This window comes from Scomber scombrus, chromosome 18 (assembly GCF_963691925.1).
Source record: "Scomber scombrus chromosome 18, fScoSco1.1, whole genome shotgun sequence".
In the NCBI taxonomy this organism is placed as follows: domain Eukaryota; kingdom Metazoa; phylum Chordata; class Actinopteri; order Scombriformes; family Scombridae; genus Scomber; species Scomber scombrus.
Window position 1 is genome coordinate 19992170 of NC_084987.1, and position 72089 is coordinate 20064258.

A 72089-nucleotide genomic window follows, 5' to 3' on the forward strand; every position below is an offset into this window, starting at 1 on the left:
TAAGCTCTGGTAATATACAGGATTCAACTGCATTAAAATGGCCAGCCGGGGTGAAGCATTCTGCCCACTTAATAATGGAAATACACTGCTGGTCTGTTATGTCTATAAAAACCTCTGTGAGAGACTCTGTGGCCAGCAAGCCTGACCTCATTTCATTCAGGTCACCCTTGACCTTTGTGTTGTGGACTGCTATGATATTGCAGTTTTCCTTTGTTATTTTATTAGGGTCCGAGCACTGAGTGGTGTGAAGGCCCTCTTGTTCCTGAAGGAATTATTATTAGGGCCCGGAGTACAGATGGTGCGAAGGCCCTCTTGATCCTGAAGGAGTTATTATTATTATTTTTATTATTTTAATAATTATTATTTTAAAATTGGTCAATGAATCACATTGGTATCATTTCACTCCAGTCTATTTCTGTTTCTTTCATACTGTAACTTGTCCTGTTAGATCAGTTTGTGCATTTTTATTTAAGAGATACTTCCTTGTGTGTGATCATACAGCGAGCATTGATAATGCATTATTACAAATACAAACAGAAATCCACAGTCAACACTCATTCTGCATTTAAAGGTGGGAAAAAAAGGACAAAAATTATGAATTTCTGTTTTTATTTTTGTTTCCGGTGCTCACCAGAGGGGGCTGTTGTATTCCTTCAGCATACATAAGAGTTACAAACTTTTACTCTTATATATAAATGTATATACATATATAGTTGCATAGGCACATGCATACACATACATGTACACATATATACATCCACACCCGTACACCCATATACTGTATATATACATACATTTCTATTAATTACACATTGTCATGTTGAGGAGCCACTATATCAAAATGAGTTGTCCATTACCTTCAGTTACTGGAAAATTTGTCCACACATAGATTCAGGGAGAAAGTTAGCTTTTCTATGTTATATATTTCTTTTATGATTCCAATTCATTCCCCTAATTTATCATTTTTAACTTTACAATTAATATATTTTATTTTCTTATCTTTAATAGTTTTGACTGTTTGTTTATGTGGGAAGAAATGTCTTACTCGGACATGTACAGGTTTTTAATGCTTAGCTTGTAGTTTGTAAATTGTTCAATAAAGCATGAAACAATACCACCTTCTTGAGTGGAAGACAATGCAACTTTAGTTGTACAGTGCATTTTAACAACAAGCCAATTCAAAATGATTGACCTAAAATATAAAAATGCACAAGATAAACTGTAAAAGAAACACAAGACATTATAAAACTCATATAGGTTATACAAATAAAGAGTTACCATTTGAGTGTACAAATACTGATGGTGAATTTCTACTATATGGTGCCTCAAAAACTCCACAATGGAAGAAAGAAAAGTTTTATTCTATATAAAAACATAAGTCAGTGATGAAGCATTTTATTGTAGAGAAATGTAAGATACAGAAAGGGGCTCCTGTTTGAATTCTGATCAGCTGTCCACTGATTCCTTTCACTACCTTCTGCCTCCCAGCTGGAGTGAAATTCAGGTTCCCTCAAATCCCCACGAAGCTCTGCAACCACGACAACACAAGTAACGAGCAGAGCACCAGCACAACATCGAGTTAACTTCGGCAATCTATTATTTTGACCCAGTGTTAAACACAACTAGCGAAGAACTGTCATACATGTCTTGTTTCTTGTACAAAACAACGTACATATGGCATTCAAAAGATACACAAGTTATTAGCTATCAACAAAAAAGGTTTACTCCACTCAGTTTAAACTGAGTGGAGTAAATAACCCAACAGGAAAATAAAAAAGAACACTAACACCGGCTAAAAACATTATCCTAGTGTTGTGCTGCTGCTATATTGCCGCAAAGTGGGTGTTGTATGAGAGTGTTTTATGGGTCTTTAGGTTCATGGTGTGATGTTCAAATGACTCGTTATCTATGAAGATAAAGATAAAGATAAAGATAAAGATAAAGATAAAGATAAAGATAAAGATAAAGATAAAGATACATTTATTGATCCCACAGTGGGGAAAATTCATTGCTACAGCAGCTCAAAAAATAGTGATATAAAAAAAATACCAAAAAAAACAAATGTATACAACATTAAAATTTAAAACTAAATAAAACGACCCTAAAATGCAATTATAACATATATATATACAACAATAAAATTATAAACTAAGAAAAAGGACCTTAAAGTGCAATTATAACATATATATACAACAATAAAATTAAAAACTAAAAAAGGGACCCTAAAGTGCATCTATAGTGCAGCATTGTACAGTATGACTGCAGTTGGAATGAAGGACCTGCGGAAGCGCTCCTTCTTACACTTGGGGTGTATTAATCTGTCACTGAAGGAGCTGCTAAAGGCCTTCACAGTCAGATGCAGAGGGGTGAGAGGTGTTGTCCATTATGGAGGACAGTTTGGCTAAAACCCTCCTCTCACCCACCACCTCTATGGGGTCCAGGGGGCAGCCACAGACTGAGCTGGCTCTTTTAATCAGTCTGTTGAGTCTGTTCTTTTCTCGCTCAGAACATCCCCCTACCCAATACACCACTGTATATGAGATCACTGATGACACCACAGAGTCAAATAAGGATCTCAGCAGTGGCCTGCACACACCAAACAATGCCAACCTCCTCAGCAGGTGTAAACGACACTGACCCTTCTTGTAAATAGAGTCAATTTCTTAAATATGGGGCCAGGCTCAGAGTCTGACTTATAACACTCATTTTTTGTCTTTATCTACATCAAACAGCTCATGTTTGAGAAATCTGTAAAGTGCTGACTTCAAAAAAATCCAGAGATAACTGTTCAGTTTAGTCACTTCGTCAGTTAAGAGACTTAAGTGAAGACAACAAAATCCAGATCCAGACTCCGGTCCAGATGGATCATCAGGATACAGCTGATCCTCTCTCAACACACACTCCTGGATGGGCACTAACACTCTGACAGAGATCATCACCATCTGATGAAAGAAGAAGAAACAACAGAGGTCATGAATCAGTGTTTAGTGAGACTCACTTCATCAGCTGTCAGTCAGTGATTCAGCACATCCAGTATAAAGAGCAGCAGGGACTTCAGTCATGTTCAGACCAGAAGTGGAACATCTGTGCAGTGTAGCCAGCTTCCTTTCAGCTCTTATGTTGACGTGTTGGAGTGAACACACTGAGCTCCAAGCTCATAGACCTGCACAGACTTTTACTATCAAGTCTGTTTCCTCTGCAGATTTCACTGAAGTACACAGAGGAAATAAACGGCTGGGAGTCATAAACACATCATTACTGCAAAAACAGAGAGATTCACTCATCAGTTTACTGATGGATTTACTGCTGATACATGTGAACTCTTATCAAAGTTTAAAAACTACAAAGTCTCTGTGGGATTTGAAGATGTTTCATGCTGTTAAATCATCACATGCAACCTGGTCACCAGAATTGTTCATTTCTGCAAACCAAGGACATGTTGAATATCTATTTTTCAACATGCTAAATACAAAGCGTATCAACATTTCAACAATATGTATCATATCAACATTTCTAAAAAGGAACCCTGACTCTTAAGACTTGTATGCTTTAATATGCAATAATTGCCCTCTCCTACTAAACTCTGGGTTGATGATGTAAAATGGCTGCAGAGAGTCTTCACAGTTTTCCTCACCTTTCCTGCTCTCCTCTCCTCCACTCTCCTCCTCACCTTTCCTGCTCTCCTCTCCTCCCCTCTCCTCTTCACCTCTCCTGCTTTCCTCTCCTCTCCTCTCCTCTCCTCTCCTCTCCACTTCCAGCTTTTGGGTGATCTGATTGGCTGACTGTTCTCTCGCTCTCTCTGTCTTTCTATCCAATCCTGAAGTCACCATTCTCCTCTCACAGCTTCACAGCACTGAGAAGGTTGGAGGTTCACCAGGAAATACTGGATCTTTGCTTTGATACTGACTGTGTTTAATGCAAAGCTGCTGAAACAAGAACAGACTGACTCCAACTCTCTACTGACCTCTTCTTAAAATCAGGAAGCTGCTTCACGTCTGAATCCTTCAGGTTGTTTTTATCCAGAAACAGACCTTTCAGATGGGAGGTGTTGGACTTCAGAGCTGCAGCCAGATAATCACAGCTGATCTTTGACAAACTGCAGTCCTCCAATCTGAATAAAGAATAGAATATGTCACTTTAAAAGTTCATGTCTACAGTTTAGTGTCACCACAACTATCATATATTATTAATGTCAACACAGAAGTAAAAATGGTGTCTGACCTCAGAACCTCCAGTTTACAGTGTGGATCCTTCAGAAAATCACAAAGCAGCTCCACTCCTGTATCTTGCAGCTTGTTGTTATTCAGAAATAGCGCTCTCAGATGGGAGGGGTTGACCTTCATAGCTGAGACCAGAGAAGCACAGCTGATCTCTGTCAGACTGCAGCCATTCAATCTGAATAAAGAACAAATTATGTAGATTAAAATCCATTTATAGTCCAATCAGATGTGTTCAGGTTTTAACAGTGTGGTTCAACATTACTATGTCCTCATCAATCTCAATCAATGCTGGACTGGTCCACTAGTAGTAGTAGTAGTAGTAGTAGTAGTAATAGTAATAGTATTAATACTGTTATTACTGCTACAGCTACTACTAAAAGTTGAAAGTATCTTAGTTTTTGTGTAAATTTATGAGCAATTGAAAAACAAAGTGGTTTGTCCAATAACTTAATTGAATGTTGTATTCATGTATACTCCTGGCTTGCACCTCATTAAAAAAAAAGATATATATGAAATAGTTAGGGTTAGGGTTAGAGACTTTGTGTGTGTGTGTGTGTGTGTGTGTGTGTGTGTGTGTGTGTGTGTGTGTGTGTGTGTGTGTTCTGAAGGATCAATATGATTCTTCAGCAAGTAAACTTGATCAGTTTCAAACCCATATTAGTTAAGACAGAAAATCCTGTATACAGATGTGACCCTTTACCAAGCATTATAAACATTCATTTACTTAGAAAACTAAGTTAATTAACTTAATGGATGTAAGTTATGTATGTACATAAATTAGGTTCAGTTGTTAAACTTGAAGATCAACAATAGTAACAGACAGTCAGTGAACTCACAGCAGAGTCTTCAGTCTACAGTCTGGACTCTTCAGAAAATCACGCAACAGCTCCACGTCTGACTCCTGCAGCTTGTTTTCACTCAGATTCAGCACTCTCAGATGGGAGGGGTTAGACTTCAGGGCTGAGACCAGAGAAGTACAGCTGATATCTGACATACTGCAGCCCCCCAATCTGAATGAATAATAAATGATGTAGATTAAAATCCATTTATAATCCAATCAGATGTGTTCAGGTTTTAAATGTATAGTTCAACATTACAATGAGCTTTTCTCTAAAATGAGCAGAGAGACTTTGTCGTTGTGTTATTGTGTGTGTGTGTGTGTGTGTGTGTGTGTGTGTGTGTTTGTGTGTGTGTGTGTGTGTGTGTGTGTGTGTGTGTGTGTGTGTGAGTGTGTGTGTGTGTGTGTGTGTGTGTGTGTGTGTGTGTGTGTGTGTGTGTGTGTGTGTGTGTGTGTGTGTAAAAAAAAATGTTCTGTGTCTGGTCCCATCCTTTATGATCAGGCCACATATGTACATAAATTAAGTTCATGTGTTAAACATTGAGATCAACTATAGTAATAGACAGTCAGTGAACTGACCCCAGAGCCTCTAGTCTACAGTCTGGACTCTTAAGAAAACCACACAGCAGCTCCACGTCTGAATCCTGCAGCTTGTTTTCTCTCAGACTCAGCAGTCTCAGATGGGAAGGGTTGGACCTCAGAGCTGAGAGAGAAGCACAGCTGATCCCTGGCAAACTGCAGTCCTCCAATCTGAATAAAGAATATATTATGAAGATTTAAATCCATTTATAATCCAATCAGGTGTTTAGGTTTGAAATGTGTAGTGGCCTTGTCTTTGTGTTATTGTGGATCATCTTAATGTCAGCCATCTACAGACATCATCCAAATGTCACCACAACATTCAGACACATATTCATGTCAACACTGAGTCATAAACATACTTAAACACCAGCATTGATCTGTGTGTGTGTGTGTGTGTGTGTGTGTGTGTGTGTGTGTGTGTGTGTGTGTGTGTGTGTGTGTTCTGAAGGATCAATATCAATCAGACATTATTCATTAAAACACATTAAATAATATAATAAATATTTTCTCTTTCATCAAGTAAACTTGATCAGTTTCAAACATATATTAGTTGAGAGGATCTTCTGTATACAGATGTGACTCTTTACCGAAGTCTAAACTATAAACATTAATTTACTTTAACAACTAACAGTAAACATTTTCTACTGTTTCTTTAAGAATCAGTCATATTTTATAACTACAGATTAAACTGTACAGTAAAATACTGAAAATAGAGAAAAAAATAACTTAATGGATGTACGATATGTATGTACATTAGGTTGAGTTGTTAAACATTAAGATCAACAATAGTAACAGACAGTCAGTGAACTGACCTCAGAACCTCCAGTCTACAGTCTGAACTCTCCTTAAGATCACGAAGCAGCTTTACATCTGAGCTCTGCAAGTTGTTGTAGCTCAGATCCAGCTCTCTGAGATGGGAGGGGTTGGACGTCAGAGCTGAGGCCAGAGAAGCACAGCCGATCTTTGATAAACTGCAGCCACACAATCTGAATAAAGAACAAATGATGTAGAATAGATTAAACACATATTCATGTCAACACTGAGTCAAAAAATACTTTAAACATCTCGCTTTGTGTGTGTGTGTGTGTGTGTGTGTGTGTGTGTGTGTGTGTGTGTGTGTGTGTGTGTGTGTGTGTGTGTGTGTGTGTGTGTGTGTGTGTGTGTGTGTGTGTGTGTGTGTGTGTGTGTTGTGAAAAGTAAATAAGCAACACATGGTTGTATAACTTCAATAGATGATTGTGAAGTAAGATCACTGTTTTTCCTTCTGTGCTGTCTTGTGGAAGTCTACTGCTACTTCCTTGCCATGGTCTATGTCAAGATAAGATAGAAGTTCTGAGTTTTGGGATGTGTGGATGTACAGTATGACCACTGCCTTGACCCTGTAATTGTGTGTGTCCTGAGGGATGCTCTCATTGACTACATTAAAGGGTCTGATGGTTCCTGACCAGGTTCCTGACTTGTGTAACATTTTTTTAAATGAGGCAAAAGGGCTTAATTCTTGAAAAAATATAATTCTACAAGCAAATCCTAAAAATGTATGAACCAAACATCTGAAACTTCAGTGAAGGATTTTAGTTGAATATATAGAAACAAATCTACCAAAGCTACAGTCAGTGAACTGACCTCAGAGTCTCCAGTCTACAGTTTAGACTCTCCAGTCCTGCACATAGAAGCTTAATGTCTGAATCAGACAGGGTGTTGTAGCTCAGGTCCAGCTCTCTCAGATGGGAGGGGTTGGCCTTCAGAGCTGAGGCCACAACTTCACACTCAGTATCTGAGAGTCCACAGTGAGTAAGTCTGTAATGACACATATATTAAAATATGTTATCATGAAACAGGACACTTTATGTGTACTTCATGCATTTGATGACAAAACAAAGTTAGTAAAAATCCATTCCTTTACTGTAAAGCAACAGCTGAGAGATAAACAGGAAACAAGAAGAGAGAGACAGAGAATAACATGCTGCTAAAGTCCACTGCTGGTACTGAACCACTGACATTGTAGCTACCAGATCACTCTCTCTCATGCCTGCAGACTTTTAATCTTTGTTTTGATTTAATCTTGCAGATGAAGGAGATAAAAGGGAGTTACATTGAGGCTTCCATAATGTGTCTGTCTGTGTGATCTGAACTAATGTCTGTCTCCACAAAGTTAACATCAGGACATCTTGATTAGAGTATCAAATCACAACAAAAGTTGCCTCAATCCATTTTTCACATAGAGCAGGCCTAGAACGTACTCTTTAATGTAATTTAAAGAAACCCAACATCCTCAATATATGACTTAATATATTATTTACATTTGAAGAACTAAAATACTAATCTATACTAATTAATAATGTTAATCACATCTGGACTTACCGAGCCTTTCTGCAGTTCCTCATTGCTGGGATTAGTCTCTGTTGTCCCTCATAAGATGTATTGTACTTCTTTAGGTCCAACTCATCCAGAACCTCCTCTGACATCTGCAGCATGTAGGCCAGAGCTGAGCAGTGGATCACAGAGAGTTCCGTCTCTGATCTGTTCTCTGACTTCAGGAACTCTTGGATCTCCTGATGTACTGAGCGGTCGTTCATCTCCATCAGACAGTGGAAGATGTTGATGCTTCTGTCAGGAGAGAAATACTCAGTGTTCATCTCCTTCAGGTTGTTGATGACTCTCTGGATGATATCTGGACTGTTCTCTGGCCGACCCAGCAGGCCTCCTAAGACACTGTGGTTGGACTCCAGAGAGAGGCCATGAAGAAAGCGAACAAACAGGTCCAGGTGGCCATTTTCACTTCCGAGAGATTTCCCCATGGCTGTCCTCAAAAAGACATCCAGAGATGGTTAATGCCTACTACTCCTTCCTAAAAAAGCAGTAATCTTCTCAACGAAAGATTTTTCACTATGTTTGTAGTTTTCTACCAGGAAGTCCTCCAGCACCTTTGTGTTCTTGCTGATGTAACAGTGGTACATGTAGACTGCAGCCAGAAACTCCTGAACGCTCAGATGAACAAAGCTGTAGACTGTTTTCTTCTGGAGTTTCTCTGTTTTGAAGATCTGTGTACAAAATCCTGATAACACAAAGGCCTCTGTAACATCAAGACCACAATGCTCCAGGTCTTCTTGGTAGAACATGATGTTTCCTTTCTCTAGTTGTTCAAATGCCAGCCTCCCCAGCTTCAGAAGATGTTTCCTGTCAGCCTTCGTCAGCTCCTGTGGACTCGTCTTATGTCTCCCATCAATATTGTGCTTCTTCCTCTTTGTCTGAATCAGCAGGAAGTGTGAGTACATGTTAGTCAGGGTCTTGGGCAGCTCTCCTCTCTGGTCTGTAGTTAGCATGTCCTCCAGAACTGTAGCAGTGATCCAGCAGAAGACTGGGATGTGACACATGATGTGGATACTCCTGGATGTCTTGATGTGTGAGATGATTCTGTTGGACTGCTCTTCATCCCTGAATCTCTTCCTGAAGTATACCTCCTTCTGGGTGTCAGTGAAGTACTTCTGTTAGCCTGTCAACACATGAAGGAGGGATCAGATTGGCTGTTGCTGGTCGGGAAGTTATCCAGACCAGAGCCAAGGGAAGCAGATTTCCCTCGATAAGATTTGTCAATAGCACGTTGACTGATGATTTCTGTGTGACATCAGTCACGACCTTCCTCTTGATGAAATCCAGTGAAAGTCTGCTTTCATCCAGGCCGTCAAAGATGAACAAAACTTTACAGACAGCGAGCTTCTCTGCTGTGAGCTTCTGTAATGTTGGATAGAAGAAATGGATCAGCATGAGCAGACTGTACTTCTTATTTTTGATCAAGTTCAGCTCCCTGAACGGAAGCAGAATCAGCAGACTGATATCTTGGTTTTTCAAGCACTCTGCCCAGTCCAGAGCGAACTTCTTCACTGAGAAAGTTTTTCCAACACCAGCAACACCATTCATCAGAACAACTCTGATGTATTTCCTTTGGTTGGGTAAGGCTTTAAAGATGTCATGGCACTTGATTGGAGTGTCATGGATCTTCATCTTGGAAGCTGTCTCAAGCTGCCACACTTCATGTTGAGTATTAACCTCGTTACTCCTTCCCTCTGCGATGTAGACATCAGTGAAGATATCATTGAAGAGGGTTTCACCTCCTGGTTCCTCACTTGTTTCAGTCACATTTTGACATTTCCTCCTCAGAGTGACCTTACATATACCTTAAGAGAAGAAAAATATAGATCTAAACAACTATCAGTGTTAACATGCACATATGCAGGGTTGTTGCCAGGGATTTTGGGCCTCATGAAAAGATATCATATTGGGTCCCACCACCAGGCACAGGCCATGCCAACTATGCTGTACAATATTTACTGACATTGAGCTGTGAAAATGTAACACTGTGCAGACACACATGCAACATTCTGCATACAGTGCAGGGCTCCAGACTAACTTTTTAAACTAGGAGCACTAGGACCACTTAATTTATTTTGTGAGCACAAGCAGAACATTTAGGTGCACACCTTAAATCAACTTCCAATATAATTATTCACATTTGCACAATTTATGATTTTTAGACTTTTATTATTATTATTATTATCAGTTTCTTGCACACCAATTTTGATATATATATATATATATATATATATATATATATATATATATATATGTAATGTGATTAGACTGTCTTTTACAATCTAATGGTAAAATTCTTAAATGGGAATTCTCTTCACGTTAATGAATAACATAAAATATATATAACTTATGTATACATTAACCTCTTCAGTTAAAATTAACATAATCTATAAAATGATATAATTAATAAAATGATAAAAATCTGCAGCACAATTTTGAAAGAACTATACTACAAATTCTTCATCATTAAAAATTATTTAATAATTTTTCTTTTTCTATAATAATAAAAGGAAATTATCACAGCCCTTTCAGTTATGTTAAGTGGCATGTCATTCAGCACAATGCTGTTTACCTCCTTCTTCAGTTGGTGGGGCTGCTTCATTTGGCGGGGACAGAGGGGCTGCTGGGCCTGAAGATGCATCCGCTGGTCGAGGCACAAGGAGCAGGGAAATGTCAGATAAAAGAGGAGTGAAATTCAAACACTCAGATTGGTGATGTTATTAGCAGTAACTAATGTTGGAGGATCAAAACTATTGTTAACACATAATCAGCAGCACAATGTTGAGCTAAGTATACTACCAGTTCTATATCATTGAAAATTACTTAATCATTTTCTTTTTTCACAATAAAAAAAAATAAATTCTCAAAGCCCCTCTTAAGCTATGTTAAGTGACATGTCATTTAGCACAATGCTGCTTACCTGCTCCTTCAGTTGGTGGGGTTGGTTTATCATTACAGAGGGACAGAGGGGCTGCTGGGCCTGAAGATGCATCTACTGGTCCTGGCACGAGGAGCAGGGACAACTGATTTAGTATCTGATTTCTCCTCTACATCAACCTTATTTTCAAAGCATGCCTTTCTTATTTTATCAGTAATAGTGACAGAAGACGTGTGTTAGTCCTGACTTTTTGTTCTGTTTTGCTCTGTGTGTCTGAGTCACAACTTTTCCTCACAACATGAATGTGTCTGAATTTAACAAACAGTAAAATGGTGGAAGTGGTGGAAACCAACTTATTTAGACTAGAGGATAACTTGTGTTTGTTAAAGTTTAAGTTGGACTTGAAATACAAGAATTAATCTCTGTGTAATGATCTCCCCTTTCATTCAGCTGCTCAACTTTTTACTATCTACACTCTTTTGTTTAGTACATATTATGTGTAAATAGTAGATAAACTGGCATTCTTCAGAAAAAATCTACCTGTGTAAATAACAAAACTTATAAAATAATACTAATACTAATTAATTAGATTTTTTTTTTTAGAATTAGAATAAGTTTTTCTCATCTACATCCCTGATAACAGTAGCCAATAACAGTTCCCTTGTTGTGACCACCCGTTAGAATTATGTCACTGCTACCTGACAAGAGCTCATTCATGTTTTCAACCAGTTGCACCCACATTCTCTCAATAATACAAATTACCCGTACAATGTGAAACCAGCCTCCATTAAGTGCTGTATGTGTCAGAGCTGCCAGTTTGTGTTGATCAGTGAAGGAAATAGTGCCAGATTTACCGTGGGCATCAGCTCATGTAGTTATGTCTGCTTTGTTGTTTTCATTTAGTTGTGTCATTTAGTCTGTCTTCATGTGTATCTGTCCCAATACTGTTGAGCCCCTGCAATGTGTTAAAGGGGCTATATCTCCCTTTAATGTAGTACTTTAATGTCATATCAGTTATTTCATTTAAAATTAAATGTACTGAGAACTAAAACTAAAACTAGAACTAGAACTAAAATTATGTGTAACTGTCCAAAGACTACTGATCAGTGGTTACATTTACATTTTGCGCCAATGTGTATAACTGCTGAGAAATAACAAAGAAAAATCTTAATCCTTATATAAAATTATTAAAAACATATGAAGACACATGCTGTTGTGACAGATCTGCTGTCTGGATGTGATGTCATATTTGTCTCTTCCTGTGACTGACCTTCTGCTCCTGAGCTGATGTTCGACAACTCCTTCACTAGATCATTCCTGTTGATCTTCTTTAAAATGCTCTTCATCACCTCCACAGCTCCAGAAAATTCATATTTCTGCACCATCAGATCTACAACATAGCGCATCTCTGCCTTCTCCAGCCGGCTCTCTTGGATGGGTGGGATGTCGCCCACCTTTTCATACTTCAGGTACCATTTGAAATTCTGAAAATCTTCATCTTTTAAATCTTCCAGAAGCTTAAGGAGGTCCACCTCCGTCATTTTGGCTCTCTGGTAAATTCAGAGAACAGATAAGAGAACAGTTGTGTTTCTGTATGCTGCTTTTGTTGTTACACATGGTTTCGGTCCCGGGGGAGCCCCTCCGGGACTTGGTTTCGGTCCCAGGGTGGCGATCGGTGTCGGTCTAATAAGCAGCAACACAGAGCTATTAGGACGCTTGGCTCTCACACGCGCTGCATTTATAGTCAAACAAACACACACACGCGCAGACACTCTCTAGTGCGCGCTCTGCTCGCTCACTCCAGATTCCGGGAGATTGTGTCTCATTTGCGGGCGTCATGGAGACACTATCAATACGCGGGAGACTCCTGGAACTTCCGGGAGAGTTGGGATGTCTGAAATGTTGAGAATAAAAGCTCAATCTTTAGCAAAAGTTGACAAAGTAATCTACCCACAAGGTCCAGTTTGTATTCTGCTTTCACAACTCACCTGTTTGTTGTGGTTCAGTAAACTCTGGTGTCTTCACATGTTTTGATTGGTTTGTTAACGCTGGTAAACAGACAGCGCCTGAAAATGAGGAATGTTATAGTGATTTTATAGGGATTGTATACTGAATAAAATCTGTGTGATATTTTTTGTTCTGTGAAAGTAAAAAAGGACAAAGCACAGGATTTTATAGGCTACATTATGTGATTTAGTCATTAATTAAAAATTAAACTACTGTTAAATCCATCCGCTGAATACAAAACTGTTGAAGAAGTGATCTCATAAGTGATCTGTAAACCAGCAGTTCTCCAATAAAAAGTGAGTAAAACAAGTGAAACACGGTGACTGTCCTCCTGTAATATCACACTTTCTCATCCTGTTTCATCCTTCCTGTCTGTCTCTAGTTATGATAAATCAAATTCTAGTCCTAACAATGCTGAGAGTAGTAGCAACTTGTTCTCACAGTTGAATGTTTGAGCTTCACTGTGCAGAATGATTTATCTACAGAGTTAGACACTTGAAGGCTGTTTTTTACATTCATCTTCTGAAAGTGGAAAGTTTCTCTGAGTTCATTGACAATTCAACTTTGAAGGGGCGGACTTACAAGCACAATTTGTGACATCACAAATAGTTTGGAGTCAATCCTGGTCCAATATTCCCTTCACACAAGGGTCATCCTTGTTGTTGAGACTTAAAGCCTTAAGTGCATATATACTGAAAATGGATTTAACAGTGAAGTAGGAAACATCCTCTGTGAAGAAGTAAAACTTTTGAAAGGAAATATTCATAGACTAGAGTATACCGAATTTTTAATGAGTGAGAAGGAATAGATGCTATCTAAAGGATTTTAACATGGTTATTATATTTTGTTTGTGGAAAAACCAAATCAGATACAAAATATTGTTACAAAAAGAGTATTTTTACATGTCTGGAGGGGATCTTTAACAGCTGGTCGCAGAGGTGACGCATGTTACTGTGACAAAATGTAGATGTGACTGTTGTCAGACTCAGTTCAGAAGTAAACAATAAATGACACATTTGTGCTGTCAAGAGAAGTAAGTCAGTCTTTTCTCTCTCAGTGACTCCTACATGCTCATAAAAAATGTGTTGCATTTTTATTTCTTTCACAAATAAGAATATCAGATCATAAACAAAAATCTAAACTAACAAACTGACCTTCTGGTAGCAGCTTCCCATGAAATTCGTTGGCAACTCTGCTCACTGCATTTACTTGACAGACTGGTCCAACAGGATGTTTTAGCTTTGCACAGAGACTGGTGTCATATTTATATACATATATCTGTGTACTGAAATACAGAAGAGACAATGTGTGAGAGTGGAGTAGAGCTGAAGCAATTAGCTGATTAATTGATTAGTCGATTGACAGAAAAGTAATCTGCAACTATTGATAATCAATTAGGCTGCTGGCTAAAATACATTTAGTTTAGTTTACAAATTGTTAGAGAACAGAAATTACACCAGTAATATATCACCAGTAAAAAAAAAAAAAAAAAAACACGGAACATTGGTGAAATATATTCAGGAACACGTAGGCAGACAGTTTACTCTCATAAAATATGCAGCACATGTAACACAACGCACTATGATTAAAAAGTGCAAGTATGTTCTTCTGAGTCTGACCTTGGGCCATTTTCTTTTAACGTTCACTACTTTTACGTTATAAAAAAAAAGATATATGCCCACCCTGGCCTAATAATGAAATGTTATGTTGATTGCGAGGGATCATTCACGTTCATAGCCTGGAATTTTGCATTTCACTTTTCCAACTTAAAATTTTCATCTCTGCTACTTCCCTGATAACTGTACCGTAACTGAAATCTATACATTATATATACATTAGCTTTCAGTTCATTAGTTTATTAGGTGTTGTTCCACCAGACAACAGTTTTAAACTTTCACCTCATTTTCTACATGCAGGAGAACAACTGAACAAACAGGATGTTTCTAGTCTCTTCTTTCTGACACTGTGCCAAACACATTCCTGCAGTCCTGTGATTTAATGTCAACAAGAGATTACCAACTGTAAATTAAACATGATTCAGAGGGTCATTTTCCCTTTAACTTTCTTCCTTTTATGCTATGGTTACAACTGTTTATTTATTGTTGTGGCGTGTCTCTGTCAGGTTAAGCTCTGTCACAAATTGACATTTGATTCAGTTTGAAAGTTTTATGACACACTTTTAGAATCTTTAAGTTTTATGTTTTAGTTTGAATCTGGTATAAAGTTTTTAGTCATCAGATGTTCAGATGATTTTTAACTACATGACCTGACTGCTGAGGCCAATTTTGAGATATCAGGAAAATCACAGGACTGAGCTGTTATAGGGAAACAAGTTATCAAGTTACTCTTATTTACTGAAAATATTTTAAATGCACTCTCATTCTTCATTGTAATCTCACTTCTTTTGAACACCTTGGTTTTATGGTACACTCTCAACATCATTCATTTTAATCCACAAACAACATTTTTTGACAAGAGTTTGCTGAGTTGTGAGAACGCAGAAACCAGGAAAAGAAAAACAGGAAACTACTTAAAAGGCATCAAACTGTGTTATTTCATATTAATCTTCATATTAATCTGACACAGTTAAATCAACAAACAATTACATTTAAAAATAATAAGCAGATTGATCAATAATGACATTAATCATTATTTGCAGTCCTGATATTAACACTCACCTGCCTCAGACTTGTTTTCATACTCCTCCTCCTCTGCTGACTGTAAAATTAAGTCTCGATTCCAGAGTTCCTCCTTCTTCTTTACTCCCTACCTGTCTGTTTTCCTTCCCCTCCCCCATAGTGGAATTCTCATAAATCACTTGTACGAATGATTTAAGAATAAATCTGTGCGTACGAGTGTTTCTTGCATCTGGCCCAATGTCCTAACAATGCTGCTGGCCCAAGGACTAACATTGTGAAGACCCTATTGAATCTGTAGGAATACCTCTTTTTCTCGTTATTCTTCTCCCCAAGCAAATGCATTTTAAGTGGCCGAAACATGCAGGAAAACAAGTTTACACACCTGCCAGAAGTGGCAAAATGTTTTATTTTATGGGTCCCAAAAATGGCCGTGCCCAAATGACTCTACGGCGCCACCTACGGCATCTTCAAATGTGATGCCTCTCCCTCCAGATTGATGTAGGTGTATGAAATACTTACGCATATGTAACATGTCCAGACTCACAAAACAGCCTCTGGGAGGGGGGCAATTTTGCAAAAACGATGCAATTTTGGTGTTTTTTAGCTTATTTCTACGCCTTGTACTTTAACAAACTTCTCTTAGAGATTTGACCCCACCAACTTCAAATTCAGTCAGTACCATCTAAACACCTTGGAGATGAAAATTTATCAAAAATCCCTTTCCACCGTTACACTTGGTGTGTGTGGGGGAGCCGCACATTTCCAGGTTTCGCCATGAAAGAGTAAGTCCTTATAACTCCAACATGCATTGTCCAATCTGACCCCAATTTCTCACGCATGATGGGGGTCCCGCCCTGAACATGTCTAGGTGTTAATATTGAGTCATAGTCAGAGCGCCACCTACTGGACACAGGAAGTCAGCCTCTTATCGCACACATCGCCTGATTTACATGACATTTACAGGGTGTGTTTTTGACATCATACACTACAACATGACATATAATTGATGGGTCTCCACTAGCACCACATAGTGGACACAGGAAGTGTTGTTTAACACCTTCACGCAATGTTCAATAAAAGCGCGTGTGCAAAGATATTTACATGCCTGCTGTGCGAGCCCTCCGACTGCGCCACAGCCCGACATGCGCTCAGCGTGAGGGCCTGTTCATTGCTGGTTGCAGCTTTAATTATTTTTATTTTTATGTTAGTGCTGATTTTGCACAGCATTTTATCCATAATATATGCTGTGGATTTGGTCAGAGCACTCAGTTTTGTGAAAATTCTAAAAGCATTGTTTCTACTTCCCAAAAAAAAAACTTTGTCTATTGATATCTATGACTTTACCTCTTAGCTGGCACTGATAATGGATTTTATGCATTATGTAAAGCTTTTCACCGTCATTGTTCTGTTTATTGTTGTATTTATTTTTTCTTTTGTTTAATCATATTCTTATAATAGGCTTCAGCAGTCTGAGTTAGTCATATCAAGTGGATATCTGCCACATTTGCAGTCTTTTTAGTATCAAATTCCCTGTTTGTGTTTCCCTGGACAGTGTTGCCCTCTTGAGCTGTGGTGGAAGTGTAAAAGAGGGACTTAACCTGGCACCTAAAGGACTATAACGTTGAAAGGTATATACTTAATTTGACTCATTTGGAAGCTTCATAATAGCTTCAGATAAACCTTTATCAATAATATATTTTGCACAGAAAGAGGACTGTGGAATTTGGCCCCATCACTTACATTATAATTGCATTAGTAAGTGATCTTCTAATGGTCCGTATGAACAGGAGGAATGATTAGAGCAAGAAAAACATATTTTCAATGTTCAATTGAGTGCCTGGAGAAGAGAAGAGAAGATATTTTTGATTTTAAAGATCCATTTATTGAACAATCAACACAAAAACTTGTAAAATTCTAACTATTTAGTCAATAATTACATAAAATAAAAAGACAGAGCTAGATCATCAAACAATCCCATTGTACACCCATTTACATTTAAACACTTCAAGTTTTCCAGTCAGTTTATAATAAGGGTAAAGTTCATATGCACCCCCCTTTTCTTTGCTGAATTGTGTGGACCAAAAATAAATAACTCAAAAGAAAATAACGATAAACCAAAACCATACTACTCAAATTAACCTTTCAACCTTGGGCAACCAGTGAACAAATGTGCTAGGGTTTCAGTCCATGAACAGAAAGGGCAACTATCATTATGGCCCAGATCCAGGTGTGCAACGTATCTGTTTGTAGCTACTGCAGCATATACAATCCTCCATTGGAGGTCAGCTTTCCCCTTTTCAATAGGCAGCTTGTACAAACTCCTCCAGCAGCCTTTTGAGGACTTGCCTGGGCCAAAAAACCACCTTGAGAGTTTCACTCCTGTAAGGGCTTAAGTACCTCCTCAACGTGGGCGGGGTCGTCATAGCACGGCTGCGCGAAACTGCCGTGACGTCGTTTTATACGCGACACAAACACATAAACAATGGAGGACATTGAGGCAGTGGTGTACTTGCTGCTCGGCCTCTGGCTTTTTGTCACACACAAAGCAAGAGAAGAGAGCCAAATCACAGTAACGCTGTTGCCGGTATTTAAAAATGGCGGGTTTGATTCTTGTGTCGGACGTCGTGCTCATGACTCTTCCAGTGACGATACTCTCTGACCAATCAGTGGCCGGCAGTCTGTTGACGTCACATTTTAGTATCGGCTCAGCTCGCTTGGAACCTCACCAGAGCAGGTACCAAAAAAAGCACCAGGTACTAGGTACTATCCCTAATGGAAAAGCAAAAAAGAATGAGTAGAGTCGAGTCAAGCCGAGTAGTGCTAGAACTGTATAATGGAAAAGCCCCATTAGTCTCAGTGCTTCCTGTACTGTTTGAGTCTGAGCGACTTTCAGCAGCTTGCTCTGCTGGCTGTTTATACAGGCACGCAAAATGCTTATGTCCCACATTCCCGCATTCAAAACACTTCATGTTGGAGATGGCATATAATATCCACCTTCATGTTTCACTCTAAAAGACACTTCAAATGATTGTGCTGGTGAGTCCAAAAACATGTGAACCTGTCTGCTTGGGTGGCGATTGGTCTATTAAGCAACATAGGGCAATCAGGACGCTTACTCTTTCTCTGTCTCTCACATGCGCTGCATTAACAGTCACATAAACACATACGCACTCGCTCCCTCTCGTGCGCGAACTACGTGATCAATTACACACGCAGTCACTCAGCATGCGCGCTCTTGCTCGCTCACTCCAGATTCCAGGAGATTAGATCTAATTTCGTCAGGGAGCCGCTATCAGTATGAGAGGATGTCAGTGACAGATTGCTGTGTCCAATCTGATCTCCCACCGCTAGTAAAACCTGTTCCACAGTTAAACCGGGATCAGAAACTATTCTAACAACCATGCCTATTGACACAGGCAGCGTTTCACCTGGTGCCATCATGCAAAGTCAGTTACCAAGTAAAAGAGAAAATCCTTACCTGATCATGCAAAGAAAATCAGAAATGCATGTGCATGCTCAGAGAAGAGAAGAGAAGAGAAGAGAAGAGAAGAGAAGAGAAGAGAAGAGAAGAGAAGAGAAGAGAGAGAAGAGAAGAGAAGAGAAGAGAAGAGAAGAGAAGAGAAGAGAAGAGAAGAGAAGAGAAGAGAAGAGAAGAGAAGATAAGAGAAGAGAAGAGTGTGTGTGTGTGTTACAATGTTTTAAAATGCCAGACATGTCTCCAATTGGTTTATGGTGCCACCTAGTGTACAACCCTATCTCTCTCTCTCTGTGTGTGTGTGTGTGTGTGTGTGTGTGTGTGTGTGTGTGTGTGTGTGTGTGTGTGTGTGTGCGTGTGTGTGTGTGTGTGTGTGTGTGTGTGTGTGTGTGTGTGTGTGTGTGTGTGTGTGTGTAGTGATTGTTGCCTCACAGCCTCAAAGGAATAAGGTCTAGGTTTTGATTTCCTGTCCACAGGAAATCAAGGACATTTCAAAGCCCTTAATTCTAAAAAACAATTACCTTTACAGACCTGCTACATCTGCTGAAACATATGCCTTCCCATTTCTTCTTCAACCAGAAGAAGAATTCATTCACTTTCTTCTCTCAGAAGCAGGGCAGGAAATTAGCCAGATCCAAAAGCAGGCTGTCCAGTTTTATTCTGCAGTGAGTACACCTAAAATTTGTGAAGTGATTCAAACTTGCTACTTGAAAGACCTGCTTGGATCTAAGAAAGCTCCACTCTGCCTTACAGTGCGTGGATGGTATTGACGGTTTGACTGTGGAGTTTTATAAAGCCTTTTGGGACATTTTAAGAGACAATCTTCTAGAAGTCTTAAATCAAAGCCTAGCTGAGAGTGTTTTACCACTTTCCTGTTGCAGAGCAGTGATTACCTTGCTGCCAAAAAAAGGGACAAAGGCAAGACATCAGAAACTGGAGACCTGCGTCTCTTTTGTGTACAGATTATAAAATTCTGTCAAAGGCCTTAGTCAACCGGACATTTTGTGTACCTGGCAGGTCAATAATCTACTTAATTTTAGTCTACTAATAGATAAAGAGAAACCATTTGATTGAGTTCAACACCATTATCTTAGTTTGTGTTAGGGTCTGATCACCGAGATTAAAGTGTTGTATCAGAACACTGACACTGTGATAAAGTTTAATGGGGGTTTATGTTCTCCATATTAAAGTGCAAAGGGGTATTAGACAAGGTTCTTTCTGGAATGCTTCATGTAATCTCTTTAGAACCTATGATACAAAAAACAGACTTGTTTTTTATAAATAACATTGTTTTATCTGCATATGTTGATGATGTGGCTGTTTTTGTAAATAATCAAAATGATGTAATTATATTGGACAGAAATGCTGAGACTGTTGTGGCTCTGTCCATTGCCAGAAATAAATGGTAAAAGAGTCATGCTTTAGCTGTTGGTAACTGGTGTAATAGCTTACCTGTGCTACCTCAGAACCTGAACTGGTTTTGGTTTTAGATAGTGTAAAAATAAGATATTTTTCAGCAATTGGGAAAATGTGGTAGAAAAAGCAGAGGGAAGGTTGTTTAGGTACTGTTGTCTCATATTTCTTACAGAGACGGAGTCCTGACAATAAAAAAACCTTGTAGCTTCTACATTATGGCATAGATTGGCATGAGTAGAGGCTCTTTCTGGCATGTTAGTGCAACTGTAGGCAAGGATGGATTTTTTCCTGGGATTGTTTACATTGAGTTCCTCAGAGTGTATTATTTCTGCCCAGAGAAGAGGGAGGGCAAGGCCTAATTCACTTTGCCAATAGGACAGTTATGTTACAGCGACCATTTATGCAAAGAGATACTTGACAGGACCAAAAGATTTCGTTTGGAGAGAAGTCACTGCTTTTATCTTTGGAAGAGTTAATAATCTTGGTCTTGATGCATCTTTGTTCTTTTTGTTTTTGTTCTTTTACTTCTTTTTTATCAGGAAATGTTTAAATCATGGACATTTTTTCAAATGTATAAGCACTGCTTCTACTATCTCTTTGTACTGATTGCTGGAGGAGACTGTGCACCTTGAACAACTGGTGGACACAGCATGACCAGAGTTAAAAGATGCCCAGGCTGTATGCTGTTTATTGGGTCTGAGGTCACACTGAGGAGAGCAGAGGAGCAACAACACTAAACCTCAGTTAAACAGCAAATCTTCAGTGGAGTTTCATAGCCACGGTAAATTCATGTACAAGCTTAGAGGGCGAGGGGGATTCAGTTGGTTGCAATCTGCAACCTCACCACTAGATGACACTAAATTCTACATACTGCCCCTTTAATATCTGAAATTATTATTATTATTTCATAATTGTGCCCTGTGAATTGTTTGTAGCTGTAGTGACAACAGGTTTTATTCTAATATAATTAAAGTATTTTGAAAAATCAAATAAGTCTGTATGTGTGTGTTACGATGTTTTAAATGCCAGACATGTCTCCAATTGGTTTATGGTGCCACCTAGTGTACAACCCTCTCTCTTTCTCTCTCTCTCTCTCTCTCTCTCTCTCTCTCTCTCTCTCTCTCTCTCTCTCTCTCTCTCTCTCTCTCTCTCTCTCTCTCTCTCTCTCGCTCTCTCTCTCTCTCTCTCGTGCTGTAATGTATTAACCTATAAACAACTTAGGAATCAAATTCTTAACGTCCTTTCTGGATTCTCTCGTAAATATGCTTTGGCCAGAACACAATCATCTCCCCTATCAAACTACATGATATATCCTACATGCATTCTCAAAAGGGATACATTATCATTCATGTGGTACCTGCACATTTCTTCAAGGAGTTCATGGGGAGTTCACTGACTCTAACATGTCAAAGGAAATAAGTACAGCCTGATAATAATAAATCCATCATAACTGTAGATCTAGTGCAATACACTGCAATGTGTATTTCAGCTGTGCAGCAGAGGGGTCGAATATTGGGCTAATGCCAAAAAATGATGGTTGAAATAAGTAAGGAAAGAAATCAATAATCTTCACTCCACTCATCTGAGGTTTTAACCAAATATGGCAGAGCACATATCACTGTCTTTCTGTGTACTCTCTCTTTTCTCTCAGACTCTCAGTTGATGTATAACAGTAATGATATTTCTTATGGATTATTGTCTATACTATGTGAAATATACAATTACAACAATCAAACTTTGACAGCAGACAAAGTATATTCAGTTAACATGTAGCGATACCACTGCTTCGTTTTTGTGCAAGTGGTTTAAGTATATGGATCATAGGATTTTTTTTAGTACATACAGAATGGACACCAAACCTTAGATCAACCAAGCAAAAAAGAGGAGCATCAGTGATAGCACTGCATTAAAGGATTGGTACTAGGTAAATAAATCATGGATGGATTTTTAAATCTGCTTCATTAAAAATTGCATTATGAGGTTTTATAAAAATTCCAATAAATCAATAAATCAGTGTTCAATTGTTTAATGTTGTTGTTGGCTCTAATATGGTATGCATCTTATTTGTGAGTTGGGATTGTATTTTATTTTATTTATTAATTTTGTGTTGCTGTGGATAGTGCAGAAAGAAGTAATGAAATAATTTTGGCGCATTTTTTAATTAATTCTTATAACCTACATTTTTAATCTTGCTTTTAAGGAGACTGGTTAAATTTGTATAACCTTGCCTATTTTATTTAACCTGTCGTGTCAGATGGTTGCTGTGATCTTGGGAATCCAGCTGCGTTGCAAGGTAATATTTTATTGAATCTCACAGTTTTTTTTCTCACAGATTCTATTATATTACTGATACTTTAGATAGTGATCCACCTTTGTGTCAGATCATTCTTTGGACCTGCACTAAAAAGCTTTAATATGTATCAGGAGATGTAAATGATAAACATATGTGTTTTAGTGTTGAGAAAAACACACAAAGTGACAAACACACACGCCCAGATGAACACACACTCCCAGACAGTCAGGGTTTACAGCACATGTTGGTGTGTTTTATGGTAGGGCCATGTTTAATTATTTACTCCAGTCTTTTTCAGGGAGCAGTGGTGTCAATTACCAACACACTGAGCTGCCTCCTCGCCTCAACTTCACGTCTAGTCTAATACGTTCAACTCTGCTCTCACCTCTCAGAGAGGCTGTGGTACATTTGTTAGATGATTTAGGAGCTGCAGACTCTTTCAAGGATTCATTGACAGTTGCGCTATTGTGGATATAAACATGTCGGGGATGAACAGTGAGCAACTGCATCGCTCAACCTTGGGGATTTACTCAGTGAGTAACAGATACTTTGTGTGGGCCAACAGTTCATATTAGACAGCAAACTTACCTGTGAGACATACACTAAGTTGTGTAAGTAATAGTACTTGTAATGGTGGCAGTGGTGTTTCTCTGGCTGTGATTTGTTTTCATGTGACTTCATGTGACATTGTTCTAGAGAATATGGAGTGAAGCCCAGATTAACTTTTTTATGTAATTTATCTCAAGAAGACATGATATGAATTGACAAAGTCATTTTTAAAGACAAGGAGTATTTCCTCCACTGGATAACAGCAGAGAAAATAGTTGTAGGTTTTCTGTGCACGTGTTGAGAGGGAGAGTTTGTGCTCATAAATACAGATTGAGAATGGATCTTATTGATTCTTCTTTAGCTTGGTTTCTCTAGCATTCAAAATTCAACAGAGTCTGTGGTGTAATATCTTCGTCTGTGTGTGTGTTTGTTTTTTCTCAGGGCTTGATGAATGAGTTCAACCCAAGCCTACAGAAACTCGTTTCACTGGGAAACAGTTACGTCCGAGCTTTCCAGGGTAAGACAGAAAAAGAAAGGGAGAAAGAATTTATCACTTTAAGATTATCTAAATGTTTTATACCAAACACAGGTCTCCTTGTTTGTGAAATCTACACACTTCCGTGTCAGGCATTTATTTTCCTGGAACTCATTCCAAAGTCCACACACTTCAGAATATCCTGGTGCTGTTATAGCTTGCGGTGTGGTAATGTAACTAAGGCCTGCGGAGGCTTTTATGACTACATTGTCAACAGACAGACAAGGCCCCAACTAGTTTCCTTATACAGAAGAATGAGTTTAAGATATTACATATAGTCTTAATTGGCCAAACTGGTTTGAATTTCTATATTAGACTTTGTTGACTGTAAGTCCTATAATGAAAAGAAGAAGTCATTAAACTTCAAATTTGTATGTGAATGTACAATAATTGCATCTATATTTTATGTCTTCATCACAATCACATCATAATCACTTCTAATACCCATGCGATGCTTTAAAGGTGAAAGGACTTTAGGATGCTGAAATGCAAATTAAATTCAGCTACAGAGGCTGTTTTACATGGTGATGCACTTTATATTACATTATAGGTGTTTGTTTAATGTATGCTCTAGCACTACTGCTATATCATCAGCAATTGATTCATAGTAGCACTACTGCACCAAAAGACATAAAATACAGATTGTGATGTCTCTCCTTGCCACCTGTAAAGAGACTATAAGTTCTCCCCTGTTTGAGTTGAGTTCAGGGTAGAGTCATAACTTCTCAACATGTTGATGAGCCAAGATCCTACTGACACATCTTCTCCTCTTATATGTAAAATATTGAAATCCTTTACTTTAGTAAAAGTACCAATACAGCACTGTAAAAATACCGCATTACAAATGAACATACTGCCTGACAAATCCTACTTAAGTAAAAGTAGGCTACATAAGTATTAGCAGTAAAAGTAGTGGTTTGGTCCCTCTGACTGATATATTATTATATATGACAGCATTAGATTATTAATAGTGAAGAATGTTACTGTTGTTGCTGGAGATGGAGCTAGTTTCAACTATATACAGTTAGCTACTTTAGTCCAGTGGTTCCCAGCCTAGGGGTCAGGCCCCTCCAAAGGGTCACCAGATAAATCTGAAGGGTCATAAGATGATTGATGGGAGAGGAAAGAAGAAAAAACAAAGTTCTGATAAACAATTATCTTTTCACATCTGAAATGTGACGTCAAAAGACAAAAAAGTTGGAAAGCACTGGTGTAATCTTTAACAATGTGTTGTATTTTAAAAGCTTGTTTTATTATCTATTGTGTCAAATCTTCATCTAAAAATTTATTAAAATGTAGTGAAGTAGAAAGTACAACATTTCTCTCTGAAATGTAGTATAGTGGACATATAGTATCATCAAATGGAAATAGTCAAGTAAGTAAACCTCAAAATTATACTTTCCTGTAGCTGAGTAAAGTCACTTTCCACCACAGTGTGTAGGTGTGTATTATTGAAGTCCACTTGTATCACAGCTTTGGGGTGTGAACACATTTGCTGTGTTCACAGCCATGCAGGTTTCTAGCAGTGATATGTGTAGTTATACTTGGCAAATCATCATGCTAACATGTCAACATGTTTTCACTGACAATCTTAACATACTTATATTTAGCAGGTATGACATATTTATTGTGATTTAATCACCAAAACCATTAGGATATTTAATCTGGTAACCAAAATATCTGTGCCACATTTCATGGCTAATCATCCAGTAGTTTGAGATACTTCAGCCTGGTTGAAAACAGTGAATCCACTGACAAACATCCATACAGCCATGCCAAAAACACTATCTAACACAAAGTCTGCACTGGCACTAGCTAACAGGTTTAAAAAAGAGGTTAAGCTACCGGAGTACTAATAAAACCCAGGATACTGTTAGATGTAAACACCATATGCAGGTTTCTGAACATTCTCTGTTTGTCGAGAAATGAGTGGCTTAGCTGTTGAGAAGTCAAGACACAACTGGACATAGATTATAAAAAACCTGGATACTGTTAAAATCATGTAAACAGGGATATAAATAAAAAGGTGTATCATGCTATTTGTAAACGCCATTTTCAGAATTTAATCAAGACCAGGATCAATTAAAAATACAATTTTATTAAAATGCAAAGGTAGTAACGATTTTATCCTAAGGCTTGTTTTTAATCTTATTTCCAAATACAGCACAGCAATATTAGTGTGTATGGAAATGAATCGCCTATAACCATTTGAATTATTGAATAATTTCCTCTTTTGTAATTAATGGATCTGTTTACCTGCTTTTGTAGCTCCATGCAAAATGGGAAATGATGTGTCAAATAAATTTGCATTTCAAATGACTACATTGTGTATGTCTGTGTGTGTGTGTGTGTGTGTGTGTGTGTGTGTGTGTGTGTGTGTGTGTGTGTGTGTGTGTGTTTGTGTGTGTGTGTATGTGTGTGCATGTGTGTGTGCATGTGTGTGTGTGTGTGTGTGTGTGTCTGCCTGTGTGTCTGCGTGTGTGTCTGCGTGTGCATGTGTGTGTGTGTGTGTGTGTGCATTTCAGCTCTTGCTGTAACAAGTGAGGCCTACTTCAGTGCACTTTCAAACATTGGCAAGAAGGCTATCCACACCGTCTCCTCACGCTCCATAGGTATGTGCACCCATGCATCCATGCACTGTAGATTTCTCAATGAACTTGTCAATCTCAAGATTACCAAGTGGAGTTACAATGGGAGTATTTCTGTAACTACAATCCAGGATGTATGTGTTGTCTTTGATGTGTTTACGGTCACTTATTAAAGTAATTATAGAGTGTTTTTCCATATCATTAGGACCAAAGTTTACCCTGAGGCGGCACTTTATTACTCACTTTCACAATTACAACACTCGCATGTGCATGTGTGTCTATGTGTGTGTGTGATTAGCATACACTTTGATGTGTAATTATGATGAAGTGACATACTGTACCGTTATGGAAAGCAGGCATTTCATAGTATCTATAACAGTCATTGCTGATAAAGACTATAAAGCATTTTACCTGCAGCTCATAATACATTTAACACATTTATAGAGATTTTATATATGTTTGAGTTTGTTTTTCATGAGATGTATCTGAGAGGCCGAGTGCAGCAGAGGCAGAGTATCAGTTGCCAGCGGGAGGCATGAATAATAAACGATGACAGGCAGTGGGCCATGCTCTGCTCACTTAACCCAGCCACTGTAAAACGGACTCATGTCGGGTTTAGCAGTTGGAGTTGATGACACTGTCCAAAGTAGATCATTAGTCTACTCTCACTTTACACTGATCATTCTCTGTTGCAGAAAATATTTTTTTCTGGCACAAAGACAAAATTACATTTTTGCAAAACGGCCACTGTAGTCGTAAGTGGGATGACATGGTAAAATGATTAAATGTAGCATAACAGTGGCACAAAGTCATTTTTGTCAGACAATAATATGTATCTAACATTCACTACTTATGATCTGGCTTATGGTCTGGTATGAGCGCCTGGTCATACCACACCATGTAAAGCTATAACAGTAAAACCATGAGTGTATTGAAGGGAATGAAGGTGCATTTTTACTTCCTTATTACCGTAACTTTACACTTGTGACCAAACAAAGTGTTGTTTCTACTTTCATCTTATCTTTCTTTCCCTGGGAATCACAGTGACTAAATTTAAGTGTGTGTGTGTGTGTGTGTGTGTGTGTGTGTGTGTGTGTGTGTGTGTGTGTGTGTGTGTGTGTGTGTGTGTGTGTGTGTGTGTGTGTGTGTGTGTGTGTGAGTAGATAAGAGATGAACAAAGGAGAAAGATTAAACATTTTTGTAATGTTATTTTATTGTTTTCTAATAATAAACAGTGTATAATTTAGCATGTAATACTTCTCTTTAAGGAGATGTTCTGATTCAGATCTGTGAAAGTCAACACAGACTCACCATGGAGTTGGAGGGAGTAGTAAGTTACATCAACACGACACTAATCAATCCATCACAACTTCTGAATGTAATAAAACCTTTATGTGCTTAATTTTCTCTGGTGTTTATTATGGTTTTGTGTGTCATTTCAGTTCCGCTGGTTCAGCGTGGAAGTTCTTCAGGAGATGGACAATAACATTATGCTGGACGTTGATTACATATCAGTGAGTGAGGGGCACGAGAAGGTCAAAAGATGCCCTCACAGAATGCTAAGCTGTTATCTCTTCACTATATTCAGGAAGGAAAATTAAAATGAGTAACTGCAGGGTATTCTGGGAATAGTAATTGACGTAGTAGTTTTATTGAGTCAGTAATCTGATAAATTAATTGGTAATATAGCAGTGACAATTAATTCCACTCCGATATCAGCATGATCATTTATCCTGATGAGATTGCCACTGTTAATGAAAAATGTCTCTAATTTTACTGTTATTGAACTGAGACTATACTGCAATTTCTGGGTGATTATACATTGCAATGCAATATTTGTTATATTATAACAAAAACGTGCCCTACTTTGCTACACAGGGCAGCTGGAATCATTTTGAAATGGAAGTCCAAAACCAGGCAGCAGCTCGGGATAGACAGCTATGGAGAGGAAATAATCAGGTCTGTGTATTTCTTACTATTACACACTGTCCCCTGAAGAGAAATTCAGCACTATTGTATATGTACATGTCCTTGTGCAGTATATATTGTCAATTGTGTTTATCCTCAGGATTGTAGTGAATATGTGCAGTTCCTCAGGAAGAGCCATGGTGATGCTATGAAAGAAGAGGAGAGGCGATATCGCTTCTTGGCTGAGAAACACTGTGGTCTGATACAGTCCATCACCAGCCTCATGAACAAGGTGTGCACTTTACTTTAAATGGCATTTATGAATATCATATTTCCTGGTTTGTTGTGGCTTACTGACTGAAGGTGCCAAGTGGGTCGGTTTGTCATGCAACTCATTACAATGAATGTCATGGAGACAATAACAGGAAGGCACTCAAAAGAGAATTCACAATAACGGGTAATGATTATGTGAGACATTATTAGCCCCAGCAGGCAAATTTCCCGCTTTTATAATGAGGGTCAACCACAGAGCAGTGGCTTATGAGGCAATAGAAATTCAGTGTCTACTGCAGTGCTGATGTCTTATTAACAGATCACCTGTTGAACTCTGGACTCCCTGCTCACTTTTTTTATTACACCACTATCTTGACCCAATTAAACATTTACTATAACAGACAATTTATTATCTGTAAACCTCTAAAAATATATTTATTACTGCTTCCTGACCCACACATTCATACTGTGGAACACAATTTTAGAGAATTAGAAGTCTGCTTTTTTAGTTTATAATGAGGCAGTCACAAAACTCTTTGAGACTGCCTCATGTACCAATGGTTCAGGATTATAATAAACCTAACATGTGTGTTTGACGTGTGTTTAACCCTCCGCAGTAGAGAAACCATTTAGAGATGAGCAAAAACACCAGTGTTTCTATGAAAAATACTCCATTACAAGTAAAGTCCTTCATTCAGAATCCTAAGTAAAAGTAGAAGTAGAAGTAGCAAAAGTACTTAGTATAAAAATTACACCTTTATACTATAAAAATTATAGTATAGTATAGTTAACTTTTAGATAAGTACTGTTGGAGCTGGTACAAGTGGAAGTGTAGAGAGTCCTGCTTCATTATTACATACATTTTGTATGTTTCTCAGTTATTTTATATTTATATATGTTTGATGAAATGTTAGACATTTTGACATTAGCTGATTAAATGGAGCCATTTAAAGGGGGAAATATTTTTTTGGGTTGAATTGCTACCATCTTAGTTTTTGGGCGTGTTCCACAAAAGCAATTTGTGAGCACTGTTAACACGTGGATCATAAACTGTGGCAAGGTCATGTTTCACAGATGATTACCACTCACAGATTGCAGTTAAATGTACTCGCCTTACAGGCTTCTCATATTGTTAATGCAAGGATCGGTTGTTCATTTCAAACAGTGACACTGGGACATGGTCTTATATTGCTCCTCTTGCAATGTGCCACTGAAATGTAGCAAGTAGCTTCAAAATGCAGCTTTTCTGTAATTGGTCATTTTTTCTTCTCTATAGATGATGAGATAATAGATGTCAGCTAAGTATAGTGGAGTAAAAAGTGTTGAATATAGCAGCAGGAAATGGAAATACTGATTTCTGAGTGCAACATGCTTCTGTATTCATAGGCTTCTACATCTCTCTGTGTACTAATATTTATTTGTTTCTGCATTTGTGTGTGTGTGTGTGTGTGTGTGTGTGTGTGTGTGTGTGTGTGTGTGTGTGTGTGTGTGTGTGTGTGTGTGTGTGTGTGTGTGTGTGGCAGACAGGGGTCTCTCTCCAGCAGAGAGCGGATGCCTGGTCAGAGGACGTGGATGCCACCAGAAGACGTGAGGCCAGACAGTCCATCGCAGTGGACAGCACTGTGAGTTTATAGAAATCAGTCTCTCACAAAGCAACTCCATCGAGTTTATGAAGTGAGTTGTCAAGCAGAGTCTGAGACGGATTGTATTTCAATCTTTCAACACTCCAACAATATACTGATGGTGTGTGGTATAATTCTGTCTTTAGGGAACAAGCTCTGAGAAGCTCTATACAATTGGTTTGGGCAAATACACAGAATTTAAATGTGTTATAACTTTTAAAATGTTATTTTAAAGTTACTGAATGAACTGAATGTATAAGACTAATATAAGTAAAGAAATCATATTTGAAGTGAGTGCTATCAGTAGAGAATACTCAGACTTAACCTTCCTTTAATTTTTGTATTACACACACAAACATGTTGGAGGGAAACTGGTGAGTTTTTGCAAAATATTTTTGTTACCATGGTGCCCTCTGGTGGTTTTAGTCTGATTGAATTTGAAGCCATCAGTATGAGTCACACATCAGGCATGAGGCATACATCTGCAACAGGAAAGCTTTTTAAGGCGGATTTCACCTGTGGCTGAAATAGTAAGACAGATCACAGATTGTCTGGCATGAATTAAATAATAATTGTGATAAGGCTGTATACATGTTTCTGTCCAAACACTTAAATAATTGAAGCTGTCTTGCAAACTAAATCTGAACCTTAAACATCATCTGTAATGTCTTTTAGTGTGAATTCAGACAACTTTATACCCCAAAACAGTAGGATTATGGATAATTCACAAACTCCAGTTGTGTGGTTCTTTGTATGAAAGCTGCAATTACAATTCAAGTAAACAACAAAGACATCCCTGTTATAAACCCTGTCAGTTTGCATCTGTTCCTCATTGAAAGGTGACATGCCAGTGAACTCTGCAGATCCTGTATCCTACTGTAATAGCAATCAGAGGATTAACATGGATTCTTTGTTTGTTTTGGTTTGATGTGGGATTTATTCCTGCTTAGAGTGAAGCCTGTGAGCCAGTTCAGGCAGATATTTTAGTTTCTACAGTTGCAAACAACATGTTCTTCTTATTGCAACATGCAGTGTATCTAACACACCCTCCACAATAAGGCAGGCTATTTAAGATATCGTTCACACCTCACTCTCTCTGTCTAAAATTTTTCCACCAACTCCCACATTAACTGTGTGATTTTTAATGATGCCATGTTCGATGATGAAGTCCTCAAATGCAGATAGGTTGCAGTTGTCAGTTGGGGCTGCTTATTTGTGAAATTCACATCCGAACAGACAAAACTGACTGACTGAGCATTTTTTGTTTATTTGCTGTTTGCCATCATGACTGTGGTGCTTTCTGGTGTTTGCAAGACATATTAACATTACAATTGCAGTGATTAAGTCGTCTGGAACAGTGCGTGTAATATAATGTTGTGTATTTCTGGTTGTACAGAGGGGGATGAAAGAGGAGGAGATGAGGAGGAATAAAGAAGAGCAGACCCTCGGCCGCATACCATCAAGGGGTGAGCGCTTCATTTGAACAGAGTTTCAACCTGTTTTTGCCATTTTACATTCTTGCAACATTTTTCATGTTTTGTTATGAATGAAAGTGTTTCTGTAATATTAATTTTCCTCTTTACATCATTTGCAGTTCATAATGCCTGTATATTAGAGCTCATTTTTCCCTCACTCTACCAGCTGCTTTATCATACTTTAAGCCTTTTATCTCTTTTCCTCCCTCTCTGGTCCATCTCTCTAACTCTCCCTCTGCATAGTTTTGCAAATCATGCACTTTCATACCTCCTCATTTGTACTTTCTCCAGCGCAAAGTCTGTCTAATTATTAAGTTTGCTCGTCTATAGTAAAAATAGATACAGTGAGGGTGCGTTAAAAAATAGTTAATAAAAAGAATATTAAATTGCACTCCTCCTTATATTCCACTTTTCCCCCTCTGAAAGATTCTTTGCCATTTTAGCAGATTCATCACCTAACATGTGTTTGAACAAAGTGTCCTCACTGCACCTTTGTGTTTCATTTTTCATCTCTACAGCCCCATCTCCGTATGGGAACATGTCTCGCTCTGGAGAGTCAGCGGGAGGTGGTGGTGGTGGTGGTGGTGCTACTGGAGGAAAATCCATGAGGGCCCGTGTGGCCCACCAGCCTGGTGGCTCCTATCCCACCTTGCTGCCTTTCAACAAGGGAGAGATGATCACTTTGCTGGCCCAACAGCCCAAGAACGGCTGGCTGTTTGGACGTGCCGACAGCAGTTCACGGTGAGAGTGTGTGTATGTGTCCTGCTTCACCACTCTTTATCTGTACCCGCTGTACATGTCAGATATGTTCAGTAGTTCAACATATTAAGCTATTTTTCAAACATTTTTTACAAAATCATCTGGTAAGAAAAAAACTACGCCTTTCACATGTGTACAAGATGTTTAGTGGAAAATATTTTTTAAAATGAGTACTTTTGATGTGAAAAAATGAATGGAGAGAAAACACAAGAATCACATATTAAAAGATAAAAGATAAACCTGCAAGAAACAGATTTTTTAGGATGTATTAAAGTGGTTTTGTAAATATTTGCACTGGATCCATGAATGTCTCCTTTATTTTCTGTCCCTTTCATTTTCAGTCAGGGATGGTTCCCAGCTTCCTATGTGGAAGCAGTGGAGGATCCACAAATGTCACCTAGCTTCAGGTAAACACCCATTAAAATAGATTCAAATATGACTGTTGATTAACATTTTGTGCAGAAATGTATAGTCATATCATGTTGACTCCTACTATGCCTAACATCAAGGAAAACATTCAATAGCAAGAAGGTATTGACATCTCATAGACGCTGCCAGTCTTATATTTCTGAACTATAAACAGAACAGAGGCTCCCAAAGGCCTCTTACATCTGATTTTATAACAAGATACAGCCATAGCAGCTCAGTGAGGCTGCACTTTGGTACAGCAAAGATTTAAAGGAAATGCTAACTTCAGCATACTAAAACGCTGACAGTGCTAACATGTTGATGTGCTGCAGGTAATGTTTACCATGTTCACTATCTTAGATTAGCATGTTGGCATTAGATCATTTGCTAATTACCACTAAACACAAAGTAAGACTGAGGCTGGTGGAAATGCCATTAGTTTTGTAGGTATTTGGTCACAAAGCAGATTCGACAACTTCAAATTTTAAACTGATGATGGCGCTAGATGAAAAGTATCACCAAAGTCATTAAAATCTATAAGGAAGAGCAAAAAAATGTCACTAAAAACACAAATGACCATCACATTCAAAGACACTGTCATTACTATCTGACTAAAAATTATCTTTTTCTATTTCCTGTGTGACCTCATTTATAGTTTTTGAAGTTTAGTATTTTGAACCTTGCTGCCCATTGGCTTAGTCATGAACATTGCTACATTACAGTACGTCTTGACCATGATCCTGCAGTTTGCATGTGTTCTCTCCATGTGTGTGAGTCTCTATCAGTCCAAATAAATGTATAATCACACCCATAGATGTGAGTGTACCTCCATCTATGTATTAGTGAGCTCTGTGATGGACTGACGGTCCATCTGCTGAATAAAGTTTGCTTTTCAGACCTGATATGTAATACACTTTGCAGCTCCTCTAGGCTGTCCTTACTGTTTTATGGGTTTTAAAAGAGGGTCATCATGAATCTCAGGCCTGGAATAATAGCACGAACTATTTAAGATATTTGGGTGACCCATTGCTGTAAGGAGGACCAGTAAGAGTTTCTAAACTAAAGCAGTGTTCAGTCACTGGGGACACCTGCCTTGGCTAATGCCTCTGTGAATGATAATGTAGATCAAAGGCACTTAATGTATGTATTGGACTTGAAATTGAATGTAGTTCAAACAGCAGAGCATGCTTTAACTTATATCTTTTGTGTTCAAATCTAATATTCTTTGACTCTGAAGTACAATAAGCATCTTGAAAAGGAAAAGGAGCTGTCAAGTAAGAAAAAAATAGATGTTATACTTCTTCAACAAAGACAACTGTGAACTTTTGTGTAGTTTCAGTAGTTCCACTCTCCGAAGCAGCAGCAGCATGAGCAGCCTGTACCAACCAGGAGGCAGCAGCAACAACGGAGGCCCACCCCCACCGCCTCCACCGCCGCCGCCGCCATCTCAATCTTCAAATAGACAACCAGTTACTCCAACCTTTGACAGAAGGGCAAACTCAAACTCAGAAAACAAGGTATGGCAACCTGACACTGTGTGATTATATTGGTCATGTGTAGCTGAGATCAATCATTTCTCTCTCTGTATTAAAAGAATGGAAAGTTCTTCTACAGTCTTTATTAGATATTTTGGATTTCATTAAGTCTTCATGAGTTTTAATGAAATTGATCAGCTAAAAAATAAACATTAATAAAAAAATTCTGAAGCCGCCAAGTTGTGAAATATCTATATATAGGCTGGTGTTTATGCTTTCTTCTCGACAATAATTTCTTATATACAGTCTATGATAATAATACAGTTATTAATGGTGATATCACTCTCTCTTTCTAATAAGCAAGTCTGCAGTTATAGATGTTAATAAATTATTAATAGTGGGATTTAATTAATAAAGTTGGCAATTGCACTTGCTAATAAGATGTTGATAAACAGATTTTTGTCAGTTAAACAGTTAAATAGGATTTTCACAACTTGCAACCCAAAAGTCTATCTCTTTTTTTTTTACTGACCCATAGAATTATAAAATGATTTGTTGCCACAAATACAGCCAGTAATTACAACCCTTTAGCAAAAGCGCCTTATTAGAACAATGCCTTATCTACACTGTTCTGATGATTCTGTATTTAAATTGCTGAATTTTTATCCAATATTGGTAAAAGTAATTTGCATCAACCAAAGCAGAGACAGCTGATGAACACAGAGAAAACAGAGTAGCTGAGTAAATGTGTATACCTGTATACGTATATAGTTACAAATAAACTGAACACCTTAATGTTTTCTTCAAGGAGAGCAGTGCAATGATATGGGACGGCTCCAATAACATACAATATATTATGCATATCTTTGATGGTATTTTGCGCATCCGTCCAACAGGGGCACTGTGGCAAGGTGCTGTTCTCAATGACACCTCACCCCTCTTTCTGGTGGATACAGGGAGGAAGCTCCAGCTGCTGATGGTGTATAGGCCAGGAGGTTGTGTGTGTCCGTGTGTGTGTGTGCCCTTCTGTTTGTTACACCCTCTCAGATCTTTTTAATGTCGAATTTTCAGTTAAAGACCTATTCGTGGGTTGTTCCTCTTGACTAAATAGATCTGGTGCTGCACTCAACCCTTAGGGTGCTCCTGTGTGATAATGATTCCTTTGAAATGAGTTTCAATCACATAGTGGTCTGAAAAGCATTGCTGTTTCTATCAGGAACATGCAGAGAGGTTTTAGCAGGTTTGATGAACAGCCCTCCTCAACTGAGGTATTTCAGTTTTATAAAATGATTGATATTAATTATATTAATAATTAAAAGGGCAATGAGTAAGATATTTCACACTTGAAAAGAGTGATTTTATTGTCCCTGCAAAGCATTCAAACTTTTAATCTTGTTCTCAAGCCAACAGCGCAAATGACAAAGTAGATTGTGATACTGATACATTTTACTAGATATCTCTGCATGTTCTCTGCTGTAGTGTGTTCTCTTGTCCATCTCTGTTGTAAAAAGCGTGATTTTTGCAGTTCATGTCAACTGGACAATCTATGAAGTGTGTGTGGGGCTGCGTGGCACAGCACATCAGTAAGCAGCTTGTGGGAGGACTGACTGAAAGCAGAATGGCGAGGGGTCTGGAGCCTGCTGAGACTCCATTAGTGCATCTGTCTACATTTTGTGGTTTGGATTGGCTCTCACCTTGCTCACCTTTTACCTTTCTCATATGTATCCACAGAGATCACAATCGCATGAATCAAAACCAGAACTCTTCCCGAGGTAAGAATAATGTACCTGGAACGCATGCAGCTCTGCTTTGAAAGTGCAGACAGTTTGTAAAATGTTCAAATGGAGGCCACTTATGTTCTGCTCTGTAGAAACTAATGATATTTTTGAAGTATATCATGAAACCATTAAATCAGAGAACAGATGAGGGCAGTGATCTAAATGGCACTGAATCACTTTCCTTCCATTACAGTTTGAAGTGCAGTTTAGTATTGAAACCATTTTCAGTTATGGCCATTTGGGAACAATGGCTATAGTTCTCACTTCTACTGAACAGTTTGCTAGATGATGCTTGTTGAAATGCAGTACCCATTTCTCCTGCCATAATCTCTACTGCTATGCTCAAAGACATTATTGTGGGCCAGAGCATTTTCTTATATTGGTTTTCTCCGCTTTGTCTCTGTCTTCTTCTTCCAACATTTATTCCTCTCGCTCCTTTCCTCATTCTTTTTTGAAGGGGCACCAACCCATTTGCAACAGTTAAGCTGAAGCCCACGTCGACCAATGACAGATCAGGCCCACGTCTATATCGCTGATTCATTCTCGAACCTTGGAAACAGCAGTGCAGTATATGCGGATGAAAGCTAAGTTAGTTGGACCTTTAATGGAGATGGAGATGAATTTGTCATTCTTCTGTTTGCTGTAGTGTGCTATCTCCTGCACCAAGTAGGAAAAGGGAGAAGTAAATTTGAATAAATATTCTAGGATACTTGGGTGTGTGTAAGGACTGTAGATGTACATTTGGATCTTGTAAAACCAGCCAATCACCATCTATTCATGTTTTTTTGTTGTCTATAATATCCATGTTGATTTTCACGGGATTGGCTCTGGTTTTGTGATCAGTAAAATGGTAATAATGAATCACTTTGATAGCAGTATGTGCAACATAAACCAATATGTGCATTGATCTTGTCTTCGATGATTATTCCTTCTCTGAGAAGCTTGATTTATTGACATTTAAATCTTTTCTGACAAGAAAAGACACTTAAATGACTTTGATATTGCTCATTTGGCAATAAATGATTAGTGTGTATATAATGTACAGTTGATGTTAGGAATTGGTGTGTACCAAAATGATGTCATGTAAGATGTCATTGATAGCTCAGGGATGATGCCATGTACTGTATGCAAGATCTTTTCAAATGCCTTTATTGCCATTGTATTGTGTCTCCGCCATTTTTCTCTTCACGGGCTACTAAATCAAGTCCATAACTAAATGTTAATTATGTTACAGATGTAATTTGGAAAACTGGCTTGTAGAAATATGATGATGTAACCTCTGGCAGAGAGTGTAATATCTCATAAAAAGAGGATAAAATGTCTGCAGCAGAAATGTAATGAATAATGCAATGCATTCATGGTTAATATAATGTCATCTTAATAGCATCATTATTCATTGGTGTATCACTCAATTAGCAGGTGACATTTGAACTGGTAGCATAATGAAAATATTGATCTATAATGTGTATAAGTAACTAACTAATAATATGGACTTATTGCATAATTAGTATATATTACTATTACATAATAAATAGTCATACTGTGTTTATTAAAGAGACATTGTATAACGTTTTGGCACATTTGTTTGCTGTTTTTGAGTATCACTTTTCTTATGAATTGACATTGACCTTTAAAGTCTTAACTGAACCTTTGTGCTTGTTGTTTAAGTGATAGCCTCTAAGGTTTAGATCTATGTTTATTTGCTCAGGCTGTATAATGGCCTACTAAAGAAGATCAGGAATCCTGTATTGCCTGTTTGGGTCCTCCGATGGGGATACTTAACCCAAATTGAACCTCAGTATGAATCCAATTCTGCTAATGGCCTCACAGCATGGTTTTGATAAACTGGCACAGCACATCTGAATAAAGACTGTTTGGCAAGTGGAATAATACAACCTCCTCCTCCCTTTTCTGTTTCCGTTAAATTACATTCATATACATATGTAATATACAAACGCTGGATAATTGCACTCAGTTTGGTTTAATGCAGTTTCCTCTTCTCCTGTCACTACTGAGATAATACAGACAATGTTAATGAATGCTAACAAATTACACTGAGGGATAATTATGACCTTGGTAAAGCTTTTCAAACACCTCTTTATACATTATTAGGATGCTGTCAAGCTATTATTCACCTGATAAGAGTACAAGCGAGAGTGAAATAGAGAAAGAGGGAAAGAAGGATAACTGGAGTGAGTGAAAAAAGAGACAAGAGAGTCACATCAAATGAAAGAATTAAAAGAAGAGTCTTTGTGAGTCACAGCTGTTTTTTTATCACTTTATTTTATTCTTTCACAGCTTAACTTCTTTCTTCTTTTGGTATGTTTTACAACAGCTCATTACCAGAGGAGAGAGGGATGAATAGATGGATGTAAGGATGGATGAGATGGTGGCATAGGAGGGGCAGATTAAAGGGGAGGGTAAGCAAGAGGGAAACAGTCCCAGAAGGGGAATCGATAAAGAAGAGAAGAACAGAAAAAGGGACAGAAGGGACAGAAGGGGAAACGAAAAAAGAAAGGATAAGGGTCTTTCTCTTATAATATCAGTTTTCTTTAAATATCTACTTTATGCTTTAAAATGTGGTTGAGGTTTATTCCTGCAGGCATGTTTTATATCTATACATAAACAGAAACAAGAAGAGTTTGTATAAAAAGGAAAAAATAAATAGGGTGAATGGAGCTGTGGGGGCATGTGTAAAGGTGTTGGAGCATTTAGGGCTGCAAACCACAGCGATCTTCAGTGCAGCATTGTACTAAGTGAGGAGAGCAGAGGGGGAGAAGTTGAAGAAGAGGTTTGTGTGCGTGTGTGTGTTTGTGTGTTTGTGTGTGTTTGTGTGTTTGTGGCGGGAATTGGCTGCAGCCTGGTGGGGCTGTTTGTTGGGTGAAGTGAGGTGAGGTGAGGTGAGGTGAGGTGTAGGTGCTGAGTAGGAAAGGGGTGTCAGGATGTGGCAGGGGTTAGGAGGTGATCTTGGAGTGCTAGTCAGTCATGATAGGTGACTGTTCATTCTTTCACAAGGGCAGCAAACTCTGCAAGACAGGGACACAAAAAGAAAAGTTGTCAGGATGTTTGAGTTTTTCACATTTGAATTTAATAACTTATATAAATGTACATTTAATTTAATCATTACATTTTATTAAATCAGGCTGATGACCAGTAAGTAAATCCCACACTGCAGCAACATTCTGCCAGTGTGTGCTTGCACGTGTGACATTTGTTTGTGTGTGTGTGTGTGTGTGTGTGTGTGTGTGTGTGTGTGTGTGTGTGCGTGCGTGTGTGTGTGTGTGTGTGTGTGTGTGTGTGTGTGTGTGTGTGTGTGTGTGTGTGTGTGTGTGTGTGTGTGACCCTGTGACACTCCCACTAATGGAATTTGATGTTGGTGTTTACCATCGACTCCAATCTTGCCGTCTCCATCCTTGTCGGCTGCTTGTAAAAATGCTTTTGTTTCTTTGTCTGTCAGGTCCCTGCCATCTTTGGCAAAACCTTTCAGGACGAATCTAAACAAGGACAGAAAAGTTGAATTGATTTGTGTCAAAGAATACTAATGCTTCATATGCAGCAAGATCATTAATTGCATTTTGTTTTGAGGTTTATATTTATTTGTTTGTGTGTTTGACCTACTTGAGCTCCTCCTCCTCTATGAAGCCGCTCATGTCGGCGTCCAGCACCGTGAAGACCTTCTTCACATCATCAGAAGACTTGGCCTTCAGACCGATCAGCTCAAAAAACTTCCTGTGGTCAAAGGAGTCAGCAACTGCACACAAACACACATACACAGACACACACACCCACACACAAAGATTAGTATTTTGCACGCACCTCTAAACCCCCAAATCTTCCTGTAATGATCTTGAAATCCTGCACACATGAGTAAGTGCGCATACTGATAAGCACATAAAGAGGCAGGGGATAAAACTGAAAGTTACTTTAATTTACTGGAAGTCGCTTGTTCTGATCTGGGTGATGAGGCCCAAAGGCAAAATAATTAATTGTAATGGGGCGGCCTTCTAACAGCGTGACAGTTATAGATTGAGTGTTTGCCAGAGGACCTGTCAGTTCTGGGTCATGGAGCTCTGTCGTCCTCCTTTGTCTGTCTAAGCTATGCAAACAAACACTAGAGCTAACTACAGGTATGCACATATGTAAAAGAAAAGCATGACACATTTGTACATTATTACACAGGCATATAGTCCAGACAGTAGGTATTTGGACAGTTCCTCTTTTTTTTTTGTTCTTTAGGGTCAGAGCATTCATTTTGAAACAAAGTATTGGGTATCAACTTTAACTTGTGTAGGTTAACATAAATATTGAAAGAAATGTAAGAAAATATATGGATAGTACAGCCCTTTTAACACATGTCCAAAGTTTAAGGGTTCAAACTCAGTTGGAGTTGGCTATTTTTCTTGACAGCTATGTGTTATTTCAACATTTGGCTTGAAGGCTATGTTCACATTACAGGCTGAAGTGCTCCCAATCCAACTTTTTTGCCACCAAGTGACTCAGACCTGATTTTTTCAGTCCCAAATCTGACACCCAAACAATCCTGTCACTTGCGAGCATGAATGTGATCCATTAACACAAAAGGATTGGATCTGACTGAAAAATTGGAATTAAGCATTACGGCCTGTAAGGTGAATGTAGTGAGAGTTTATTTTGCATTGGGAGTCTCCATTGAGATTGAGGTGGAGTTGTCTGTCAATATGAGGAGTAAAGAGGTAACCATGCAAGTGAAAAAGATAATAATGAGGGTGAAGAAAAAGCAAAAATCTATCAGACAGATATCAGAAGTATTGGGTTCGCCAAATCCAACAGCTTGGTAGATTCTAAAAATGTGGTGCATACAGGAAAATATTGTCCAAATACCGATTGTGTGGATTGTATATCTGTAATGAGTAAATCTACTTATTTGCATAGATTTTGCACAACAAACTGTTTCAGTCAACATCTTGGTTCAACAGTTATATTCAATACCAGCTCAAAGCTAAACCAAGCTCTGGAACATGAAGCTTAATCCTATCCCACATCATCCATCTCCTGAATCCTAATGAAATCTGTGAGGTTATTTGGACCAGGGCTGGCTCACATTTGCAGCCAAGTGTTGGTACACTTAGCTGCAATTAGCTCTTCGTGCCAGGCTACAATGTGATTTATATGTGGGAAGTTTTTACCTGCAAATGCATCTAGAGCTTTCTTGATGTCATCAGCGTTGAGGATGCTGGTCATTGCCATCTTGGCTGTTGCAAAAGGAGAGTTGAATGTAGGAAAAAGAGAGAAAAAGACATAAAAGGACAGAGAGGGGACAAGGTTAAAAACAAGGTCGCTAGAGAGCAGAGAAAGAAGTCCCAGACATTCTCGCATTACACTGGTGACACTCTAGAAGTGGAGCAGGAAACCAGGACATGTGAGAAGGAGGTGATGAGTGACAGAATGAATTAGTGACAGTCATGAAGGAGTGATAAAGGGAGAGAGGGAAAGGAGATGTGACGGAGGTTAAGATAGGATATGGTAGAGGGATGGTGTTGAGGAAAGCAGTTGTGGTGTTTGGGAACCTGTTATCAGGCTTCTGTGGAGATGACAGAATGCATCAAAAATGATCAAAATCGAGGGAAAGATAAAGATGTAAAGTAAATACAAACATGAAAGAGAGGAAAGGAGGGACAGGGCAACCAGCGAGGTGTCCATGACAATGTTTTCCATTTTACGTGTGTGATATCATTGAGTTACAGATGAAAGCAGGGCATAGAGCCAGTGAAGTCGGCAGGGGTTTAACAGACCATCTGAGTCTTGTGCTGTGTCTGAAATACCAAAAGAGGATTCAGTTTGTCAGCCTAGTCCAGACGGAGAATCTTTTTGTACCTCACACCATGAAAGGTGAGCCCAGCACTTAACGACGCTTTGGCTTTTTACTTTGTATGTGCGACTGAACTTGATCGCTGCTTATGAAGTTGTCACCTTCTCCCCGACTTTGACTGATGTCCTCCTCTCCTCTGTTGCCATTGCAAACACGCACATATACAGCACGTATAAACTTTCAGCTGAATGCACATAGAAATCTAAGCGAGCAGTGAAGGAAGACAGGAGTCTAGAGAGCGTCAGTGTTGGGGAGTGAGCGGGTGACGTGGATTAGAGGATGCTCATTGTGGTCTGACCAACCTTAATAGGGATTCAGTTGAGCTGAGTTTGTGAAGGCAGCTTACAGATAGCCTACAACTGCATACTATATTTACAATATTTTTATCCTGGGTCTCCACTAGAGTATCTCTGCATGATTCACAGTTCAATAAAATCATTTTTTATCTTATAATGGCCCTTTTTGCAGTTCGGCCTCTGATTGAAACAGGCAGTTTTAGCTCGTCTTTAAGATCTCCGTCCTGATGAGCCCACTCTGTTCTGATTGGTTAGTGTCTGAAAGCTGCATCATAGCTGACTTCTAGTCACTTAAGAGGCTATGTAAACAAAAAATGAAACAAACTACTCAGAATATAAACTTCTCAAATACATCCATTCACTTTTGAGCCAGAATCCTATCCGAAATATACAAGTGGACAAACAACACATGAGAAAACGTTAGCCATAACCATAGCAACCAAGGCTACAGAATGGAAAGCCGTTTACAGGTATGTGCGATAATCATACGTCAACTCATCAGCATGGTACAAAAAGAAAGACACAAAGTATTGAGAGCACATTGAAGTCTGCCTTTTGACTTGCAGGGAGCATTTCTACATACGTTAATCTCAAGTTTGGGAACTTTGACCATGTTTAACAAAGATATCTGACATCATAACAGTAATAAAATAAGAGAAATCCACCAAAAGCATGATGTAATGTGGAATTAAATGTATCGCAGAAAGGTGACAGTGCCGAGACAGTATCAACATCATCTTTTATACCATCATCATCACAGTGTTCCCTCTGTGCAGCGGATATCATCGCTCTGTCCTTCTCAGTGTTGGAAATACAGTCTGAATTGTCTGTACACTTCCACCCATTACAAATCACTCTTGCCACTCTTTTTTTGCTGAATCATGCCTCAAGCAGTCGCATTATTCAAACATATTCTGCTTCATTATTTGCAAAACTGTGCTTGTATCTGTCTGCATTTAAGATAAACATCTACAATAACACTAAAGTTATTCATTAAAGTAAAGAAATCATCATGTATTAACCAGAGAGGACACTGATGATAAGGATAATCATGCTAGGCTAGATTGTTAAGTGTTAAGTGTGTTAAGAAATAAACTACTAACAAATAAATGTAGTGTTAACCACAATTTGAACTAGTACATAGATGTCTTTTATTGGTGTCACACTCAGCTTCAATGATGTATGAGCTTCTAGAGAGGTAGGGTGTTATCTACTTCAGAAACATACTGCTGTGCACACCAATCAATACTGAACAGTGCTCGACTTGTGTGTTCACACATCCAATCTTTTATCGTTATTAAAGCACAACCTCCTTTTCTGACCTTTACCACAAAGGTGTCCAGAGGGGGAAAAGAAACAATTTACCGTGAAATAAGAAGGATAAGATTGATTTACTGAGATATCTCACTCAGTATGCTGCCAGTTGAATTGTATAAAGTCACCCACAATGATTTATTCAAAGGGAAGCATGAAGACCAATTGTTGTTGTGCTTATCTGTTGTCTGTCTCTGCAGATTTTTGATCTGGCAGTAATCTGACGAAAGAGTTTGAGTTTACACAAACTCTAATCTGATTGTGTGTTTATCTGAGTGTGCAGGTATGTCCTCTGTTAAACTACCTAGTCAGTCAAAGACAAAAATAAAATATATTTTAATTAAAGCCTAAAAAAATATATATTTATATTTATTCTCAAATGCATACACTGCTCAGAGTTAATGGCTTTACACTGATAAAAATGTTAATGTAGGTATAAGGATACAGTTCACGACCATACATTATAAACTGTAGGAGGAATTATAAACTGGAAAGGAGAAGAATAAGTTCCTAATATTAGACATAAAAATAGAGTTTGAAAGGTTTCTGCAGGGTTGTGATGACATCTCTGATGCCTCCCAACATGTGAGGCCTTTGAAGCAGAGCAATCATGCGATAAAGGGGTTTCCTTCAGTGGGAAGTCCCATCACCCTGATGGTCACTTTAGGTGTGGGAAACTTAACCATGCTGCACGGCTGCCAACTCCCATGTCTACTGTAACAGCTGCATGAATGTGTGAATGTGAGTGTCTGTGTGCATGCAAATATTTATGTGTGTTATGGTGCCAAACAGGCTAGCGTGATGAAGTGGAAGGCTTAAAGAAGAATGTCCTTTCAATTCAAGAAACTTGAGCCCCTTGTGCTCATTTGACCGGTGTGTCTATGTTTATGGAGGAGTGTGTAAAAAGCAGGGGAAATGTGTGTATGTGAGTATGTGTTAGAGATATAGAGATGTACTGGAGAAAAGAATATGCCACTTCGGTATCATTGCATGCCGTTTGTGAACTAGAACTGAACTTTTGTCCTCTACATAAATAGCCTTTGAAGGTATTGTGTGTTGACGTTTTACCCTTCATGCCGCTGTATCATTGTACTGCAACTTTGAGCATTATTTTGAGCAATCATTGTTTTTATGTGAATCATCCACCCCTTGAGCTTTATGTTAGTTTAAGTTTAACTGAGGTCACCATTATTGGGATTTCTTTTATTATGACTTACACAATATGAAAGCCCATTCCTCTGTATGTGCCTTTGGTTATTTATATGAACGGAACAGCACGGAACAGCACGGAACAGCAGATACAATATGTTCTTATAGGCTGTAATGAGGAATGAAGATGTTTGAAGCAGTGAGATTTACTTGATCACTATAGATTTACATACTCACACAATGTAATAGAATTATGGCTGCTTCATTTTAATGTAAACTGAAGGTAGTGCTGTTATATTTTTTAACCTGAAGGAAATCCAAAATAGTATATTTTGAATTGTAAGAGATCACACAGAAACACAAATATGGGCTAGTACCTTAAACTTTGCAATACATTTATTCTCTTTTAATTATTTCACCAAATTATTTTCTTGATCCTTCAGAAAGCCTTTTACAATGGTATTAAAATAATCCTGTATATAACTGAAAGTACTGTGCAAGTGCTATTTGATGTACTCTAATCCAAGCTCCACAGTATTATGAGTGCAAACTAGTTTAAAAGTGGTGCTCCTCAAAGAAGCACCAATATTCTATATTCTTCCCTGGCTGGTAGTGTTTGAACAGAGGGAAGTTTGCAGATCTATTGGTAAGGACAGATCTTAAATCCAAATTTAAGTGGATAATATTAAAATGCTTTCCATATGCCTGCCAATAGTCATGCCCGGATGGTGACAGTCTAGCGTTTTACATTTTTGCTTGTCTTAAGCATTTTCTTGTCACAAAGGATGACAATCCATGCACACTGTCACACCATAAATGTAAAGAACATGAACAATTCTACCAGACCCTTTACCTGAAACACAAAGGCCTCAGTGATTTTCATCTCCCACAAAAGCTCTCTATCTGATTTGCCACTGATCTGCACAGTGGATCTTCAAATAAGCTTGATAGTTGAATGTAGTGAGAGCTATCTTTTCAGTGTGTATTACGATGTCTATTGATTAGGGAGTATAATGGTGTTTGTTCGAAAACAAAAGCAAATGCACACATTCATGCACACACACACACACACACACAAGCACACAGTAAGGAAATAATGAATTTGATAAGTAGTGCAGAGGCCTGGGGATCATCTGGCTGTTATCACCACTGTCCACTGTCTAATCCTCTGGCAGGTACGGGGCAGGATAGCTTAACCAGACAGTTACAGCTTGGCAACAACAATGCCCTGCGTCTATGTGTGTGTGTGTGTGTGTGTGCATCTGTGTGTGTCTGTGTGTCTAGCTGTACAGTATATAATTGTCTTTCGGATTGGCTGAGTCAGTTTGTAAGTTAGAAATAGTCTATTTATATATGTGGGTGCTTCTATCATTTTAGTCACTTTGCTGAATGTGATGCAGGTAATCTTAAAATCTGTGTAACAGTTTCTGCATTTTTGTATGTGTGTAAACAAGAAAAATAATCCCCGGTCTTTCTATAGTGGCTCTGTGAGGCTGTAACATACTTAGGCTGCATTTAGACTGAAATCAGCCATGCGTTTAAACAATGCAGGGGACAGGGTTGGTGGGCGCATGTTGTTTAGGTACCGGTGAAACAATGAAATACAATATAGGAGTTGGACCTACATATTTATGCATTTAAAGGATTATCAGACGTTAAAACACAGCACACTGGTTGGTAATACTCAGAGAGAGTTTTTAACAAGTCTGAAAGGTGATCACAGCATGATTGTGATGTTTGTAAGGTAAACAGAAGAAACACTGGATTCGCGCTATAAAGCAATTCACCAAGAATGCACACTTGCATGTAAAACAATTGTGCTAAATGCTAAAATTGACATGCTAAAATGTTCACAATGACAATGCTAATGTGATAATGAGCAGGTATAATATTTACCCTGTTCATCATTTTAATTCAACTTGTTAGCATACTAACAGAGTTGTTAGGTTTCATCCTCTGGTGGTTGAAAAGGGGGTTTCTGTATGATTGAGTTGTTAATATGTCAGTCTGGACCAAAGTAGAGTGACAGAACAACATTACTGTCTCCAGAGCAATGCTGCTAGTGTGACTAAAAAGCGTGTCTGAATGTTTAAGCATGTTGGCCCCTGGTGATACATTCCCACTTAACATGAGAACCACTGAGATTCACATTCTAATAAAGTCGCACACTAATGAGATGACTTTGCAAAACAAACATGTGATCAAAGTAGTCTTAAGTATACAGATTCGATACACATTTGCATAAAATATTAATAAACAAGTTAAATATGTAAATTCCATTTAATGACCTATTGAAAGCAACAGCGTTAAGAGTGTTAAAAAAGCATACATATTTAATTCTGACACACAAACAAAATAGTATGTGTACTCCACATTAATTAACTGTGATGGCATCCACAAATGTCTTTCTGTCAATGAATATTCATAGTACATTATGCATCTACTGTACATGCAACATTTTTTATGTGATCATCCATAGAATCATAAGTACATAGAAAATACTTTATGCCTTTTACCGCATCAGCATTTTGATGAAGTGATGTAGCCCTGCAGCACAGGCGTCAGACTGTAGTCAATCTCATTAGATGTAATTAAAAGTTGACCTTGAACGATATCACAAGTAAGCACTGCAACAAAGTTACGCCTGTGCCGCCAATTTTGGCAGCAAACCGTGGCTATCAGAAAGTAATTACCTTGTTGATATACTGTCTCTGCATCTCAATCTAATCTCTCGTCCATAGAGGAGCCCGTAAAATAGATAAACTACATTTCATCACACATTTCTTTAGCTCAGACTTTATCACCTTCCCCATTAGTTTGATCTATCATTGCAATTGATTACAAAGGAACATTTAAAACAACTATTATTTCACTATCAATCATCTGCTATCCATATTTGTGCCTTGTGATGAGTAACTCATCTTAAAACATGTGAACTGAGCTAGTAAACTAAAACATTGAGCTTTGTTTCCTTATTTTATAGCCCTGTGTAATCTCTCAGTCTCTTTTTGTCTCTCATTAATTTCTTTGTCTTACCTGGAAACTGGCTGACAGGTTTTGAGTTGGGAGAGGTGCCAGGTACAGTAAGTGCAGGAGGGACATCCAGTAAAAGACTAGAGGCTCTGCTCTTTCTGTTTTATATGTGGCCTCTCCAACTATTTTAGGATGAAAAATGGAAGCCCAGTTCAGCATGGGGTCAGAGATGGGCTGCTGGGCTCAGGCATATCACTTTACTGACTGCACTCATGCTAATTAAACATTACTATTAATAATCGTCAATCTCCACCTCTCATTCCAGCCAGACTTCTTTTCTTATAATCACCCTTTCTCGGCCCTCCCTTCCTCTAACGCTGACTCCTTCCTCCCTCCAGGCATTTGATTTCTCCACCTAATTTTCTCACTCCTCCCACCCGAGGGACCTCGCTCCTTCCTCCAATCCCCCTCTGATCCAATCTCTCCCCTTCTCTTTCACTTTGCCTCTCTCTGACTCTGTTCTTTTAAACTTTTAATTTTCACTTTCAATTCTCATCTACCGTTTTCTCCTTCAAGGCATTCAGCATCATCAGTGACAATTTATGAGGGTCAGTCCTCCTATACTACTAGTGTTTTTTTTTTACTATTCTAAAACATCAGAGAGAAGGTAGTAATAGAACAAAGTCTCTTTTGGCTAATTCTTACATTCAAACCCATGTTATCTGCCCCAACCTCCTTAGTGCTGCTTCACCTGCCAGTCTTTTAACTTTTCAGTTTACAATGATTATAGAGGCAGATTTACCCCCATATACTTTAAAAGTAATTTTAGAAACAATAAAAACTTAATTTCAGATAGTGGTACTATGAAGAAGTTTCCCACATCAAGTCAGCAACTGCAGATTTTAATGGTTGATATGACAACTACTGCTGGTACTTTATCAGCTGTGGCTATCTAGCTAATTTTAAAAAAAGCTACGTAGCTTGTTCATGTTTCCACCTTGTTTTAAAATGATAATCTTGTCAAAGAGGCGTATTCCTGATGACTAGATACACAATACCATGGTAAAAGGCTGAGGTTATAAGCCACATGTCTATCTACTGGCATAAAGTTAGCATCCTCAATCATGTTTTCAAAGTGTTCACTTTAAACATTACAAGAAAGAAGAACTAGTTGAAGTGTTTAGCAAACATACCTTTTGGGTAACGCTGGCTGGTTTTACTGGTGTGTAAACTGCCCCAAATTCAATAAAGAGCAGAACAGAGTAGCAAATCTTAGCCTAAACTCTCTAGCATCCAGGAAACCAGCCCAGACAAAGTGGTTAAATACTACACAGGGGATGTGCAGGACATTTTTTTAAATTAACTGTAACCCCATAAACTAATTAATTAATAATATGCTCATTGGCTTATGTAGAGCTGCCAAAAACAGAGTTTCCATTCCTTACACTTTCACTTGTGATTTTAACTTTTTGAAAGGCTAAAAAAAGACACCATCAATCATAATTCTTTAGATGCTGAGTATCACCCTCACTATAGCCCCATGTACACTGGAAAAATCCATGGCTTGGTAGGCTTCCTGTGTCTAGTTACAAAGTTGCAAAGCTATGATTGGACAATTGCTGTTTGGGGGAAGGGGTAAGCAAACAGTAAATGGATTCTCTCATCCAGTTGAAGATTGAATTAAAAAATTTGTGGAAATTGTGGTATTATGTGAAAGCAATACCCAAAAGTGCATTGATCCAGAAAGCCTGTATGGTTCATAGTTCATCTACAAAGCCATATTGTTACTGTGTAGACAGGCTTTTCATCGCTTACCCCAATAATAAAACACTCAGGCATTGGCAGGATATACATCCCTCCGAAACAGCGTCAGCACTCCCTGCCCAGGAATCCTCCCTAGGGCTCGCTTGTAGATATGAGGTGATTATACATCACAGCGAACATCAGCTGTTTCCACCGGTGATATTACTGAAGAACCTCTCACAGTGACCTTTACGGGGCTTTGGTTGAGAGAGACAGATTTGAGACTCAAAGGCTACTGTCTGTACATGAAACCCATAAACAAGTTTTGTTGGGGGGGATAGATTTATGTGTGTGAGTCTCTGTGTGCGTGATGTGAATGTTTGCGTGTGTTGGAGTGTGGGGAATGGTGTGACTGTGCATGAGACATGAAAACAGGGATCAGTCTTCTCTGACTGCTACTTTCAACAACAGGTGTCATTACTGTCATGGTATTATATTGATGTAATAGCTATCAAATTTATGATAGACTTTTTATTGATGTGGGATGTTTTGTTCCGCAGTTTTTGAAAGTGGCAGAGATATATTACCTTTGAAACTTTATCATTTTTTTGAGAATGTCTCAACCTGCAATAATATATATATATATATATATATAAGTGTGTGTGTATTAATAACCTCTGTTTACCCTCTATCATGTGAATAATCATATGTAGAACACTGACGAACAGTGTTGGGCAGCAACACATTACTGCTGATGTAATTACTTTTTTCAGTAATGTGTAGTAGGATTACAATGACTTCTACAGTGCTGTATATGTAACGCTAGCTGTTGGATGGTCATTAATATGTTCCAAACTGTAACCTGCCTGCTTGTTAAACCACAAACATCTCAATCTCTATTTCTACATGTGTTAATCACATAAGATGCAGCATGTGGGTGTAAAGAGGATTTTGAATTGTATAACAGCAACTTTGACAGAACTGACGACTAATTACCGAAAGCAATGTAACGAGTAATATAATGCTGTGTTACTTTTGCTACTGTGTAATTAGTAATTGATTGCAGTTTTCAGAATAACTCGCCCAACACTGCTGACAAACTATCTAATAGTCATTTTGATATGAAGACTAGCTGATCTGCCTACTTCTTTTAAACTTGCCTGTGAATCTCTTTCATCTCTTTCTGTCCTCTACTCTGTATTCCCCTCCACATAACTGCACAGGGACATCACTCCCAGTCCAATTCTAACCTTCTTCTCAAAGTCCTAAATCTTTTTAACTATTACATGCCCTTTCACTCATCCCTCCTTCAACCGTCTTTATCTAAATTTGGTGCAACATTGATACTCTCTCTCCTTACATCTTTCACCTTTGCTGGTACAAATGTATCACCTTCTCCAACCCCTCACTGCAGCCAAAGGGCTCTAGAGGAGGTGAGGTGGGGGTGAGGTGGCAGGGACCTTGATCCCATGATGTACCAGGGTGCCTCTTACAGTTTTCTTTGGGCTGACAAGGGGCTCAGCAGGGGGAGGAAGGAAGGAATGAGAGAAGGAGGTGATAGAGCAGTGACAAGCCAGGGAGGGAGGGAGAGAGATGGAGGTGGATGTTGAAAGGAGAGTGATTAAAAGAGGAGCTCCAGCAGAGCAAAAGACAAAAGTAAAAAGCGAGAGATGCGACCAGTGAAATGGTAGAAGTCCACAACAGATCTCATCAGGGAATGTTAGTTTTAGATAAGGCATGGAAAGGTTTGTGGAGCACGGTGGGGAAAAAACTTGCAGAATTGCTGAAAATGAGGAAGAGATATTTCCAAAATTGAAAGGTTTTATCTCACCCAAAGTCTTCATGGCTATTGCTTGGAAAGGAAAACCCTCTGGTTTACTGGAGACTAAAGGGATGGAAACCTTTCATAGACTATGTTTTCCTTCTATTCCCTTATTAACAGCAACATGACTTGATACCTAATCAACACAAACACCTTGTAGCCAAACAGTATCAGAATTTGATTCCCAGTTGTCCTTTCGGCTTCATTAAAAAGGCTTTTGGCTTGTGTGATTACTTATGGGACTCCAATTCATAATGGCTTGTTTGCGACTGTTTCAAATGGATATATGAGTCACATGGGAGCCGAATGGCATATTAATGTGGGAATTTAAAACCTTCCAGAGTGAAAATGTATGTGGATTTTCCATTGGGGCTTCCTTAGCAGTTAGGCAAACCATCACCAGATCTATTATTAATCACACAAACAATTACTGTTTATTCTGAAATCCTCCTGAGGGTGTTTCACTTTAGTTTGTTAGTCAAATGATGATCAAATGTTTGTAGTGCAGAACAAACATGTTAGTTCAAATTTTAAAACAGTACACTAATTATAATTTCTAAATTGGTGTTGAGTGAGTAGTGTGACTTTATCTACACTACTAATTTCCACCTAGTGTTTCCAATGTCTTCTTTTGGCATACCATACAAACTTCAGATCTAACTTCCTTCAGGTTATGAGCACATCATGAGACATTTATATTACTTACTGAAACTTAGAACAAAGATAAGTTATTCTTGGGCTCAACTGAGAGGGTAAAAGAATTCCTGGGAGGAAAAGAAAAGTGAAAGAGTGGTGGTGATAAGAGAAGAGAGATGCTGAGAGGGAGATGCTTTTGAACTTGAGTCTAGGTAAGCCAACATAATGCTGACATGTTTTGAACCTGTTTAAGGGTAGCAGAGCGAGATAGTGAGAGAAACTGAAAGTATGCCTCCAGTCTGTTTCAGTTTCTGCACTCCTTTTGATTTTCTGCTTTAAAACAATATGGATTTGACATACATTTTGAAAAAGAAAAAAAAGAAGAGGAAAACACCTAAATATCACAAGATTTTTTTTCACACAACTGAGGTGTATCCAAAGGTTTGGTTTTAACTTTGGTAGGGACATTTTTTGTTGGACAGCCAAAATAATTATGTATGTGTACTTGCTCCCTATCACTCTATTATCTATACTAGGCACAAATGCACACATAAAGAGCCTGACTCTGCAAAAGGTTTACTTTACTGAACATGCATTTTCTGACTCACCTGAAATCCCACTCATATCATGATTATTTTTTTATTTTATTGAGAGACTACTTAATTATAAATCTGGGACCAAAATTACTATTTAAAATTTCATAGACTGTTAAAATAAAATTAATGTATGACAACCTGTACAGTAGGTACTGTGCCGCTCTGTAACTCACTGCTATGAGGTTTTCAAACATCATACAAGATTCTGTCCATTGTTCATATTGTGGATTTGGAAGACACAACTCAAGAGTGTCAAGGTAGGGCCGCAGTGATGCTGAAATCAATCTTTAAATCGTCCCAAAAGCTTATATTTTTCATTCAGCTCCTGAACTTGAACCTGGCTAAATCTTTTATTATGACATCAGAGCTCACCTGAGAGGCTTCAGCTCATCTGTCTGTGTGTTTCTATGAGCTCTTTGCCAGATAATCAGGTTGAGTATCCTCGCATCTCTCTTTCACTATCGAGAAAATCCAACTGTAACTACCCCATTCAGCAACATGCATGCATTATCCTAACAACCATTGACTGATGTATTATCAAATGGAAAAGATCGTACCATCAGTGCACAGTTAACGGCTGATGGCACCTATTCTTGTCACTTGACTTGTGATCCCCATATTCTTTAGTGGGTGAAGCTGCTGTTTGAAGGCTTCTTGTCTGAGCTAAATGTCATAAAGCAGAGGACTATCCTTGCAGGCTGCAGCTCCATCTTTTTTGATTATATCATATGCAATTTAACCATTCACATCACACTCAGTCTGCTTGTTTGACTTTTAAAACACTGATATGAGCTTGTAAAGCCTCCATGGGCACAAGTACAAGTACTACATAACTCTGCACTATTGAACTTTACATTTGCTCCTTGCCTTGTGCTTAGCAACATAAACACATTATCAAGACACTTACTTGTTATTAGTTGATAGAACAAAGTACCTCTTACATTATCTTCTTCTAGCACATATTGTTTAAATAGCACAGCATATTACCAGTATTATCATGTTAATACATGGACTAGGTTCAGTTGCTTTACTGTTGGTTTTACTCTAAAGGTTTCTGGATAAGAACAGTTGCTAAAAATCAAAACTACATTTGACGGGAACTGGGGTGTTTGATTTCAGTGTTCCTCTGCACATGGCAGGTCGTCTCTACACTGCAGGCAGACTTTGATTTAACATCTGATCAAATTATGCATTTAGAACAGAGTTCCACCATTAGCATCTTTCTGACAAGGTTTTGCATTTCATATAAAGTCAATGTGTTTGATTCATTTCATTTGGAGCAGCGTATGAGTGCTGAAGATTGAGCAAATGTGACAGGCTTGATAGACAAGGACATGAGAGAGGGAGAAAGACATGATTGCATGGAACAAATGCTGAAGTAGACACTAACTACAGTAAAGCGCATCTCATGGGAAGAATACTCATAACATTTTATATTATTCTATCAAGAAACCAACTCAGTGTGTTCATGTAAAAATAAATGAAGATTGTTAAAGGCTTAGTAAATGTTTAAGGTGGAGGCACCTACACTTTTTCAATCAGTATTATGACACACTCATATGCTGCTAGGCAGCATAATCTTTGTCCTCCCTGTGCATTATATTACTCTCTCTCAGCAGTTTTTCCCCATCTTTCTCTCACACTGAAAAGGTGCAGCAAATGGAGTAGGAAATGTTAAAGGCAGAGATGGATGGAAAAATAAAGAGGCAGAGAATCAGAAAAGAAGAGAACTGGAGACAATGTCATGTGCTGAGCAGGGGAAATAATAGATAGATAGATAGATAGATAGATAGATAGATAGATAGATAGATAGATAGATAGATAGATAGATAGATAGATAGATAGATAGATAGATAGATAGATAGATAGATAGATAGATAGATAGATAGATAGATAGATAGATAGATAGATAGATAGATAGATAGATAGATAGATAGATAGATAGATAGATAGATAGATAGATAGATAGATAGATAGATAGATAGGGGTGAGGGGCATGATATCTGACAGAAGAAATGAGAATGAGACAGGAGAAGGACAGGAATGATTTGCCTATTAATAGGAAATCCAATCTAATCTCGTCTGCTGTCTGTTTTTGGGTGTGTGTGTGTGTGTGTGTGTGTGTGTGTGTGTGTGTGTGTGTGTGTGTGTGTGTGTGTGTGTGTGTGTGTGTGTGTGTGTGTGTGTGTATCCATGTGTGTCCAGTATCCACCTTTCTGCATTAATATCAAGGCATCAAGAATCCCCCCCCCCCCCCCCCCCCCCCCCCCCCAACCACCCACCCACCCACCCCCCTCCACTGTATAATCAGAATCTGTAAAGATATAAGGCTTAACTCATCAGGCTCATTTTGATGCAAGAGAACAGTCGTCGCTGCAGGGCCTGCAGATATTGGACAGAGCACACCCTCTATCAAAAGAACAGAGATACCAAGATACCAAGAGACCTAGAGGACAGAAAGAATGATTGACCTGTCTGTATACACACAGAAGGATGACGGCTTGACAGAGAAAAGCTGGGATGATGGAGGGGAAAAAGAAGAGTCAAAAGGCCGTGCAAAGGAAAAGAGGATTTGTTGGATGTAATTTAGGGAGGATGATGTATGTGTGTGGTGATGGAAGACTGTCAAGTATTCATCTATGTTTCAGTCTGTTCCTCTGGACAGTCTGGAAAATTAGATCTCTCAGGTCAGTGTTGGATCTATCCAAGCCAAGAGGTGTCAAGTCTGTTGTTTTTATCAGCAACAGTATCTTTATCGATATCATCACTACATTCCATCCTATAATCCAGTGTCAATGGATTTTAAGGTCACTACATCAAAAGGAAGCGTGTAGAATGTAGTGGTATCTTTGCAGAAATTGAACATAATATTTAAAAGTATGTATTAATAAGTGTATAATCACCTGAAAATAAAGAACCATTGTGTTGTGACCTTAGACTGAGCACTTTGAGTGACCATATTTTCAAACCCACAAACCAGGACCCTTAAAGTCTGTGTAAAATAAGAATAAATATGTGTTCTGAGTTTGACATACCACAGAAAAGTGTGTTGTTAACCACCCTGCCAAATTTGAATGATTAAAAAAATCGCCAGATATATGAAATTAGGCTTCAAAGTTGTGAAAAAACCAGCCTTTCTCTCTGCTCCCAAACGCTGTGGGCGTGCCCGCCGAGTTCACTGAAACCCCGCCCCCTACCAAGTGTCACCTGTCAATCAAAGTCACCACCTCTACCAGAAACATGGACACTACGTCTGAGAGCTTTCTGCTGCTAACTCAGCTGCTAGCCCGGCGGCTAACCTAGCTAACTGGCTAACTGTAGACTGTAGTCGTAGTAGTAGTAGTAGTAGTAGTGTGCGCTGAATGTATTTATACCTACAGCAGCAGGGGCAGGTTTATGCCAATCACCGCCGCGTCGCCCACTAAATCCTGAACACAGAAATCTTGAAACACAGTTTGTGAAGCCTAGCTCCACAATTCAATTCTAAATGGTTGAAATGCTTTTTACACCTTTTTTAGAAATACATTTATGACCTATTTAATGTGTTTAGAAGAAAATGTCTGAATTCACTTTACACAGTCTTTAAGTGTACCACGTTTTCACCAGGATGGGGAACACTTATTTCAATGCACACCTTTCAACACCATGGACAGCGCCTCAACAGAAAAAAAGTGTGTTTTGTCTTCCAAAATCGACCAAGGTATTTGTCAATATGCAGGCTGCCAACTGTGACACAGTTCTCACAGGTTTTAGTTTTTTAACAAAACAAGGTAAAAATCTCATTAAGGCCTATGAATACTTTATAATATTTTAATCACGATATATTCACCTGAAAATAAGAATCATTGTGTTTTCATTGACTTAGAATGAGCCCTACATATGTACATAGGGAATGGATATTCTTCCACGGAGCCCGCCATGTTGCACTGCTTTGTTTCTACAACAGACAAATCAAACACTGGCTCTAGAGAGGGCCTTGTGCGCTTTTTTGAAGTTTTTACGGCCACTATAGATTCTCATATATGTATGGAAGGGGAGGGGAAGGGGATTCAGCTGGTTGCAATCTGAAATATCACCTCTAGATGCCACTAAATCCTACACACCGGTCTTTTAGGTTTATAGTCTTATTTTTTATAAATCATCATCTTTGTTCTTATAACACTTGAGATCTGGAGATGTAGTGCCACTGGTGTATACGGTTTTGCAATAAACTTTATTAGCAATTTTTAAAGTCTAAATCAATATATAAAGTCTAAATCTAATATAAAATGTTATCCAAAAAGACAAAACTATCTACAGAAAAAACATTGTCATGACATGAACACATAGACACATACAGCCAAAAGCCAAAAACAAATCTATAAATCTCCTTTCAAAAGTCAATAAAAACACAAGTGTAGAGAGACATACACATAAACAACCACATACACAAACTGGCAAACACGCTGTCAAGGAATGCAGAGCAACAGTGTGTGAAGTGCAGGGTGTAGATGGGAGGATTGTATGATTCACACAGTATCTGGTTCCGGCCTTGGCTATCAGAATAGTGTGAACCGAGGCAACAGGTGTCAGGGAGTAGTTGAGACTGACTGTCAAGTCAAATAGCCGGCCACCTAGAACCTGGTTCTGATTGAGGTTTTTACCCGTTTAAGGGGAATTTTTCCGAGTGCTTGCTCATGCGGGAATGTTGAGTCTCTGTAAAATAAAGAGTATAGTCTAGACCTGAACTATGTGAAAAGTACTCTGAGGTAACTTCTGCTGTGATTTGGCGATTTTGGATATAAATAAAATGAAATTGAATGACTGAGTTCAGAAGCAATATGGGTTTAAGTACCCAGATATGACAAGGAGACAGACTCAGAGAGATGGGAGAGGAGACAAAAGGGAGACACAAGTTTCCAAACAAGGAAGAAAATGTTATGATTGTGACATATATTATTGGAAGAATGAATTCTAACAGAAGTTGAGGTAGGGAAGAGGGACTGTTTTGTGAGATAGCATTTTGATCTATATTGGGATAGAAAAGTGAAGAAAAGACCAAGGGTATACCACAAAGTGAATGGATGTCTACATAGAGCATGTGTGGTCATGGGTGTCCCTAGAGGAGGAGTACAATCTCAACAAAACATGATTGTGACAAAAAGAGGCAACTACCGTAGCTTGAGGCTGAAGCCAATGTGTATTCAATGTCATCGACAGCCACTAGACGCTGGCTCCAAAATATCACTTGCTCCAAATGACATTCAAAAATCATCAACTTCTCTTTAGATATATTAAGTCACTAGGCCCTCTTAATGAGTGTGCTGGTGGTCATTTTGGAAATTATTGCTCTGTTAATAAGGTTTAAATATTTGAATAGTCTTTGATGTCTGCTTTGTAGGCGTTGATCAGTAGCTGTGATTGACAGTTGACTCACCTGCTGCAGCTGCTCCTGTGCCGGGTACAAAAACGTCCCCATTAGCACAATCTACTTGTTCGCTTACTGTATTAAATGCTAAGTTAATTTTTTTTTTGTTGGGAGAAGTAATTTCCATTTTTCTCATGAAAGTTAACGGAGGATGCTTTTGAAACAAAAACTTGTAAGCAGGTGAAAGTTCAGGGAGTCTATGGATGCACATATAGGATATTTTTCGAACTTCAGAATTTTATAGTTTTTTACCAAATTGTATTAAATGAATGTCCAGGGTAGTTAGGTGTATATTGTCTGTATTCAAATGTGGGTCATGTACACTCTGTTATACTGGCTGCAAACTCAATGTGAATCATGGGGAATGTAAGTGACAGGTGGGCAGAAACAGTGCTGTAAACCAATCACAAAATGGATATTAAATGTTTGAGTTATGGTTCGAACAGTGTGTCAAATATTTTGTTACAGGGGGGTTACATTGATCTGTATTGAATTCAGACACATGCACACACGTGCACATTAATCAGAGAGACAGTATGAGTATTTACAACATTTTTAAAAAGGAAGATGAAGGGAATTTAATAAGGACAATTGCTCTACACACACACTCGCACAAATACATGATCACTTACACTTAGACATAGAGATTCATACTATATGTAACCCTCCTCTTACTCTCACGGTTGAACACCTACATAAGTATGCAGATATACACATATACAGTGGACTACAATCATGCATACATGCATATTCTTTAAAAAATGAACAAAGAGCTGAATGACCTTGAAGTTCAGTGTGTACAGAAAAATGTGTTTGCTATGGTATGTGTGGGATGTGGGCAGTATATCGAACTCTAACAAATCACTACTGTCAGGCAATAAAAAAAAGAAAATCTCTGAAGATTATACCGCCCTTAAATCCTTTCTAGCCTGAATTATATCAGTAGCATATGGCCACATCTGCACACTATGATAATAACCAGCAAAGACTATCTGTCACAGACGGCCTGACGTTCATGTGTTCCCTTTGTTAATCCAAGGGCAATTTGGTATTACTTCGCTACTAAGTACAGCATTAGAGCAAAATAAGACCAATAGCAAGGCAGGCGTTCAGGAAGAAAACAGCACCTGTTCTGCACTCTCATCCTGCAGATGTCTGACCTAACCTGCTCTTTATGGGCAGTATATGTTTAAGAGTCACTCCTAAGTGAATGGTCCATTAAAACAGATAATGCTAACTGGCTAACAGTGTGCTGTGTACTGAAAGCGAGCTGCATTGCGGTTAAAATCGAATTTCAGTCAAGGACTCACTCTGGTGAAGGATTCTTCTGGAGACTCTGCCAGTTTGCAAGGTAGAAAGGAGGAACCTATTATCATTACATCATCAATCAATTAAATGTCTAAATGAAGCCATTTGTGTACAGTGTAAGGGTAGTGTGTGTATTTACAGATTAATTCTGGCCTCATTTATCTCTGTCCAATATGTGTGTGCACTTGTGAATGTGCACCTCAGCACGTTAATAAGTGTTGCTCTCTTTCTCTCTCTCTCTGTATGTGTGTAGTAGTAGTCAAGGTTAGGGTTAGGGTAAATCTCCAGGAAATTAATGTAAGTCTATGTAATGTCTATGTATGTATGTACCAGGTTGCAGGGGGATGGGAGGTGCACATTGACATTAGAGAGACACTATAATTACATCAAGTTAATGCACTGGAATCTCGTGTGCATCGATCCACTCTGTGCTAATGTCCCATGCCAGCATGACTTGTTAGCCTTATTAAGTGCACACCTACAGCCGCAGCGTGATCTGATTAGATGAAAGAGCAGTAGCTCAACCCACACTCTGAGCCACTGCTTTCTGTCTTGTATGCAGCATCAGTGACTGTAAATATGGTTTAACGAAGCAGGCAAATTATGGAAAACTTTTTTTTCTTTCCTGTGGAACCCAGAAAAGCAAAGTCCTCTTATCCAACTGTAACCAGACTGTGTTTAATTCTATGCCCTACATAAAGAGAAATTGGTTTCCTTTTAATTCCTGGATTAAAATGAGTTCACCCGCAACCAACTGCAGTGCATTTTATGAAGGAGAGTGCAGAGTGTAGCTCTAATTGAGCAGTTTGGGTGAGGTGCTGCCGAGCATTTGAACAAACTCTGCATCATTCATAACTTCTTGGGGAAACAGATGTAATGAATCATTCAAAGAACAGCTTGCTCTGACTGTTCCCTTGGCAGAAATACATAAAAGACTTGATTAAAGAACAAAGAAACAGTCTCACCTGGGATTGTTGAATATCACTTGGGAAATATGTTAATATAAAACATTAGGATAATGATAATGAGCGCAGCTATACAAAGTGGTTGGTATTAATACAGTAGATGTTTTACAGCTAATGGAAAGTTTTAAAAAATCCACATCAAACAAGTTGGTCAATGGGCATTTGAAATATTAATAATATGAGCTATGTTGTGATTGAAATATAAGTCCTTAGGTAATTACATTTTATGGAGGAAAAGAGAAGAGAAAAGAAAAGAAGAGAGGAATGAAGAAGTGGAGAGACGAGAAGAGAAGAGAAGAGAAGAGAAGAGAAGAGAAGAGAAGAGAAGAGAAGAGAAGAGAAGAGAAGAGAAGAGAAGAGAAGAGAAGAGAAGAGAAGAGAAGAGAAGAGAAGAGAAGAGAAGAGAAGACGTTTTAGAAAACTGTTGTGTCAGAGCTCCTCTGTGGAAAAAAATGAGCATCCAGTTGCCCCAGGATTCAATTTCAGCTTTAGTTTCTTCTCTCAGGCTTTCATGCATAGCTTGCTTTGGATCAAACAGCGTCCTCAAAATGTGACTTTGTCTGCTGCTGGTTCACCCTTTGGCCTGTTCATCTCTCTCTCACTACACACACACGCTCCTCACTTTCATCACAATAAGTCAATGATCATACCTTTACATTAACCTCTTGGAATTACCATTGAGAGACTTTGTTCTTGTTCTGACCCTGCATTGTTAATGTGCATTAACTCCTACATCGGCTGTGGGGCAGCATTACATAATGTGCAATATATACTGTATGCGTTCCAAATCATTGTTTATGTGTTTGTGTAGGCATTTATACATGCATGTATGAACATTGCCTCCATATATGTGAGTGGGATTTGTAAATGCTCTGGTTGGACAGAGTCATGCCTGCATGTGTGTGTGCGCGCTGCATCTTTTGTGTGTAGGCTGAACAGTGAACCAGTATTGGAATTCATTATTGTATTGTATAGCCTAAAGTGCAGTGATAACGTAGGAGCTGTTCTGTAACATCACACTCCGGTTCTTCCCCTGACCGTCAAGCTCTGCGGAGGAAGTGTGTGTGTGTGTGTGTGTGTGTGTGTGTGTGTGTGTGTGTGTGTGTGTGTGTGTGTGTGTGTGTGTGTGTGTGTGTGTGTGTGTGTGTGTGTGTGTGTGTGTTAGAAAGAAAGAACGAAAGAAAGAAAAACCTCACAGAACTCGTGAGGGGGAATAATGATCAATACTTTGACCTTTGTTGTTACCACCTGAAGGGTACAGTAGCTGCTGCACCCAATGGAGTTACCGGTCTGCATCAAAACTTCACTACTACATGTCAGCATTCACACAGTTCTGTGTGTGCGTGTATGTGTGTGTAGTGTGGGTAGCACACAGAGAGCTGCAGGTTGTACAGTTCGTCATACATACTGCACAGTACACCAAAGGTTCTTTACTTCTTTACTTAAAAACAAACAGGTGAAGTGAATAGAGAGATGATAAGGCAGAAGAGCGAGAGGGAGAGAGAAACAAAGGGAGTGCATGACAGAAAGAGGAGAGAGAGAGAGAAATAGAAGGTGTGTTTGAAAAAGAATGATTTCCTCTGATCCCCTCGTCCCCTTGCTAGGGCTTCAGTTCATCATTCATCCAATAACACTTCACCCGTCAACCCTGACTGCTTGGCAACATGAATTGAAGCTGCCAGGAGTTAGGACACATGTCACACATCAGGTCACATACATTTTTTCCCCTCTTTCCCCGGTGCTCTCAAATCACATCACACACACACACACACACTCCCACAGAGACAGAAACACACCCCTGCCCACAGAGGACTCGGTTGTAGTAGTTGTTGAACCAGGCCTGCCAATAAAATCTCCTGACGTGGAATCGGAGGTGACAGGTGAGGCAGGTGAGGAGAGGAGCAGGGACGTGGGGGAAGGTGGAACAGGGATGGAGACAAGGAGACAGACAGGGGGAGTAATTAGGAGAGGCATGTGATGCTGGAGAGAGGAGACGGTAGAGATGAGACAGAGAGAGGAGGTTTGGGGTGAAAGAGGACATGATAACAGGTACATGTTCACAAGAGTGGTGGTGATTCTGCTGTGATGACAGTTTGATTAAACTAATAAGGGGCCAAATTGTTGATGACCCTTTTTTAATCCTGTAGCTGAACCTTCATCTCAAAGGGAAGAAATGTACACTTCAAACTATGCTTTTTTTGTCTTTTAGCCTTCCCTTATTTTCCATCACCTCTCTCCTCCTGGTGTGTTTTTCACAATTTTGCCTTCCCTCCTCTCCTTTTCATCTTCTTTTCTCCCACGACATCATAGCTCCTCTCCTTTCCTCCCCCCTTCTTCTCTCGTCAAGGTAACATCTTGTGCCATGCCGCAAGTTAGTTCTCTCTAACTGATCTGGGAGCTGCCAGCTGCCATTTCTTTCAATTCATCATCGTGCTATTCACTATTCAGGTGAGATGAGACGAGATCAGTCGCTGTGCCTCGCTGGGCAGGTGTCTCCTTGCATCTCAAGTAGCTACTGAATGTTTCATGTAAAGAAGATGTAATTAAACATGTAGTCAAATGTACTGTATGTGTGTAAGAGTGTGGAGTATGTATATATATTAAGAAAATGTTCTGTGATTAAGGTGGAAAATGGGTAAACAGACTTGCCTTGTGCTGTGGTGATCTGGATTCAAAACACTCATGAAAACCCGCTATACCTACAGGATGAGATCTGTTTTACTCTAAAATAATTCTAGCCCACTAGCAGCACACCTCGAGGGATGCCCCCCTTTTGTCCAAACTGCAATTGCCATGTTTTTGTTCACACACAATAATAACCCCCTCAGAATGAACTGTCATAACGTTGGTGGTCCTCTGACTTATCATCTAACACCAACTTTTTGTGACCAAATACCTTCAAAGCTAATGACGTTCCAACTGCCTCTCAACTGTACATTTTGTTTAATGCTCATTAGCAAAGGTTAGCATGCAAACACACTAAACTACAATAGTGATCATGGTACACATTATACCTGCTAAACATCAGCATGTTAGCATTGTGAGCATATTAGCATTTTGATGTTAGCATTGTTAACCATTCCTCCACCTTATACTAACAGTTCTTTTCCTGTGAAGGCACTCTGTAAAGTTTTTACATTCACATTTCATGTTTTGTTGTTTATGGGATTTCTTATGCACCTGTCTACTTCCAATTGATTCTTACTAATTATTTAAAAAAGAAGGGGGATAAAAAAGAAAAAAACGTTGCATCTAGCACACTTTGTCATTGCACTTGCACCTGGTCAGCTACTTGGAAATTTGTTGAGTCTTTTTGAGTCTAAAAGCATGTATGAGCAAGTATCAAAGTGTAATATAAAAAGTAATTATGTGTATCCTCAAGACTTAGAAAACATGTTCAATGCATTTGCTTTTATCTCTTAAGCTAAGTCCCATCAGCAAAGTCAGTGTTCCTCAAGTAAGAACCGGGCCTCCTCATAGGGTCCATATTACAGATTAATCACACACTGCGCTAGTCTGTCTCTGCCAGCTACATGATTTAAAAGGTGCTTTGAGTGAGGACTGAGTGAGTTTGGGGGAGGGTGTGGATAGAGGGAGGGGGGTTGTCCTTGGATCCAAGTTTTATCCATTTAATGCCAGAGTAATGTTAGAGTACCTCCAGAGAAGTGCTCTCATATCATAAATTGGGATTATAGCCAGAATGGGAAGAAGCAGAGTGAAAATGTTAATGACTAAATAGCAACACAATGAGACTTCGCTTCCTGTGTCTCTGCTTTTATGTTTGTTTTATGTTGATGACAGTTTGGCTTCATTTTCTCCTCCATTCTTGTTTTTTTTTTTTTCTCTTTATTTTAAAAAAAATGTTATTTCTCTCATTTGGGAGTGTGGCTCCGCTCCATCAGCTTGAAACTGCAGAGACAATGTGTCCCAAATTAACACTCTAATCTATTTCTCTGCCTCTCCATCCATCTACTGCCTCTCATTTGGCTGTCCTTCCTTCCCTCTCTCTTTCTCTCACTCTCTTCTTCCTATCAATTTTACGCTTTCATTTTGACTCTTAGGAACACACATCTATGTGGTCTCACCTAATCATCGTCCTCTTCTGGCACATTTTGCATCCCCCATCCTCTCACCCCTAAATCCTTGATTTCCCCACACCCTCCCTCTCTCTCTCCTTTTATCTCTCTCCATTCCTGTATACCTCCACCCCTCTGGCAGGATCATTTGGCCACAGCAGACGGGCTCTTATACTCCAGGTGTGGTGCATTGAATGATGACCACAGGAGGCCAAGGATGTGACACACACACACACACACACACACATATAGCAAGCAGCCAATGGTCCCTATCGATGCCCTTCTCTGCCCAGCATCACTCCTTTTTTCTTCCAGGAAAACTATCTGTCATGTTTTGCCAGTCAGCGTCTGCTGTGGCCGCTCACTATAATACCTGCTTCAGACAATAGCGTTATCACTCTGTGGCTAATAAATGGGCTTGCAAAAACACACCCTATTCATATATAGCTGGCACACACCAGGGCACAGGCACACTAATATATAATGACATTTCACATAAATATACACACAGAAACAAGCGTGGTCCAATCCTTTTGAGGCTCTATGTGAAAAATGTGTATTCCATGCCATCGCCTCGTCCACTGGGTCCTCTGCCAAGCCATTACTCTGTCCTGTCCTCTCCTCTTCTCTCCCTTTTTCTCATTCCAAATGGATTAATTCATCTAGCCGATTAAATAGACAGCAGCATCAATAGTTTTCAAGACTGCGCTATCATTATTTTGCTGGGAGCTCAGTGAGGTGTAAAAATGGCTATTATAAATAGTTGGGGAAGACATAAGAATCACTGTATCTGAATGGGAGTCTCTGAATGGAAGTAATCTTTCATGGTAGAAATCAGTGTGACATGTGTGAGCGCTGAGGAGAATTTTCTGAATTAATTACTTTTCTTATTGATATTTTTGCATTTGTGCGAGTCAGACTTGAGGGACAGATTAATGCAGTTTCGTCATTAATCACAAAATGAAAATGGCTCCATTGTTAGCAGTAGTTTTTAATCAAGCAAAGTAGATAACAGGTTTGGAAATGCAAAGAGAGTCAGTAAAACAATGAGGACATAAAACATGAAATAGCTCAGTTATGCCACCTCAAACACATCAAGTGTAATTGAAAGGTATTATTTTGTTTTCCTGAAAACTAATACAGTAAGATGACTCTTTTTAGTAGCAATTGAATTTTGTGTGGTGACATGGACACCACTGCAATAAAACTATGTTTTAAATAAATAGAAACATCACTCAGGCCTCTTCTATTGCTTCATCAAGCAGAAAATAGAATGGTTTTAGGATGCATGTGTGGCTCAAACTATAGAAAAGGTTGAGAAACCGTCTTCAAGGGAGTATTGCAGGGAACACCTCAGAAAACACTAGAAAACATTATTATGATCATGGGAGCCAGTGACACTATAAATAATGTCTCATGACAATCTACTTACAATTTATTATAATATTTTTTTATTTTTAGCAGGTGTGTATGTTTTAACAATGGAAGTCAGTTTATTTCAAATGACATGTCCAAATACAACTTAAACTCTTTTGCTTGTTGGGGCAGCAGGAGAGGTCTGAGTAGTGTGTTGCATGTTGGTGAAAGTCAGTCTCTGCAAATCCTGACGGTAAATATTTTAAGTTTACAGAGGTGAGTTTCATCCTCCCCCCCCCCCCCCCCTTTTTTTTTTTTTTTACCACTTAGCCAATCCCAGCATGAACAAGGCAAGAGCTGTGTTATCCTGGACAAGTTGTCCTGGACTCACAACTAAAAGCAATTTAGAGCCCCTAATTAAAAATAAATATATATATAATAAATAAAATAATTCCTAAATCCCTAACCCTCTTTAAAAATTTGTTTACAGACACACATGCTCTTTACAAACTAAACTGCTACATATAATCCTCAGCCTTGCCTTTTGTTTCCCTGCTGATACAATGTTAACCTTGTCCCATGAAATGCTAATAAGTTTAATAAAAAACAGATGTGATCATTATGATAATGGTCAAGTTTAAGTATTTATCCAGATTATTATAGGCAGTGAACAGGGATGTGATGGCAGCAAAGGTTACTCTTCTGTAGTATTTCATGTGCTTTGCATCACCAACAGAATGTATCTCATTTAAATGATACACATGACCTTGACTTTGACTGTGAAATCCCCTTTTCTCTGTGATCAGTGTCAACATCCTGCAGCCTGCACGTCAGTCAGTGTGATCTCCCCTCCTATGTCTCTTTACTGCACTGCCTCATGATTTTTGCTGTCGTCTTCTCTTGCTTTATTCCTCAGCATTGCAAGACAAAGAGCCTGAAGGCTAACGTGACACCCCAGATGGTTTGTTGTGCAGAACCATCTGAGAAGTCGTCCTTGGAAAGTGTTTGGGAAAGGACACTTTCAAAAAATACTTGGCAGGTGATTGGATGCACCCAAGCGTGTAGTACTAGGTCTGAAAAGTGAAGCTAATGCACACGTTCCTTAAACCTGTATTCCCTCTAATGGCCATCAGGGGGCGACTCAAAAAATAAGTCTGATTGTATAGAAGTGGAAAATAACCCGACTTCTCACGCTACTTATTACCTTAGTTAAGAGTTTCTTAATGACTTTACGATCTCATTGTTCTCTAGTTTCAAATATTCTTCAATACAGCATGATGTGCATTTTGTAAATTATAGTTCCATATAATTTAAATTTGGTTGTACTAAAAGACGCTCGGCTCGGAGTTGGATGTTCAATTTTTCCGGTAAGTATATTTTGTTTTAATGATCTTAAGCCTGTATGCAAAGATTCGTATTAGCATCATCACAGCTAACCATAGACTGCAAATGCACTGTGCTAACCAAATCACCAGCTAGCGTTAGTGCCAGCTTCACCCTATTGTCCAAATATGGTGTCTTCACTCATTAATCACTTCTGACTCCATACAAGATGGTGACGGTCAAAATTCCAAACTTGAAGCTTCAGACTGGGAGTCCATATACCAATGGGTGACATCAAGATGACTACATCAATTATTTTTATACAGTGAATAAACATTGCATAACTTGAAGCCTGACAAAATGGATCTCACGTGATCTTGTGATGTCATGATCTTGTGATGACCTTTCCAGGTAACCTGAAGGCCAGATTTCTAGCAAAACACACAGGTGCTGCACATGTAGTGAAGGAGGCTAACAGGAAGGTGCATACAGATACTCTCACACACACACAAACAAAAATACACTCATTCATAAGTGCACACACATACTTATGAATATCATTACTGCTGGATAAGAAGAGTCAAAGCACTGTCATATGTTTCAAAGTTAATTTCAACAGGAAGCAGATCTTTTGAAACCAATGTTGCTCTCTCTCTGTCACAACACCCACACACACACACACACACACACACACACACACACACACACACACACACACACACACACACGTTTACCTAAGTCACTGGTGTATTTACATTAATTTCCTGGAAACTTATACTCACCCTAATCCTAACCTTAACCACTGACCAAAAACTCAGTGTTTTACTAACAGGGGACACAGCTTTTGTCCCCAGTTGTACAAGCTGTAGCCAGTCAAATTGTCTTAAGTCTGATTTGTGTCCCTGAAGGTGATTTCCTACCCATACAATCATACCCACACACACATGCACTGGAGCAGTTCTATCACACATATATTATTCTGTTATCCCACATATAAAAATGCTACGCACATTTAAGTTACTCTGACACTGATGGAATCATGTAATGGGAAAAACTAAAAAAGTGGAGCCAAGTGGAAAACCATCAAAGTGGAACTTTAAACTTCACCTGGCTACGACTGCACTGAGAACACATTTCACACTTTATAGATGAATTTCTAAAGACTGTTATTTGTCACTGAAGCTGAGATGTTAGAGAGTGGGTGACTAGTTTACTGTAGGGTCTTAAAAGTGTGTGTGTGTGTATGTGTGTGTGTGTGTGTGTGTGTGTGCGTGTGCGTTTGTGTGTGTGTGTGTGCGTGTGCGTGTGTGTGCGCGTGTGTGAGTTTGTGTCTCCCCAGCTGAAAGTACTGCAGTCTTCGTCATGCCTGGCTGGCTCACAGCAGTGTGATGTAAGGGCCTATTTTCTTCCTCGGCTGCTTTAAAGTGATGCAGTCCAGCTTTGTTTAGGGAAAACATTAAATTAGATGAGACAGACGTCGATAGTGCCACAGAGAGACAGAGTGTGTGTGTGTGGGGGGGGGGGGGGGGGGGAGAAGGGGGCATTCAGGGCAATGCAACACTAAAATGGTTTGAGCCCTGAGTAAACAGGGTCAGAGAGTTTCATGAGAGATGTGTCGCTTTCTTACTTATATACACACACACCTCTTGAGGTCGGCGGTTACATACACAAACACAAAATATGAAGTGTCCCCCCCCCGGACTTATGGTGCAGATCATCCCCTCCCTCTGATCCATTTTCCCCTGTTCCTCTTTGTTTCTGCTAATGTTGTCACTCTGTCTTGCTCTCTGCCAGCCGCCCCACGCAGAGTGAAGCATTGAAAGTGTTTACCCTTCCATCTAGCAGACAAAAAAGGATCCTATGGGGTGAGTGGGGAAAAAAAGTCCCATTTCTGTTTATTTTAGTAAGGCTTGATGGACTCTCAGATCTGACTCACTACATACTGCCTGTGAGGGGCACAGGCTAAACTTGCCTAGTTAAGCGTACATCTTAATTCATCGCTGATGAAGTAAGCTGCTACTTGTACACTGTGGGTTCATCACAGGTCTCATTCTTGTCTGGAGGGAACAGCCCATTTTACTGCCTTGTTCAAAGGCACTTGGCAAATGCTTACTCATGCAGTCTTTCCACTCACCATGTCATAAATATGCCTCAATAGCCTGCAGGAAAAACTGAAGCAGGGGTGAGCTTTACACACAGTACAGTCACATTGTATCATTTTAATAGCTCCTTTATGTTAAGTTTGAGTGTTGAATTTGCTCAAGGTCACTGTCACACACATTTGTAAATGAAGAGTTCTGCATGTCTGGAGATTCTGGATATTGATGACAAGTAAAATTTGTACATAATACAATTCACTTATAATACAGTTTGGAATGTGTAATATCAAATGTCTCAAGGTCCAAAGAGTCAAGCATTTGTAACTATTTGGTTCAAGTAATACAATTTCTTGCTTATTAACTCTTTTCCATTCACTCCACTATGTAATGCTTGGTAATGCTGCACATTAACTCACAAAATTATTTCAACAGGTTAGCGGTGGGTGTAGGTTGTGGTAGGTACCCAGGTATAATTGTATAGTTTTTATTTAATTTTTAAAGTATTATCTGTGAATGATGCACTGATGAGAATAGACTCAGGGAAAGGAAGGCAGTACCTAATGTGTCTTATTATCTTTCAGGGACAAGTCAATGCTCCACTGATCAATATTTGTGATCTGAACATTGAATCAGATGACTCCCTGTAAGTGAAAGGGTCACTTGTGCTGTCGATCCCATTGAGAATTAACACCACCATCTGCAACACAATGCTCATTGTCTTTGGTTTGCTGGTCAGCTCTCCTCAGCCACTGTCTAGGACGAAGTATACAATGAACCACATCTTTGAAGACAATCCACCTGCCCATCTTTCATGGAATATATCTCAAGTATTTCCTTTAATTAACCTTTTACCTTTGTTTTTTGTGTCTTTTCTGTCTGTCTCTCACCTCTCCCTGTTCATGCATCTTCCATTCATCTCCACATACTCTCTGTCTCGCAGCGCGTCTCTCTTTCTATGTCTCATTGTCCTCTCATCTTTTTTGTCTGTAGAGCTGCTTTATCACCCTATTGTTGCCTCCCTTTTCTTTTGGTGGGACACATTCACTCTCATTCTCCTCTGGCCTACAGCATTAAAGGCTACCCAAATAAAGAAAGGAAAACACAATTTGTATTCTGGACCACGTCCGTGATGTGAGAGGAGAGGAGAGACGGAATGAAGAGTAGGGAGAGAAAAGAGGCAGCAAGGAGAGGAGGGGTTGTTAAAGTCACAGTTTGAGGAGTGGTTAAATTCATTGGACGTAAATGTAAATGTTTCCTTGAATCAGCAATACTTTGAATAAGAATAACAAGCGCAGTGAACGCCAAAATACATTCATGTGAGAGAAGGTACCACACTACAAAACGGTGTTTTATCATTGTTATGATACATATTTCACATTCAAGCAAAGTTCTCACTTGTGCTGGGTTAAGGTAGGGTTAGGGTTATTTGTAATTAGACATTCATCTCAAAGAGTATTATTCATCCCTCTACTTTTGTGCATCATTACACTACTAATTTGTAACTTGACACTGCAGTGCTCTTGAGTTTGCTGGTGGTTGTTTAGGATTGTCTAAATATAGACTGATGTATGCTCACAGTTGGATAATGATGTGCTTAGTGGAGTAGGAGAGTAAGTGGCATGGCTGTCCACACATCACAATTCAAGTGTTCATCAATCTTTTTTAATTTATTTTAGATTCACAGTGCTGGTGGCATGATGTATGCGCATGTGAATCTGAGTTCACATGAATGAGCGATTTCCAGCCGTGCAAGCGTGCAAGTGGATGCCTACTTGTGCCAGTATGTGTGTTGCCCTATCCCTAACCCTCACAGTGATGCCTGGTCAGCAGCAGCAGCTGACACCCTCTTGTCACAAACAGCAGCTCCTGCAATGCTGAAAGCGAAAAAGAGAGAGGGATTGGTGGGAGGCGCGGGGGGGGGGGGGGGAGAGAGATGGTGAGGCTTGCAGCATTGACCTTGCAGCAGAAAACCCTAACAGTTACAGCAGTAGTAGCACACTCTTCACTGCTCTTACACAAAGACACACACTCTCCCTCTCAGCGTCTCATGCTCATGCTGACCCTCGGTGCACACTCTGGTGCTCAGGACATGCCTCAGGCCTGCTTGCCAGGGTCAGCCTTCTTATAAAGCAGGAGAAAGAGAGCAGGAAGGAAAATAGGCGGGAGGGAAGGGGGTTGAGGAAGGAATATGCACATTCACATAGAGGAAACAAATGTGCACTCATTCATGAAGTCACAAAAGACAGAGACAGTGTAACTGAGTTATAGCTGCGGGAGAGTAGTGAATAAAGACACACACACACAGTCTTGACACACTTTTAAGTACAGATACACATGTATAAAGACACATGTGAAATCAATATACAATACACTTTTATCAAAATACAGCATCTTCAGAAAAACACACCCTCTAACCCCCTCGACAAAAGTCAGCTGAGTCTTTGTTCCATACCAATGCAATATGAAAGTGAAAATAGCCTCAACAAAAGCATCGTCTGTTTTCAACCTAATGCCTCTTACTGATGATAACAAAGGCCTCAGCCCGGCGTCGCCAGATTGAATTTGGCACAAAAGTGAATGGGTTTCTGACGTAGTGCAATATGGGATAAACATTGTCACTGAGTATTGCTTCTGACGCTGCTTTTGTTTATCCTGCTGGCTCCAATCACTGCTATGAATTTGGGATGAAAACATCACAGTATGTTAAGCTTGGAAATGTGTTTTATTGCTTATGCATTCTAGTGCATTACCCCTAAAAAAAACTATAAACTCCTTTTCATTAAATTTTTTATATGTCATTGGACAGCACATACTCTGGCCTTTAGGGCTCCATATGTTTCTGTAAGATGGGGGTAACATAGACCTTAGACAGGTTGTTTATCCCTAATGCATGTTAAAGAATCAACACGTTATTTCGATTTTGTATCCAAATACATCAAATATACAAATTTTCAATGATTCACAAAGGGACATTTGATTTAACGTTACAGATTTTTTTGAATTGTCAAATATATTTGTGTTTGCACAAAACTGGTCCAACCCTCAGAAATTGTGTGTACAAGAGAGAGAACAAGACCGACAGAAAAGGGG

At 38.9% G+C, this 72089-nt stretch overlaps 2 protein-coding genes and 1 pseudogene across 2 annotated transcripts; 1 reads left to right on the forward strand and 2 right to left on the reverse strand.

The window, feature by feature from the left end:
* Nucleotides 1-1823: 1823 nt before the first annotated feature.
* On the reverse strand, nucleotides 1824-12429 carry LOC134000026 (NACHT, LRR and PYD domains-containing protein 3-like; annotated as a pseudogene).
* Nucleotides 12430-23197: 10768 nt separating this feature from the next.
* baiap2l2a (BAR/IMD domain containing adaptor protein 2 like 2a) lies at nucleotides 23198-36624 on the forward strand. The gene is made up of 14 exons (XM_062439447.1): nucleotides 23198-23251; nucleotides 23709-23784; nucleotides 26328-26414; nucleotides 27659-27720; nucleotides 27833-27904; nucleotides 28269-28349; nucleotides 28459-28590; nucleotides 30095-30193; nucleotides 31590-31659; nucleotides 32187-32409; nucleotides 32769-32834; nucleotides 34175-34293; nucleotides 36040-36082; nucleotides 36546-36624. The coding sequence occupies exons 1-14, from the start codon at nucleotides 23198-23200 to the stop codon at nucleotides 36622-36624; spliced, it is 1263 nt and encodes a 420-aa protein (XP_062295431.1).
* A 2464-nt stretch (nucleotides 36625-39088) lies between these two features.
* Nucleotides 39089-41314, reverse strand: pvalb6 (parvalbumin 6). The gene is made up of 4 exons (XM_062438456.1): nucleotides 41254-41314; nucleotides 39707-39839; nucleotides 39473-39582; nucleotides 39089-39114 (listed from the first exon to the last, which is right to left on the reverse strand). Exons 1-4 carry the CDS (start codon nucleotides 41312-41314, stop codon nucleotides 39089-39091), a joined length of 330 nt encoding a protein of 109 aa, XP_062294440.1.
* Between the last annotated feature and the right edge of the window lie 30775 nt (nucleotides 41315-72089).

Coding starts and splice junctions, on each gene's coding strand:
- pvalb6 (XM_062438456.1), bottom strand. CDS start 41,314: ATGGCAATGACCAGCATCCTCAACGCTGATGACATCAAGAAAGCTCTA. Junction 39,840..41,253: donor AGCTCTAGATGCATTTGCAG/GTAAAAACTTCC, acceptor GTTTGTGTGCAG/TTGCTGACTCCTTTGACCAC. Junction 39,583..39,706: donor ATAGAGGAGGAGGAGCTCAA/GTAGGTCAAACA, acceptor GTCCTTGTTTAG/ATTCGTCCTGAAAGGTTTTG.
- baiap2l2a (XM_062439447.1), top strand. CDS start 23,198: ATGTCGGGGATGAACAGTGAGCAACTGCATCGCTCAACCTTGGGGATT. Junction 28,591..30,094: donor TCACCAGCCTCATGAACAAG/GTGTGCACTTTA, acceptor TGTGTGTGGCAG/ACAGGGGTCTCTCTCCAGCA. Junction 32,410..32,768: donor CGTGCCGACAGCAGTTCACG/GTGAGAGTGTGT, acceptor TTTCATTTTCAG/TCAGGGATGGTTCCCAGCTT.